General features: G+C 41.9%; 2 protein-coding genes across 7 annotated transcripts; one reads left to right on the forward strand and one right to left on the reverse strand.

Annotated features, from left to right (window-relative positions):
• Positions 1-821: 821 nt before the first annotated feature.
• Positions 822-57,448, reverse strand: CDC20B (cell division cycle 20B). Of its 4 annotated transcripts, XM_048851181.2 has the most exons (13): positions 57,138-57,183; positions 56,708-56,779; positions 36,952-37,842; positions 30,572-30,797; positions 28,733-28,863; positions 24,886-24,985; positions 18,784-18,903; positions 16,781-16,977; positions 15,774-15,868; positions 13,023-13,251; positions 9,687-9,812; positions 8,784-8,901; positions 822-3,269 (listed from the first exon to the last, which is right to left on the reverse strand). In XM_048851181.2, the coding sequence occupies exons 3-13, from the start codon at positions 37,582-37,584 to the stop codon at positions 3,169-3,171; spliced, it is 2,076 nt and encodes a 691-aa protein (XP_048707138.2). In that variant the 5' UTR covers positions 37,585-37,842; positions 56,708-56,779; positions 57,138-57,183; the 3' UTR covers positions 822-3,168. The 4 variants fall into 4 exon arrangements, with proteins under 4 accessions (XP_048707138.2, XP_074984572.1, XP_048707139.1 ...); XM_075128471.1 differs by lacking the exons at positions 36,952-37,842; positions 57,138-57,183 and adding an exon at positions 57,304-57,448; XM_048851182.2 differs by lacking the exon at positions 36,952-37,842 and having other exon boundaries at positions 57,138-57,448.
• Positions 43,737-49,856, forward strand: GPX8 (glutathione peroxidase 8 (putative)). Of its 3 annotated transcripts, none has more exons than XM_048851184.2 (3): positions 43,740-43,987; positions 44,696-44,891; positions 48,675-49,856. In XM_048851184.2, the coding sequence occupies exons 1-3, from the start codon at positions 43,784-43,786 to the stop codon at positions 48,836-48,838; spliced, it is 564 nt and encodes a 187-aa protein (XP_048707141.1). In that variant the 5' UTR covers positions 43,740-43,783; the 3' UTR covers positions 48,839-49,856. The 3 variants fall into 3 exon arrangements, with proteins under 3 accessions (XP_048707142.1, XP_048707141.1, XP_048707140.1); XM_048851183.2 differs by having other exon boundaries at positions 43,742-43,987; positions 44,630-44,891; XM_048851185.2 differs by lacking the exon at positions 44,696-44,891 and having other exon boundaries at positions 43,737-43,987.
• Positions 57,449-72,089: the final 14,641 nt, after the last annotated feature.

Below are 72,089 nucleotides of genomic sequence, written 5' to 3' on the forward strand. Positions count from 1 at the left end.
TAACCTAAATACCTCTGTCGCTGTTTAAACTTGTTGGCATTTACAGCAAAGACACTAGTGAGCCTGGATACTGAAATGCCCTCTCACCTAAACTGGAAAGATCTTCAGATCAAGAAAACAGCACCCATTCCGATCAGATCTCCCCCTCTAGGCAATGGCCAATAAAAGTTTATTGGATAGATAGGGAAGAGTGACCATGATTAGCTAACAAATTTATTTGAGCTACAGCTCACGAAAGCTTATGCTCAAATAAATTGGTTAGTCTCTAAGGTGCCACAAGTACTCCTTTTCTTTTTGAGAATACAGACTAACACAGCTGCTACTCTGAAATCCATGATTAGCTAATGACATGTTGCCATCTAGAATGCAATGATTTCCACTTACTACAGGCTAATGAGGTAGCCAGTGAGAAATGAACAGGCATAATCATTTAATCATTGAATCATCACAGCAGACCATCCTGTAGCAGTGAAGGCCTGATGCATGTAAGATAAGGTGATGAATTTAAGCAAGCAAGCCCCATGTCTGTTCTTTCGTGAACATTTCAGTAGGTTATACTGTAAGCTAATCGAAGAGCTCCATGGATCTAAATTTTCTAATCTCTTCAGTTATGCAGCACTCTGAGAACAACCTTGTTATATTCTAGAGAATCCAGGAGGATGCAATCCTTGAACAGATTATTCAAAAGTTCAAGAGACTGCTATTTGTAGACATAATTTTTGTGCAGTTCTTTGTTCTGATACTCATTCTACAGTGTTCCATCTATGGCAGAAGTGCTAAATTACATCACATCCATGTCACAAAAGGCAGTAACAACAAAAACATTCCACAGTCTTTTTATTGTGTTTTTAATACATGAATACTTAAGATGGATGCATTCATTAGTGCATTAATTTAATTTAATTTAATCTAATTATTTATTTAAATACGTCTCTAGGTACCCATCCAGTGTTCTGGGTACCGATACTAGAAATGAAAAGACACAACATACACATAGAAAAAGGACTGCCCATAAATATATCCATCTCAATCTACTTCATTCTCAACAGTCTTAGCAAAGAGAGAAAAAAGATGGGCTTTGCTGTGTGCTCAGAAGCTTAACAAATACTAACTCTGACAGCCCAAGGAGAGAAACAAGTTCCCACGTCACCATTAAATGTAATGCCAATGGAAAAATTAGAATAAATCAAGATTTCACATTTTAAGGACCTCTGCAATGTAAGAAGGAGAAAGGATCAGCCTCACAGCACTGTATTTTCTGAGAATCCCCTTCCAATTTATCAAGCAAAGTATGATCAGATTCAAAACAAATATCTCCCCTAATCTAGTTGGTGAGGTTATGATGTTCAAACTTCCCCAACAGAAAAATGGGAAAAAATCTCAGAAATAAGTAGGAGAAAATAAACAAATTCACAGTTTACTGTTCCCTCTGCTTTTCCTGCAACTGAGAGGGGGGAAAAAATCACTATTCTGGTCACAGATTTTAAATGCTTGTTAAAATCAGCTGCAATAGCCATGTTCATACTGGAAGACAAACTCTGAATTAATAATTTCCTGTTCTTAGACCTCAGCTTTTTTGTAGTTATTTCTACGTGCACCACCAAAGAGTTCTTATTTTCCAACCTGCTTTGAAGTAAGACCACAATAGGTGGCCACTAAACCAGAGGTTTTGGGCTATATCACACTTTTTGTAAATGAACAACTTTTGATGTGCTTGTGACATCTGAGAAAATGCAACTGGTGGTGTCTGCTCTCCAGCCCTAAAGTCAGTTCTTACGTGATTTACAAACAGCAGAGATGTGGTTTTAAATTATGGATGAAAATAAAAGATGTGACCATCGTAGATTCATTTCCAGATGCCTCTGCAGCCCCCTTAACATTGTCTGCCTTTCGTCACCCATTCCACCGCAGCTGAATTTTTCTGTCTGAAAACCATGGGCTGACTTTATATCACTCATCTCAACTCCCACCTCCCCAGCTGAGTTACAGGAACCATTCTATTCTATTCTAATATTTTTCAGACAGAAAGGGCCATGAGTTTCTACTCCTACAGGGCTCTTTTCACACACAAAAAATGTTTCAAGGGTCTTTTTGGGAACAGAGGCAAGCCTTTCCTTCTCTCTTGTCTCTCATTAGCCCATTCCAAGTCCATTGCTTCTCCTGCTTTCAGATGGTGGAAGGAGAACGTCAGAGACATCCATGGAGTTGCAAAGGCTTTAAAATGCTTTGAATGAGAGCTTGCTGATCACTGGGCCAAATCCTGCAGTCCTTATTTAGCTTATGTCAGTATTCAGTCCTTATTCAGGCAAAGTCTTACTAAAAAATCAAAGAGAGTTTGCCCCAGCAAGTATGAAACTATGTAACTATGATAGCTATAATCTTTGCTAATGCAGGGTGACCTCTAAACTGGTGACCTCTAAAACAAAAGACGTAAGTCACCACAGCTTAAGCCAAAAGCCACACAGACTCACAGACTCTGTTTCCTGGACATAGACAAGTAACTGACTAGTAAGTTACAAAAAGACCATATAATTATGATTATTATGCATTTATTATTTTAGATGTTAAAAACTTTTTGAAATACAGGGGGGCGGGGTTTAATAAAAGCCTCCCTAGGTTTCAGAATCTGAGCTCCAACTTCAAAGTACTGTTTACACAGCTATTTTTATTGTGCTAGCACAAACCCTGCTAACCCAAGTCTGTCAACCCAGGCTGAGAGGCTTGCTTCTGTGGGCTGTGTAGACATACCCTAATGGACTGTACTCCTGAGAATAGGCCAATATAGAACTTTTCATTAGGCCTATGGCTCAAAACAGGCATTAAGTGAGACTTAATTGGTGCATAGTCCTCGTGCTGGCTCTCTGTGCATGTGTTATGGGTTTAAGGAAAACAAATGTGATATTATTAATCAGAGTTAGAAAGTTTTTCATCTAAAGCATGGGCAGTTTGGGCTCAAGCATGTTCCATGTGATAATGAACTAACTAGAAGAGTGCTTTCTCTTGAACAAAGGTGTTATCTTTATTCCATGTTTCATTTGGAAAGAATGCAGATTTGTTATATTACTGTCATTGCCAAAAACCTTTAACTGCTCATTTTCAAAAGTCAATGGAAAAAAGTTGCCACAACTAACTAGAATAATCCTCCTGAAAGTCCTTGCTTTCGCCAGATTAGCAGTATTTCCACACACAAGCCATTCCATCAGCCGCAAGAGAAAAGATCCTGCTATGATCTGGGCTCAGTGCTACATGCAAGACTCTTCCTTTATGACCTACAAAACAAAACCACAATATTTATAACAGAGATCAGGGAGATGTCATGATTTTAAAATGAGAACTCTTTGCCATTTTGAAAATTGCCCACCCGTGGTAAGGCTTGTTTACTATAACTACAGCTGCACAACATGTTGCATAGGATGTGCTGTTTGGTTTGAGCAAGCCTAAGATTTACAGCAGTTTTACACTAAGAAAAAGCTGAAAGCAAAATTTTCCTCTTATTGGGGTCACATTTGAACTATTAGGACTTTACAAAAGCTCCACAAGGCTTTTCTCTCAAAGGAGAATATTATGCCACTTAGTTTTAAACCTGAACTCTTGATTCTCCACTGCAGTCAAAATATGTGTCTAATCTATGACTGGTAATGTGCCTCACTACTGATCTTTCTCCTGTGGCTGCACATGCTTCTCAGACACTTTGCCACTGATTCAGCAGTTATGAGATAGTGTCTCCAACTTCTGAGTTATTTGCACTATAAAGCCCTCTTGAAAAAGCTCCTACACAATAATTTATTGGAGTTGTATGTTGAGTGCACCCATGGTTATAGAAAAAATTAGGGACAAGATTCTGGCTGGCTGCTGTGGCTACTTTGCCCCACTCCACCAGCACAAAGCTGCAAAACTGGCTTACCTGGTTATGTAAGGATTCCCCCAGCATGCAGGCATAGCTGAGAAAATTCAGACAGAGCCATAGCGGAAAGATGGACAAGTATTATACTGGGATTAAGGAGAGTTGGTTCAGTTCCCTGGTCTGCCATAGACTTCCTGTGTGACATTGAGCAACTTGCTTAACCTCTCTGTGCTTCAGTCTCCATCTGTAATATGGGAATAACAACACTTCCCTACCTCACAGGGATGTTGTATGGATAAATACATTAAAAAGATGAGATGCTCAGATGGCAACGAGGGCCATACGAGTCCCTTAGATAGAGTGGCCTAGTACTGCCAGGCTGCTGGAATGGCCCCTTGTGGCCATGTTGACTTAGAGCAAATTAGAGCAGTACTGATGCTGATGTCACTTGGCAGAGACTCTAAGGGTATGTCTACACTGCAGCTGAAAACCTGTGGCTGGCCCGTGTCAGCTGACTCAGGGCTCGGGCTAAGGGACTGTTTAATTACACAGGCCGGAGCCCAGGTTCTGGAACCCCACAAGACGGGAGGGTCCCAGAGCTCAGTCCTCCAGCCCAAGCCCCAACGTCCACACTACAATCAAACAACTCCTTAGCTGCGGCCCGTGAGACCAAATCAGCTGACACAGGCCAGCCGCAGGTGTTTAATTGTAGTAGTGCCCTTAGACTGGAATTTTGCCCAAGGCTTAATATTAAAGTGCGACTGTCACTAATTTATTTCCACTATGGATTAGTTTTCAGGCTTTGCTTCCTTACTGGATCATTGAGCAAGAGTGCAGGATGGGCAGTCCTATGCTGAGTGCATGTGAGTGGGAATGAGTCTGCATTGCAAAGAATTCTTAACACAGTCTCCTCTGGGCAGCTATAATAAACACAGAAGGAAAAGAGTCAGAGACTTACCAGAAATACCCAAAGAATGGATTCAATGTTTTTAAAAAGATGGTTCTATTCCACTGGTGTATTATGAACCTGCAGGGTATGAGCAACCTCAACTCCGACTGAATTCAACGGTAGCTGCGGAATCTCAGCCCATCAAGTGAGGTGCTCAGCACCATCCAGCCTCTAAAAACTGAAACCCAATAATGACTCATCTGTTACTTTCTTTCTTGTGAAACTCGTGTGACTAAGGGTTTCTTGGATAATATATATATATATAATCAATTTTCTCTCTTAACTCCATATGCTTATAACAGGGCAGAGTCCCCTTCAGTAGAAACTTCTTCTGGTTCATAATTATCTGATCTTCACAGTTAAGAAAATTAGTTTCCATTGTGAAGAGGTAAAACTCAAGAGGAAATGGAGTGACCCCGGGTGACTGTGCTGCTGTAGCAAATGTCACTTGTGTGCTGAGTGTTTCATATGTAAGCATGAGAGCTGAGTTTTTATCAAAAGTTAAAGCAAAAGCAGGTTTAATTTCCATATGCATTCAGGCTTTTTAAACATATGCTATTCAAACACATGAAAAGTCTCAGATTGTACTTACCGACTGAATGTAAAGCAAAAGTTTAAACCGATAGTGCCACAAATATAACAAGTCATTCTTCAGCCTTCTCTGCCAACTGCACAAGAATACTGTGGCCATAACATATGTATAAGTATGCATCAGTTCCCTCCCCCATTTTACCCTCAATCTGACCACTGATGCCAGTCCCCCATAGGCTGGTGTTGGAACCAAGTTGCTGGCACACAAGAGACGCATAGGAATGTATTTTTGCAGCCACTTGCTTGGCTGGACCCCCACAGAGACTCTGTGGAGTATACACCATAATCGTTCCTCTTAACCCCTCAAAATAAAGAGGGATCTAGGTGTTCAACAGGCTTTATGCGGATGCTGCATGGGGATGCATTTCACCTCAGGATTGAATTTCACCCAGTGCAACCCTAATGGATGAAAATGGATTCAGATTTACTATCAGTACCATGGTAGAAAGGCATAGAGTGGTAAGAAAGCCAGCCAGTGTGTATCAGTGATTAAAGACTGCACAAAAGTGCACCCAAAATGTGCCAGAAAAAGTATTTTTAAATGAACAGACACTCTTATTATACAAAAAAAAGAAAACCATGTTAGCGATAACTTGCCATTGAGCATGCAAATACTTGACACACAAATGGAACTGCAGTAAATGCTTACACACTTAGGTATACAAATCTGTGTGCGTTTTTGTACATAAACTGGACATGTGTTTTAATTTAATTTTGGATGCCTGTGCTGAATTGTTTCAGATTATGCCGAAACAAGTGATGATCTGTAACTTAACATATGGGAGTGACAGCTAAAAGAAGCACAAATTGCAAGAAAAGACTCTAATGGGACGTATTGCTGCACCACAGCCTCATGAAACACCGTTCACATAGCAGAAAGGAAAACACACTCATTCTAGCTGTCACTATGGTACATGACACACATTCCTTTGCACTATTAGGTCAAAGTCATTCATTAAAACAAACAAAAAGCTAATTAGCAAATAGACCTGTGGAAAGAATTATTTCAAAAGTTATTTTGGAAGCAGCTGCTGGCCTAGTGTTCTATAGGTAGCATTCTGAGCTGCTAGACTCAATATCCACAGTCAGCTTGTGGACTATGTCTTCCAGGCCAGAACAGGATGGGAACAGTCCTGCATTAGTTCACTCAACCCCACGGAAGGAAGAAGGGATAAGTCTTGGAAAGCTTTGTAGTGTCCATGTCAGCTAATTTTTGAGCGACAGAGATGAAACAAGAGTTCTATCCAGTCCTCCATGCTCAGTGAAATTGGACTGTGGGACCTACAGAAGAGGGAGAAATGGTGGGTACCTTCAGACTGGGTCTTAAATGGCCTCCGGCATAATATATGCTGATGTAAAGGAATCCCATTGCCAAAAAAGTATTTTTATAGAGGTAGTTCATTGTTAAGTTAAATAAGCTAAATCACAGCCTTTCCAATCACATACATAGACATCCATTGTGTGTGCATGTGTGCACATGGATAGATAATTGGATGCACATATATAGTATGTATATATATATATATATTGTATATAGATATTCATTCATGAGCACACCGAGTTTGTGTATATTCAATATAAAATAGTCAAAGTATATTCAATCACACCTGTATGTGTGTGTGACTGAAAAGGCTGCTTTTTAGCTTGTTTTATTTCATAGAATCATAGAATCATAGAATATCAGGGTTGGAAGGGACCCCTGAAGGTCATCTAGTCCAACCCCCTGCTCGAAGCAGGACCAATTCCCAGTTAAATCATCCCAGCCAGGGCTTTGTCAAGCCTGACCTTAAAAACCTCTAAGGAAGGAGATTCTACCACCTCCCTAGGTAACGCATTCCAGTGTTTCACCACCCTCTTAGTGAAAAAGTTTTTCCTAATATCCAATCTAAACCTCCCCCACTGCAACTTGTGACCATTACTCCTCGTTCTGTCATCTGCTACCATTGAGAACAGTCTAGAGCCATCCTCTTTGGAACCCCCTTTCAGGTAGTTGAAAGCAGCTATCAAATCCCCCCTCATTCTTCTCTTCTGCAGGCTAAACAATCCCAGCTCCCTCAGCCTCTCCTCATAACTCATGTGTTCTAGACCCCTAATCATTTTTGTAGCCCTTCGCTGGACTCTCTCCAATTTTTCCACATCCTTCTTGTAGTGTGGGGCCCAAAACTGGACACAGTACTCCAGATGAGGCCTCACCAATGTCGAATAGAGGGGAACGATCACGTCCCTCGATCTGCTCGCTATGCCCCTACTTATACATCCCAAAATGCCATTGGCCTTCTTGGCAACAAGGGCACACTGCTGACTCATATCCAGCTTCTCGTCCACTGTCACCCCTAGGTCCTTTTCCGCAGAACTGCTGCCTAGCCATTCGGTCCCTAGTCTGTAGCGGTGCATTGGATTCTTCCATCCTAAGTGCAGGACCCTGCACTTATCCTTATTGAACCTCATCAGATTTCTTTTGGCCCAATCCTCCAATTTGTCTAGGTCCTTCTGTATCCTATCCCTCCCCTCCAGCGTATCTATCACTCCTCCCAGTTTAGTATCATCCGCAAATTTGCTGAGAGTGCAATCCACACCATCCTCCAGATCATTTATGAAGATATTGAACAAAACCGGCCCCAGGACCAACCCTTGGGGCACTCCACTTGATACCGGCTGCCAACTAGACATGGAGCCATTGATCACTACCCGTTGAGCCCGACAATCTAGCCAGCTTTCTACCTACCTTATAGTGCATTCATCCAGCCCATACTTCCTTAACTTGCTGACAAGAATACTGTGGGAGACCGTGTCAAAAGCTTTGCTAAAGTCAAGAAACAATACATCCACTGCTTTCCCTTCATCCACAGAACCAGTAATCTCATCATAAAAGGCGATTAGATTAGTCAGGCATGACCTTCCCTTGGTGAATCCATGCTGGCTGTTCCTGATCACCTTCCTCGCATGCAAGTGCTTCAGGATTGATTCGTTGAGGACCTGCTCCATGATTTTTCCAGGGACTGAGGTGAGGCTGACTGGCCTGTAGTTCCCAGGATCCTCCTTCTTCCCTTTTTTAAAGATTGGCACTACATTAGCCTTTTTCCAGTCATCCGGGACTTCCCCGGTTCGCCACGAGTTTTCAAAGATAATGGCCAATGGCTCTGCAATCACAGCCGCCAATTCCTTCAGCACTCTCGGATGCAACTCGTCCGGCCCCATGGACTTGTGCACATCCAGCTTTTTTAAATAGTCCCTAACCACCTCTATCTCCACAGAGGGCTGGCCATCTCTCATTTAATTATGTGTGTGTGTGTGTGTAAATGCATAGATTACAGAGAGAGAGAGAGAGAGAGAGAGAGAGAGAGAGAGAGAGAGAAAGTGCAACTAGAGAGATAAAAACTGGTTTACTGAAATACTTACCATAGAGATCAGCTGAATTTGTAAGTGTGGGATACTTCCATATTTTCATCTGATTTTTAGGAAGGCCTTGTCCAGTCATTAATTCATTGGTTTTGGGTAACCAGAACAGGGAGCAAATCTAGTGTAGTTTAAAAAATCATTTAAATTTTTTAAAGGATCTACATGTACCATTCAACTGTTTTTAGACTGACAATGTTCTTAGTAAATGCTCAAAATGTACAAGTTCCTGAGCAACAACAGAAAAATAGTTATATATTCATGGAAGGATTATTTGTTTTCCCTCTATAGCGACTGTTACTGAGTGCAGCTACATTATCATCCTTTCTAAAAAGGGTGACATCCTGCCAGATCTAAAAACAAAACCCTCAGCCAGAGCCTCAGCTCATGGAAATCAGTATAGCTCCAGGGAAATCAATGGGGCCATGACAATTTACAACACTTGAGAATCTGGACCACTGTCTCCTCATATTCAACCTACAGAGACTGATTGTTGTTCTCTGACTCCTCATGCCTCTCCCCGCTCTAGTGCTCTCATGCTTCCTGAGAAACTTGCTTCTCTCACATCTTCCTCTCCTCGTTAGGCATTTGGTCAATACCAGGGTTGATGGATAGCACATGGCTCTGCTATGAGACCACTTCCCTGTTACCTCCTCTCCGACCAAATTAAAAGTTGTGAGGAAACAGGGGTGGTGATGACTGGCACATGAATGAACTGATCCTGAGCACAACGAGATAACACAGCACTGAGTGTAGTAGAAATGCATAGACAGACAGACAGAACCCTGCAGCCACTCTGTACACAGAACTCCCATTGAAGTCAATGGGATTTTGCCTGAAGAATATAGCTGTACGAGGAGAGTGCAGCTCACAGAGCTTAAGTTTGAAGACATTTTATGTGTTCACCTGCGATTTTGTGTCTGTGGTTTCAATGATTTTCCCAGTGTTTATGTCCCAGACACGTAAAAATCCATCCTTCATTCCACCTCCTGTGGCAAGGATTTCTGACTGCCATGGACACCAGTTCATAGCCTAAAGGAAAGTAAATAGATAAGATGCTGGATTAAAAGATGGTTAGCTGGAAGAGGGGAAATGGGGAATGTAACTGATTCTGCCTATAAAATGGATTGGAAATGAAGCACAGTCGCTCAGAACACACCTGGGTCAGAACTCGAGGTGCTTCTGCTCCCCATCCCAATGCATACACACCTAACTCAGCCCAGACTTCTTCCAGGGAAACCACAAATGTAGGGTCCCTCAGCTCCAGCCACTGCTTCAGGCCCCCATTGCCAATGCTTCACTGTGGCCTCACTACTTCCATGTAAGCCAATAAATTCAGGTTCCCTTGGCTCCGGCTGTTGCTTATACATTGTGTTTCATATATCCATAGATTTTAAGGCCAGACAGGACTGCAGCAGCACCTCACTCTTTATGACCTGTATGCTTCCAGGCTTCTAGGACTTCTTCAAACTGCTTCTTGCCTACTCCTGAGTTGCAGACTATACCTGGTGGAGTGCCAATAAAACACACCAATTATACCACCAATTTTCAGCTGCTTGCCAGTACCTTTTACTGCTGCTGTTCCATTGCAGTTTCAAACTATTTTCAGGGATGCACAGCCCATAAAACCTGGGTTCCCCCAACTCCTATTGCTGCTTTCTGCTGTCTCTACTCTTCCACAGATTCAGGTATTTTAAAGATTAAGGAGCCCATAAAAATCTAGGCCCCACACTTTCAATCATCTAGTGCTTCCCCTCATTACGCATCCCATCATAACCATTGTCACCAGATGTTACACCCAGGAAGGAAAGCAAGGTTATGAGGGGGAGGAAAACACCTTGTTTTTTAAAAATTCCAGGAGAATAGCTACAATTTTATTCTAATGCTTCTCTTCTAGAAGTGGCAGAACGTTTTTGTATTAGTCCTCTGATCCTGAGCTACTGTTTTTGTTTCTGTACATTTTATTTTTATTTGGCATCATAGTTAAAATAGCTCCTAAATGGAAGGGGTGGGGGGGAAACATCTGAGAAACCATAGCACCAGCAAAAACTGCTAATAACTTACTTGTGGTCTAGAATGATTCATTAGGGGAACTGGTGTCTGAAATTAACTTTAGTGCATTCTGGGTAGCAGAATTTAAGCAGGACTATTGGGCAACCCTAAAAGTTTAAAAGTCCATGTACAGCAATGGAAGAAGTAGTATTGTAGCCAATGATTTTAGTTTATTGTTCATTTATTGTGTGACCAGGATTAACTAACAAGTTATGTCATATATAATCATTGTATATTAAATAGAGTAAGTTGTAGGATTATAGAAGTATAAAATTGATCAGTAGTTAGAAGGAACAATCATGCATTAGATATCTATGTAATTAGGGCTGAAACACAAGGCCTACAGGCTCAGGCCTGTAAGATTTTAGCTTAGCCATGCTAGGCCATAGAGATAAGAAATGTTAACCCGATGCCCTAAGATTATGGGAAAAGATGTACCAATGGGTGAAATTAACGTAAGAGTAATTTTTGCTTATAAGATACCCAGTAAGCACATTTTTCTAACACATGCCCCAACCGCAGAGTGCGCTACGGAATTACATTATAAAAAGAGGGTGCCCAGAGCGGGAAAATTGAGCTCCCTATGGGAAACTCCAGCAGGAACCATCCCTCTGCTGATGAGCAATTCATGAGAAACCCCTTGACCCTAAACACGATTGTTAAGGATGCGAGTATAACTACATTTGTGACTTGTGCATAGGTCTGTATAAAATTTCTATATGTTTGGACAATCATAACTTTAATTGTAACTTTAATAAAACTTGTAAAAGAGACTAGCCCTTGTACTTTTGAATGTCTGTGTGGTCACTACCTTTAGTCTTTATGTGTTCCTAGACACTCTAAATCTAAAGCAAGTAGCAGAGGTGACTTTCACTCTGCTAAGCTTCAGAGTAACAGCCGTGTTAGTCTGTATTCGCAAAAAGAAAAGGAGTACTTGTGGCACCTTAGAGACTAACCAATTTATTTGAGCATAAGCTTTCGTGAGCTACAGCTCACTTCATCGGATACATACTGTGGAAAGTGTAGAAGATCTTTTTATACACACAAAGCATGAAAAAATACCTCCCCCCACCCCACTCTCCTGCTGGTAATAGCTTATCTAAAGTGATCACTCTCCTTACAATGTGTATGATAATCAAGTTGGGCCATTTCCAGCACAAATCCAGGTTTTCTCACCCTCCCCCCCCCCACCACAGACACACACAAACCCACTCTCCTGCTGGTAATAGCTTATCTAAAGTGACCACTCTCCTTACAATGTGTATGATAATCAAGGTGGGCCATTTCCAGCACAAATCCAGGGTTTAACAAGAACGTCTGAGGAAGGAGGGGGGGGGAGTTGGAAAACAAGGGGAAATAGGTTACCTTGCATAATGACTTAGCCACTCCCAGTCTCTATTCAAGCCTAAGTTAATTGTATCCAATTTGCAAATGAATTCCAATTCAGCAGTCTCTCACTGGAGTCTGGATTTAAAGTTTTTCTGTTGTAATATCGCAACTTTCATGTCTGTAATCGCGTGACCAGAGAGATTGAAGTGTTCTCCGACTGGTCAAATCCAGACTCCAGCAAGAGACTGCTGAATTGGAATTCATTTGCAAATTGGATACAATTAACTTAGGCTTGAATAGAGACTGGGAGTGGCTAAGTCATTATGCAAGGTAACCTATTTCCCCTTGTTTTCCAACCCCGCCCCTCCTTCCTCAGACGTTCTTGTTAAACCCTGGATTTGTGCTGGAAATGGCCCACCTTGATTATCATACACATTGTAAGGAGAGTGATCACTTTAGATAAGCTACTACCAGCAGGAGAGTGGGGTGGGGGGGAGGTATTTTTTCATGCTTTGTGTGTATAAAAAGATCTTCTACACTTTCCACAGTATGCATCCGATGAAGTGAGCTGTAGTTCACGAAAGCTTATGCTCAAATAAATTGGTTAGTCTCTAAGGTGCCACAAGTACTCCTTTTCTTTCTGTTAAGCTTGAAACCCACGGTGGTATAATACCACATTACAAAATTCACTTTAAATAAAATAAAAGGCTACACTATTTTATCTTGACAGCCTTTTATTCAGGTCATAGTTTTACTGCATCAGCAATAATACTGCATGGAAATATGTTTAGAAAAATATCTATTCTCTCTGTTAAATGTACTGTATGTGAAATAAAATAATAGAGCAGTTTTCCTTTGTACCTTTACTGCTGAGGCATGGGGTATGGCTTTCAATGGCTTGCAATGCACTGTTGCACCGGGGTCATTAGGCCAGATATTCAATAGACCATCACTGGACCCACTTGCCAGCAGCTTGTTGTTTGTGGACCATTTCAGGCTGCAAATACTCTGCTTGTTATGGCAAAGGGTCCCTACATGGTGCTGAGCAATCCGAACATCATGATGATGAATTAATCCTAGTCTTGAACCACTGTAGATGACAGGAGACAGCATCATTTAGCAAGATAGAGCTCAGATATGTTTGCAAATTCACAAGTCTTCTGTGGCTTCAGAAGCAGAACACAACAATGGGGGAGGGGGATCATGTATGTCAAATACAGTAACAAGGCGACAAATCAAAGGCAAAACAAGCCAGTGTCAAAAGCGAACTCAAGTTGTAGTACTGCCATACAATGGATCAGGGAAAAGTGGATGCCCAGCCCAGGTCAGGGAGATTAATTGTTCTCCATTACACATTGCACTTACCTGAAGAGATAGTCTAGTGTATGTTACCAATTTCCACCTATAAACAATTCAATTCAATCACTTCCATCATCCCTAAGAAAAGCACTCAGCCATTTTTTCTGTATTGTGAAATACTTCATAGAATATCAGGGTTGGAAGGGACCTCAAGAGGTCATCTAGCCCAACCCCCTGCTTAAAGCAGGACCAATCCCCAATTTTTGCCCCAGATCCATAAATGGCCCCGTCTAGGACTGAACTCACAACCCTGGATTTAGCAGGCCAATCCTCAAACCATATGTTGCAAAGTCAATTGTGTCTTTGCCACGACTCCCAGCTAAGGGGCAGTACATAGTTGCATAGCCTGGGGAACACATCAGGAACCAGACCTTGACTCACAGAGTCACCATCAGGTCGCAGGTTCCCCAGCTCCTGCAGGGTGAGAGGTAATCTCCACAAACCTGGCTCCATTTACTTTCCCTGCCATGCTGGCTCAGCTGCACTGACTGGCATTTTGGGGAATGGATCCAAGGCTGCACCCTCTCCTGAACCCTGATATATCCTCCTATAGGAAGGCAAGTAATGGCCCCCAGGGGACTAAGGGGGCTCCCTTACTACCCTGGGAGCATAGCCAGGGTCACAGTCTGGTTCTTGGTGGCGTGGTTATTATACAGCACAAAAACATCAGGCAAATTAATAATATTTTAAAATGTCTTGCTGCTGATAACATTCTCTACCCAGCAAAGGACTCCAGCAAATCAGTGGCAAAATGAGAGATCCTTCCATAGGTCATTCATAAATTCATTCTGACCAGACTGGGAAAACTACCATCTAGATTAATAATAACTTTCCTTACTTGGTAAAGCCAGGCATCTGACATTACTACAAGAAGATCTGGTCTATATAATAATTACAACAAACTATCCCATAGAGTAAATTGTCATAGCCCCTTTGTGCTGAGCTTTTCTTTCAAGACAGGCTTTTATTCTTAGGTTGTTCATATGCAAGTCAAGTATCACTTTGACTTGTAGCCTCTTGTTAACATAAATGCAAAAAGGAATGAGTGATTTGTAAGGTAAGGAGAGTGTTTCATTAGCCTGTGTTATATTGACATACTAAATTCTTGAAATTAATGAAGCACCCAAATGCCTGAATAGATTCCAACAAGATAAGCTAAAGTGGTGGCTTAAGTACACGGCTACAAAATGGCAGATTTCTGTTTATTGTGGGTTTGGGGTGATACCTTCTTCTGGATACTTTAAGGGGAATTAGAAGACCGCTAATTCATTAATATTCTATGGAATGATACTGGCTCCACAGGGCAAATTTGGGTAGCATATGTCAAGTCTCATCACATGGTATGCAGGGTGTATGTCATCATGCACAAAGATTTCCTTATATGTGAGGACCTGCAGTGGCATGGAGAATTTGCTAAGAAATGATAAGTAGAGCATTCGTAGATGAATTTTAACCCTCAGAAACGGATCAATTTGTTAGTGTTTGTTCATATGCGCATTGTTGAATCTTACTGTCATTTTCTGTTCAGATAGATTTGTAACCTATTGGTTTCTGTTTCATCTGTCTCATATGGCAAAGTTCAAATGCAAACTGAAACTAGTGAATATTGTGTAGGTAGGCTATCTAGCAGATGTATTACAATCAACTGTCACACAAAGTGAAACCACAAAACTCTCCAGAAATGTGTCACTGTCCAGAGATAGTAAAAAGTTTTATTTTGAGTTTTACTGTAAGGTTCAAGGCTGTAAACCAAGTATGAATGAAACACAGCTTTTGTTTCTGTTTATAACCCAAATTATCAGAATTTCACATGGCTTTGAAATGGAAGCTTTACAAAGCACAGAATATAACACCAAATATAATTACAATTTTTGGCAGGTCTCTCATCAGCCCTACAAGTCTTTGAGAAAATGAATTGGGAACATAAAGAGAAGTGGATTGTAAATCCATAATGGCTGAGGAAAATATGTTTGATTTACCTCAACCCCTGTACTGAAATAGTGCTTAGATACAAAGTGTTAGGCAATTGGGATTAAATTTACCCCTGTGCGGAGGGCCAGCAAATCGTCTAACAATCATTTATTTGTCACTTGAGTCCTCAAAATGGGACCTATGTGGTGGATAGGCATTGTGCTGGCCTTCTGCATAAGGGTGAATTTCACCTCATGAGACCATGATAGGTAGGCAGATAGGTAAACAGCATAGGAAAAAGCTGTGGGACAAAGCATCCTATGAATATATTGAACTGCTCACCTGCTAAGTATATAATGATTCCAGCTCATGGCTCCCACCACAGACAGGTGGCCAAACATGTTTCTCAACCTCTTTTTGGTTTCAATGTCCCATAACTGACAAAACAAAACACAAAATACAATTCTAAAATCAAGTAAAAAAAGATTTTTTTTACTGCCACGCCTCTTCCACCATTCAGTTTTAATTTGACATGATGCTGATGGTCAAGAGCTCAATCCTGAAAACCATTCTTCACACAAAGACTTCAGTTTTGGGCTCTCCGGCCAACACTTCCACACTTGGGTTCCTAAATCACTACTCCCAAAGTAGTGCAGCTACTCACCACCTCTGAAAATACAGCCATTAATTTAGGTGTCGATATCTAGAAATCCACACTTGAAAATGTTGTCTTATGTGCTCTTTCAATTACTGATTTTCAAGCCCGTAGGGCTGGCTCTCCTGGCTTATCCCTTTCATCTGACAGTGTCAGCCAGGTGTTCCCCAAGATCTCTGGATAACTGGGGTGTACTGTATGAGGAGTTCTATACATATAGGGACAGCAGAATATTGAGGGCAAGATCTGCTCTGTGGATCCGATAGGAGAATTTTGCCCGGGATTCTAATTGCAAATGTCATCAAAGCAGACATCACAGGGCAATCTATTAGAAAGTCATGGTAAAAAAAGTATGCACCCTGGAGAAAATAATTGTGTGGAGAGGTTCCAACTCATGGCTGCAAAATCTCTAGAGGCCCTTGGGTGACTGAATCATTTACCCAGCTACAAGTTCTTACGTGGCTCTCGGAGCTCCATTACCTTTAGGTAATGGTGGGTAATACCAAGGCATTTAGTGAGGTGCAGCACTGCTTAAGGAGATGCTATAAATCTCTCTCCAACAGAGATTTTCTGAATTTTATATGGTTCACTACTCATAACTTTTTATTAATAAAAAGAATCTATGTGATGTGAATTGTCTTGTGGCCACTTTATCTAAACAGAAAAAAGGATCTAAAAGTAAGGTATCCAGTACCTGCACTTCTCCATCACTGGTGCCAACTGCAAGGCAAGTTCCTTCTTTTATCCAGGCTACAGAAGAAATATATTTTAAACTGGAGTTTAAATTAACTCTTTCAGTGCTTCGGTGGGTTTCCCCATTCCAAATGTGGGCAGCAGATCCTAGAGCAATGGCAATGAGATTTTCCTGGTTCCAGTCCAGGATGTTTAGATCTAGAAGAAAATTAGTTAAAATTACTAATAAGCCTGTAAGGGGATAGTTTTTAATTATGCAGCTTTGTCAGGTTATTATTCAATTGGGACACTAAAGAGAAAGAACCAAATGAATCAAGTTACTCTAATAGTGCCAGGATCCTTCCCATGTCCACCTTTGTGAATGAGTACAAGATGTTATTTTCCCAGATTCATAGTTAGTACACCAAACATGATTCCACTTAAGCCTTTGCTTGCAGGCTATTATTAAATATATATATATTACAGTAGTATCCAAAGGCCCCACTGTGCTGGGCACTGTACAATCACAGAAAGAACAAATCCCTACCTGAAAGGATTATAATCCTTCCCTTATTTTGTAGGCATCAGGGCTAATCCTGAAGTTTACCCTGCACACACTATAAAAACAAGAATCAGACAAAGAGCTGCATCCTCAGCTCTAGAGTTCGGGTCAGGAGTGGGCAGGCAAAGATGGCGCCAGGCAATATTTCCACATCTTGTGATACCGTGATGGTCAGGAGCTGCTTTAACTTTCATTGACTGGTACACTGGTAAGTCAGATCTCTACATACCTTGGCCAGACCCTCAAAACATTACCTATACCAGGAAGGACTAATGTAGCATTGGCTACACTCTAGGTCTGATGTTATACTCTACAGCAGGTTACACCGGCCAAGGATTCCCTCCACTTACTGGGGAATTCTCATCTGCCTGTTTAGCACAACTCTAAGGTCATTTTGCATTGCTGCAGCAGCATGGAGTGACCTTACTGTAGGGCGGGATCTTGCTTAATATTTTCATAACAAAGCTGTTACCCTTTAGAATTATTAAATCTGTCATTCCTTTACTTTGCCTGTAAACCAAATTGCTGCCATCAAAAATGAATATAAACCAACACTAATAAGGAATCATTTGCAGGAACAGAGCTGTGCTGATGCTGCACTCTCAGAGAGCAGACAGCTTGAGTGAAATAAGTGTAAATAACCAGGGTAGAATCCCAAACTCAATTTATGCATCAGCAAAATTGTGCACATTCACAGATACAAGTGAACTTGTCTAATACACATATGCAAATGTTTTCATGTTAATCCACAAAAAAATGCAGCGACAAGATAGTTTTGCAAGTGGAAGCTCTAACACTTGCATGTTCATGATTGTTAGAATTTTTAAAGTGATTGCCCAGGTATTTGCAGTTGGAGAGTGCAAGCAAATTTACATTCCTGTGTAATTTTGCATGTGCACTACTGAAGATCAGCTAAAGGCCTGGGAGAAAATTTGCCCCAAAATGTATATATCATATAAACAGCAAACTACCTCCGTTAAATCTCAGAATACAACCAGATTTCAAGTTTTGCCCAATAGAGGGACTGGCCCATAGGTAAACTGCTATGAGCCCAAGAATAACACCTATTCTGCACTTGACTTTATTAAGTGGGGATGATAGTACTTATCCCCTTTGTAAATACTTTGAGATTTACAGATGAAAAGCAGTATATAAGAACTAGGTATTATTATAATTACTACAACTACAGAGGTATTACCCATGGAGACTATAATTCCCAGCATGCAGTCTGCTCCATTTTCATCCAAGCAGCCTGAAATTACATATTAGGACCTATAGTTTTCACAGGCTGCACTCCTGTAAGAAAAATGAGATTAGCCATAGGCCTCACTGTAGAACTCCATGGACCACATCTGGTGTAAGGGCCACACTTCAGCTACCCATCTTAAGACATAAGATACAAAAGTTCCCACTCTCCTACAAAATTCAACCACCCAAGTAATGAAAGAGAATAAAAAACTTACAGTAATCATTGCGTAAGCCAGTAATATGAAGCCTGACCTCTGGGACAAATGGTATGAAAGATTCGGTATTAGTGGAAATTCTGTGAGCAGTAAATTCATTATTCACTCCATTCTGGCAGCCTGCGTTTAAAGATTCAAAGTATGTGATTCACTCATTAAAATTGCCACTAGTTTTCCTCAGACAATAGTTGTTTTATTCATGGTTCCTATGAGGCCAGAGACAACCCAGGCATAAATTACAGCACCCTGAGGGTGCTCTAATTTACAGTGGGGGCTGGCCACACACCCAGCCAGGGCCAAAATATTAGATGTAAATATTAAGTGTAGATTAAAGCCTCCACCCTGTTCATCCCCTCATGAAGTGTACCTGAGCCAGAATAAAGCATTCTGTTATATTCCATTTCAATTATATCAAAGGCCAGCGTGAAACAAATTTAGTAGGGCTGTCAAAAAATTAAAAAAATTAACCGCAATTAATCACGCGATTAAACAATAATACAATACCATTTATTTAAATATTTTGGATGTTTTCTACATTTTCAAATATATTGATTTTAATTACAAAACAGAATACAAAGTGTGCAGTGCTCAATTTATATTTATTTTTTATTACAAGTATTTGCACTGTAAAAAAACAAAAGAAATAGTATTTTTCAATTCACCTAATACAAGTACTGTAGTGCAATCTCTACCATGAAAGTTGAACTTACAAATGTAGAATTGGGAACAAAAAAAATAACTGCATTCAAAAATAAAAAAACAACGTAAAACTTTAGAGCCCACAAGTCCACTCAGTCCTACTTCTCATTCAGCCAATAGCTCAGACAAACAAGTTTGTTTACATTTGCAGGAGATAATGCTGCCCACTTCTTATGTACAATGTCACCTGAAAGTGAGAACAGGCAGTCACATGGCACTGTTGTAGCCAGCACTGCAAGATATTTATGTACCAGATGCGCTAAAGATTCATAAGTCCATTCATGCTTCAACCACCATTCCAGGGGACATGCGTCCATGCCAATGACAGCTTCTGCTTGATAACAATCCAAAGCAGTGCGGACCAACGCATGTTCATTTTAATCCTCTGAGTCAGATGCCACCAGCAGAAGTTTGATTTTCTTTTTTGGTGGTTCACATTCTGTAGTTTCCACATCTGAGTATTGCTCTTTTAAGACTTCTGAAAGCATGCTCCGCACCCCATCCCACTCAGATTTTGGAAGGCACTTCAGATTCTTAAACCTTGGATCAAATGCTGTAGCTATCTTTAGAAATCTCACATTGATACCTTCTTTGTGTTTTGTCAAATCTGCAGTGAAAGTGTTCTTAAAATGAACAACATGTGCTGGGTCATCATCCGAGACTGCTATAACATGAAATATATGGCAGAATGTGGGTAAAACAGAGCAGGGGGACATACAATTCTCCCCCAAGGAGTTCAGTCAAAAATTGAATTAACGTATTATTTTTTTAAACAAGCATCATCAGCATAGAAGCATGTCCTCTGGAATGGTGGCCAAAGCATGAAGGGGCATACGAATATCTAACATATCTGGCACATAGATACATTGCAATGCCAGCTACAGAAGTGCCATGCAAATGCCTGTTCTCCATTTCTGGTGACATTGTTAATAAAAAGAGGGCAACATTATCGCCTGTAAATGTAAACAAACTTGTTTGTCTCAGCCATTGGCTGAATGAGAAGTAGGACTGAGCGGACTTGTAGGCTCTGAAGTTTTACATTGTTTTGTTTTTGAGTGCAGATATGTAACAAAAAAATCTACATTTGTCAATTGCTCTTTCACGACAAAGAGATTGCACTACAGTACTTGTATGAGGTGAATTGAAAACTATTTCTTTTATCATTTTTACAGTGCAAATATTTGTAATAAAAAACAATATATACTTCAATTTCAATTACAACACAGAATACAATATATATGAAAATGTACAAAAATATCCAAAATATTAAATAAATTTCAATTGGTATTCTATTGTTTAACAGTGCAATTAAAATTGCGATTAATCGCGATTAATTTTTTAAATTGTGAATAATTTTTTTTAGTTAATCGCATGAGTTAACTGCAATTAATCGACAGCCCTAAAATTTAGCCTTGCCTTTTTCTCCTGCTTTAGTTCTCTGTTAAAAGGTCTTTAACTTTCAAAGGCTTCTTAGATGCTCAGTCACCTCAAAATCCCCAAATGAAGTGGTTAATTCATTCTCTAAATATTTGCTGCTATTTGGTTTTAAGTTCCCATCAAAAGAGTCCCCCCAATACAAAACCACAGGAAAAGACTTTTCACATCAGGCCTGCCTTTGATGTCTTTGATCACTCTATTTTAGGTATGTGATGAGGAAGAAGTGAGAAACAGAAAAAAACAGCAGAAAAACACAAGTATGAGCAAGCAGAACCGTTAGCCTTGTGGTCACTGTCTGCGTTTTGATGCAAAGACCCCACGTCCTGTAGAAAAGAGCTATGTAATTAGCAACAAGATTTTATTTTCTTGTTACACTTCAGAAATTATCTTGCAGCAGCATGATGGGCATTCGCATCTGTGCACCTTCCTTGTGCCATTTTGAAACCCCCCTTTACAAGGAATATTTTTGTCAAATTCTTTAGATAAAGATATTCAGAATGAATAAGGAATGCTCCAGGCATTCTAAGGAAATTGATTTACAAGGATAATTAATGTTCAGCTTTCAAATCAGCAAACGTTGAAGTTTGTCAAGAACAAATCTGTATTATCACATGGCTCTGCAATCTATCACAAAGCTATAACCTCAGTGCATATATACATACACACACCCCCAAACACCATCTATGAAAGTCATATCTGTCATAAATTGCAGAGCCATATGATAAATGTATTTAACACTCACCTTGGATTACCTAGATTCATAGATGTGAAGGTCAAAAGGGGCCATTAGGATAATCTAATCTGACCTCCTGCATAGTGCAGGCCACAGAACTCACCCAGTGATTGCTGCATCAAGCCCATAACTTTTGGTTGAGCTAGAGCAGATTTTCTAGAAAGTCATCCAGCCTTGTTTTAAAAGTAATGGAGAACCCACACATCCCTAGGTAAATTGTTCCAATGGCTAAATACCTTCACTGCTAAAAATTCTTTTCACCCTACTTTTTTGTACTTCTCTCAACTTGGACAGGGAAAACAGGGTAAATGGTTCATTTTTTCTTTTTAGCTGGTTTCACTTTCTAGCTCTCATGCATTAATTCAGTGTTTTGTGTAAATTCTTCAGTGTAGGGGCCATGTATCTACTTGTTCTGTGCAGAATTTAGCATATTTGGAGGGTTTTGCAACCCAAACATTTCCTTGTTTTTTTCAGTCGCTTCAGGGCAAGATTTAAATCCAAACTGCCAGTTTTCCTTTCATGTTTATAGAGAGATTTCATGAAATCTTTTAATACATTTCATGAAAAATTCCACAAAGCTGATTGTCAGGCTCAAATCGCTTGACTCTAAGCCATTTTCACTGTATTTGTGTTTCTGAAAACCCTTTAATATTTCCACTGGAATCTGTAAGTGAAGTGTGATTGTGGGAAATGCAGGGTTTAGAGCCATACTCGAGGATTCATCTTAAAAGACTTTTCTTTGTTTTCTTAAACTTACATATGAAGTTAAGACTAAGCCAGTGTTCCTGCAAGGAGCTCTGTACAGAACGCCAGTGGGGCCCATCTGAGCAGAGCTCATTGCAGGATTAGGTTGTAAATTTCCCCAGTTTAGATGCAGCGTATGTGGGTTTCGAGAATTAAGAGCCCTAGACTTTTAACAGATAATTTCCTAATCAATGTGTCTGTGATGAGAGCTTGAGGCTCCTTCGGACGAATCTGCTTTTTCATAAACTCTGTTCATGATGCCCTGCTCTATCTCATATTCCTCTCCCCAGGATTTATCCTAGCATTCCAACATCACGGAGCAGGTTCAAACATATGCCATTAAAATAAAAAATCAAACTGCCAGACAAACATTTTCTCCTCTCTCAAATATGGGATTTGCTCCCAGAAAGTGACACTTGTCTTAGACTGAAGGTGAGCAAGAGTCATCCCTGGGCCAGTGACAACTTGTTCAATGCATAAACATGTTGGGACTTTGAAGTCTGATATCCTGTAGTCCTGCAAAAGTCACTGGATAAGGGAAATTCCCTCGTGCCTAGGGGGACACACAGCACTCACTGCTAACCCTAGACGGGCCCAAAATAACTGACGATAAAGGTGTGACATATGGGTACAGAAGAGTTATTTTAGGTTATTTTTAGGGACCTGTCTGGCTCTCTCTCAGCCCACTACAGTTGAACTAGTGACAATTAAGACATCTGGTTTTACAGAGGGAGGAATATAATAAGACAGTCACAATAAAAATTGAAAAGCTCTTTAAAGCATTCCTAAAACAGTTCTTCTGTAGCATATACAGACTATGGTATGGCACAGTTGATTATAAAGGATGGGATGATCAGCATAACGCACTTGTGGTTTCTCTTCTCATGATTAATGTACCCACCCGAAGTGCATTGTGATAAAACCACAGCATTCTAATATATTCCATGTGTGAGTTTTTTACGTCATTGAGCTGCCTGAACCTCATTGCACCCCTTTGTGTTATTTTACAGATGTATTAACAGATTAACATTGATTTGCAGTGAGACTTAGGCTCCTAAATCATTTTTAAAATGGGATTTAAGCCATCTCAATCACTTAGGCCCAGTAGGAGTTATGTGCCTAATCTAGGGGGATTAGCATCTGGGTTTTAGGCTTTGCAAAACTGAGCAGAGCAATTCCTAAATACCTTTAAAAATCTGAGCCCAAGTGCCCATGCCACTTCTGGAAATGGGATTTAGACACCTTTGAAAATTTTACCCTAAGTTACTTACTCAAGATGACATAGCAAGTGTGTAACAGGAATAAAACCTGGCATTCCTGACACTTAGTCCGCTGTTCCATCCACTAGGTAACACTGTTATTAACCACCCAGGGCCTGATTTGTTCTCACACCATTGACTTCATTGGAGTTACTCCTTATTTACACCGGAGTAACTGAGACCAAAACCAGATTCTCAGGGGCAGATTCTCAGAGGCACACATGGTTGCTAAGTGCCTACCTCACATTGACTTTCCATGGGAACTGGGCACCTAGCTACCATTTATGCTTTTAAAAATCTCTCCCCAGTCACCATTGGGCTTAATGCCTAAAGATTTTGGCTACAGACAAACAAGATAAGAAAACTCAGGGTAGCACCTGAGAAGGATGAGCCTCTGACTCTCCTACCTCCCTCTACAATTTGATCCAGCAAGCTAAATATTCACATGCGGCTGCCTAAATTGTGGATTCAAAACTATACACACGTCCGTTAGGAGCTCACATGCCTATATTTTTGCAGGCACATCAGGTTATTGCAGACATAAGTAGCCATTTCTGTGGGCAATTACTAAAGTTCCATAATGACATGTAAAACTGTAGAGGACCAAGGCTTCTTATTCTTTTCCTGCAGTCACAACATATGTGATCAGGTTTGAAAATTTCTCTCAGACAGTCAGAATACCAAGGAGGATTACCAAAATCTGGGGCCAAGCAATTGCCCACTGCTGTCTACCTAAATGGTACCCTCCATCCCACATATTTAAGCTTCCATATTGAGGGAATCAGATATTTGAGCCTCTCACTAATTAAAATTAGTGAAGCAGAAACCACAGAGAGGAGGAAATCTCTCTATCCAGCTAGTCTAAAAGAACTCTTGAGAGATATTTCTGTTGCTTTGACTCATAATTAAGGCCAGTAGCTATGGAGCATTCAGCTGATCGGCATGGCTATTAGTATCTGTGCAGTCTGGTACTAAGGGCCAAATCTAAAGCCCATTGAAGTCAATGGAAAGACTCCCGTTGATTACAAGGGTTTGGATCAGGACCTAACTGCTGAGAATTTGAGATGCATAGAAATAACTAGACCATCAAAACAAATTAACATTTTTCATAAACAGTAGATAAACAAGACTCATATGATAATCAAAGAATCCTCTTGGTGCCCAAGTAACATCTTATATTGTCCTTATTGCCAAGATATACTACTAGCATTCACTGTCCCAGTAGCATACCTTTCCAAATACACTCAGTGTTTCCACAGATCTTTATACTGTCATTTTCTGGGATGTCAAATCCACCCTCTTGGAGCATTAACAGCTGAGTAAGACATTTCTACAAATATATTCAAATGAAAACATTATTGAGGAGGAATTTTGAAGTATTATGCATGACATCATTATGTGCACATCCATAGCTCCTTCCATCTAAGGCAGAGGTTCTCAATCTTTTTCTTTCTGAGCACCCCCCCCCAACATGCTATAAAAACTCCACAACCCACCTGTGCCACAATAACTGATTTTCTGCATATAAAAGCCAGTGCCGGCATTAGGGGGTAGCAAGCAGGGCAATTGCCTGGGGCCCAATGCTACAGGGGTACCCCATGAAGCTACATTGCTCAGGCTTCAGCTTCAGCCCCGGGTGGCGGGTCTCAGGAATCTGGGTTTCAGCCCCACATGGTGGGGCTTTGGCTTTCTGCCCTGGACCCCAGCGAGTCTAATGCTGGCCCTACTTGGAGGCCTCCCTGAAACCTGCTTGAGGCCCTGGACCCGTGGCTGAGAACCACTGATCTAAGGGACTCAACACACTTTACAAATACTCATGAATTAACCGTTACAATATCCCTGTATTATCATCCCCATTTTACAGATGAGGGAACTGAGGTTCAAAGAGGTTGAGTGATTTGGCTCCTGTCAGGCACTGAGTCTGTACCAAAACGATGCGTAGAATATCAGTCTCTAATCTCCAAACCATGTGCCTTAATCTCAACACCATCCTCCCTCCGTAGAACATCTACTTGCCACCCAAAAGTTCAGATGCTTATCCAAACCTTGTCAAAAACTATCTGAATCTCCTGGTGCTGAAAATCAGGAGGCTAATCTCATGGAAGTAGGGTCTTTAATGAGATTTCTGATGCTCCCTGCATTGGGTCTCAGATATAACCAGAAAATGCTAAGCATGTGATAATGGAAAGTAAGTGTGGGGGGAAGCAAACTGTTACTGGAACTTTTTCAGTCTTCAGAAAAGACCTGTTTAAGATTATGGTCAAGATTTGGGCAAAGGCTCAGGCCAGTTCTTATTTGATCCTAACCTCTTCACCTATCCCTGACACCACATTTCTTCTTAATATGTGATGGTAACAAGAGGCCAAAATGTTTATTCATATTGCATTGAATAGTATTATGACAGTTTCTCTGTGGGTTTGTTATGAGGTCAAAGAAATGTTAGTTTGGTCTGTAATATTTTTTTCAGACGGGTGGAAATATAGTTGATGCGTTCACCCACCGCTGAAGATTAACAGCATGTTAGTTAAAAAATGTTTATGAAATCCAATCTCTCCAAATGGGCAAAATGCTGCTCTTCTTCTAAATCCTACTTTAATAATTACAAGAAATGTCTCACAGACACATCACTGGAAAAGTAATATTTCTTCTTTGCATGTCCCAGAGCTGTTCTGAACCATGACCTCTTTGAGAGGCATTTTATTAATGATTTATACAGACAATTTGGCAAAAAGATAATCAGATTACTTGGATTTGAATGTCTCGGAAACTAGTGCAGACATTTATATGGAAAACATACTATATACATGGGGAAATAATCTTCTGGACCACAAAAGGACCACACATTCACTGGAATGTCCAAGAGACTTTTATTCTTGATTTGCACTACCCCCTTCCACTATCAGGCAGAATGAGCACTATTTATCATCTTAAATGGTCATTCATTACTAGGGCTCCGTGTCTGTCACGGAGGTCATGGAAGTCACAGATTTCATGACTTCCTGCGACCTCTGTGACTTCCGCAGCATCCAGTGTGACTGACCCCAGGGCCAGCTGCTCAGGTGGCCTCCAGGGAAGCCACGCCAGCCACTGCTGGAGCGGGTCTAGGGGACAGACACTCCACCCACTGACTATATCTTAGCCTTATTCATTACTATACCTGTAGAAAATTATTAGAGCATCCTCCCATATATTTCTAGTCAGCGCTGACCACTGTTTTCTGTTCTTCTTTCAGTATTATAGAAAAGACACCCACACTAACTCTCCTTTGCCGTGACACTTACTAAAAACTTGACAATAGTTTAGCTGTTCGTGTGCTGAGACCAGAGCCTATCATTTAAGTTTAAATAATGTTAATGATGTGACACAAACCAATAGAAGCAAAGACATTCAGAGTTAACAACTATGCTCCATCCTTAAAGTGTGGGTATGGTCACAAAAAAGATTATGTGAAAATGGCACATCAGTATTCTTTATTATTATTCATATGTATCATTTATTAAGGTGGACACAACCCTGGAGCACTTTATGGTAGCCTGGTGCCAAACCATGGGTATGTATCTGCCTCAGTTTTCCTTAACGGACTTTAGTGAGTTCAACAAGGCTTTTACGTAATGAACGGTGCCCCTTCAGGGCTCTAATTCATTTAACCAAAGGTCAAACAGACACACAAGCAAGTCTTCACTGCAAACATCCTAGCCAGTGGGCCAAGTTCGTCTTAATCTACCTGTGCCCACCTGGGTCCATCAACCTCCTCAGCCAAATCTCCTCACCAGTTTGGTCCTCTTGACCCAGGACCCACTCTGGAGTCAGGCCTCTTGCCATGACCTGGGGGAAGGGTTCCTTCTCTGGGCTCAGAGTCAACCTAACGATCAAGCTACTGCAACTCTTTTCCAGAGCAGAGTATAGTTCCTCTGCAGTCTGGACCTCCTGCTGCTGTCCTTGCTCCAGGACAAGATCTACCTAGGGCTTGATGTTTATAGTGCTCCCCTTTCTGAATGTCTTCCTCCTAGGAGCACCTTCCATAGGTCTCAGGTTACCATCCCCAGGTTTCCCCAGGATTGTTCCTTTTTTTTTTTTTTTTTTTTTTGAGGTAGATGTCCTGGGAAATCTCTAAGGATGCTCAGTACACACTGTGAGCTGTCCAGTTTTATGGTCTGTTTTTTGTTCCTTAGAGGCGGCAACCCTAATTAGGTCTCCTTTCCTGGTGAACTCTCTAACCAGCTCCCCTGAGAAGTCCCTTTTCTCAGGAGCTTCTTGTATTCCAGGACCTCCTAACTGGTTAAGGAACACCTGGGTCTAATTAGGGTCATGAGGGCTCAATTAACTGTCACCCTAGGCAATTAATTACTCACTGGTGGATCTGCATTGACTCATTCTCCTTAGCAGATCCTGTCACAGGTAGGCTGGGTTCCTGACCCCTTCAGAGGGCCAGTTACCCTGTGACAATATTGACCATGTGAACGGTGCTGTACAAGCCAAAGGGAGAGGCAGTTGCTCCAGCCCCTAGCTATATAACCTTGACTCTTTAGCTCATGCTTTTAGCTCTGGAGATCCCCGGTTCAAACCCCAATGTATCAGTAAAGATGGCAGCCATCACACTGTCACTGACCCAAACAGCTTACAGACTGAGCAAATGAACAACATAAGATTGTACTGAGAGTCCAAGCAGATAGAATTAAGATAGAAGAGAGGGAGAAAGTATAGTTTGTGTTTCATGATGTAGTGATAATTTTTACTGACATGGATCAGCGCCATGTTCTTCATGGGAGAAGTGAGTTTTCAATAAAACTTTAAATGAAGATATTACCCCACTATCCTTATCTCTCTATAGTCTGGAGAAGCAGAGACACATGAATGTAAGTTAACCACAAGTGACAGAGCAATTTTTAATTACACTTATCTAGATGGCTGCTCTGCAGCCTGCTGTTCTTGTCACTGTTTGACATGTTAAAAAGGTAGAAAATAAGCAGGAGATTCTGGGAAGAGGACAAGGTAACAAAATATGCTAACAATGCAAATATCAGAAAAGGGTTTAATATAAATCCTGTCAATACATATGCAATGTTACATTACTTACCTGCTTCTTTGCAATTTCAGCTCTCCTTTTATTTCTTCCTTGTAAGTAAGTTGTCTCATGACACTTAGCTGTGGCATTAGTAATGACATAAGGTTCGTTGGTAGAATTTTTGATAGGCACCTGAAAAGATACTGCAAAAAAGGTTTTAATGGATACATTTCCTTTAAAAAATAAGAGTACGTTTGCCCAATGCTTGTATTGTTCCTTTCCATTATAAAGCAGATTCTTTGGTAACACTAATCCTGAGGGTTGGCCTGATGCTTTGTTAGTAGAACAATGCACTATCACCAACAGAATCCAAATTTTATGTTGATAGCTTGATTCCAGGCTTCATGGCTGGTAGGAGCAGGGCTCTGCACTCAGCCCCAGAGGAAATGTCTCCTAGGAATGTTGGCAAGGATTCCATGGCTACACACAACTTCACCACTGCCATCAGAAATGGAACGCAGGGATTTCTGCATCATACAGACAAGCTCCTACCATTAAAGCTAAAGGAGGGAGAACTCCTTTTGTTTAAGGGCTTATACCTTCTTTGTGAGCCAGAGACTAGAGTTAGGATCACACTCTTGAGCAACTGTCACATTCCATTCAATAGAGGAAAGTGGCACACATTGCAAGTGTCCCTAACAGTCTTTGGCTGGTAGGAACAGGGTGACAACCCACTCTCTATTTTTAGGAGCAACCTTTATTAGGTGTCTAATGATTTGGATCCTGAATCAGGTAAATATGGATCTCACTTTGTCCCATAACTCAGCCAACTGTGTGCATGCAATGAGTGAATGACTTCCCCATCTGTCCTCGATATTGCTACATATGGGAATCAAATCTCAGGCACCCCAAAAGAAGCAAGGAAACCATGTACCCTTTTCATGGTTGTTCTTTCAATGAGCCAGCACTGAGCTCAGCTGACCCACACAGCCTCAGGTTCTCAGTTAAAGCTACCATAGGTCTGGCCAGTTTACTGCCTGCTCCCTCATAACTCCTCTCTGCCAACACACACAAGGACAGACACAAGCCTGGGTCTCCTCCCAAGTCCCTCTACACACCACACAACCTCTGGGCTGCCAGAGCTGGTCCAAGCCAGCCCAGGAAATGATCACCTCCCTCTCCAAGAAACCAGCTTACAGACTGAGCATCAGCATTCCAGGCAATCTCAGCTGGTGTAAAACCATTGAAGGTATTGTTACAAACCAGTGCATCTTAGAGCACTCAGCCCCCATCTACCCCCAGGACCAGGGGCCCAAAGTGGTCCTACACTGAAAGCAACTTGTCTGGACACAAGGATCTGGCTCTTTTTTTCCCTTTGCCTTCCCTGATGTCACCTGTCCCTGCATTACCAGCATGTCATGCCCTATCTATGCTAGGTTGTACATTCCACAGGAAGGGGTCATGGGCCTAATTCTCCTTTTACACCAGTTTAAGAGCAGTATAATTCCACTAAGATGAATTAGACCCTGTGCTTTTATTCTCCCTCTAAAGCTCCTGCACACTTATGCTGCTATGTACAAATGATAATACTTTGCATTTTGCAGTGATGCTGGGAGTACCTTTCCCAGACCTGAACAAGAGCTCTGTGTGGCTTGAAAGCTTGTCTCTCTCTCCAACAGAAGTTGGTCCAATAGAAGTTATTACCTTGCTCACCTTGTCTCTCTAATAATAATACTTATCCACTAGGAACTGGACTGACATCAACACATATATCTCAGGTGGGACACTGAACCCACCACTTTTGGTCACTACCAGCTTTGGCCGGATGCAGATTAACTGGGAACTTTAGAGGCCCTTGTGAATCTCCAGAGTGATCCGGTCCCCGTGCTGTTTTTCTACCTGCAGACTGACCTGGGATTGTTGAGATCTTTGCAGGAGTCCTTACTAGCTCAGATCCATCAGCTGGAAAGAGATTAAGAGGCTGACACTCTGTGAAAGTTTGCTCAACGTGATTTCTTGCATGTGTCTGCTGCCATCTTGTGATGATAGGGCTACTAGCAACAGGGACACTGGACGTCAGTTTCTTCACAATGCAACTTTTAAATCTTGAATAGGTGGGCTTTCCTGAATCAGGTATCTATTTAAAAGAGTAGAGAATTTAGCTGTAATAATTATGTGATAGGAAGGTTAATGGTTATTAAACCCATGGATTGTCAAACAATCCAAATGACTTAATATAGTGTTGGCACTTATATCATTTTATATATCTGTAGAAAAGCCTTTTCACTGTTAATGCATATGGGCAATCCTGCCTCCCAGCATGTGGCCCATGTAATTGCAGGCTGTGCAGGGGATCTCTCTGGGAGCCGCCTGGAAGGAATTTTTCTTCCCATGACCTGCAGATCTGCAGAGTAGCAGCGCAGCTGTTCTGGGAACACAACTGCAGCCTCTGCAGTGCCTGTGTCTCTGCTCTATGAAGAGGAATGGCTAGTGGATCCAGGTGGTCACAAATCCAAGTGTACTGTCGCTGCTCCTCCCTCAACCCCTCTCAAACTCCCATGGCTATTGGCATGTGGGTGCACATCAGTGCCACTGCTAACAAGGTCCTTCAAATCCACATTAAAGGAGCAAGATTTTCCCCAAAGGACAATACAGCATCACTGGATATAATTCCAAAGCCATCAGAATATAAAGCATACTACTGACATCCAGATCAGGAGAAATACATTGGGTGTGCAATGCTAAGAGAGACCAAAGAGGTAAGTGTGACGATGTGACGCAGCAGGGAGGGGGGAGTGTTGACCTGGGAATGTGCCCTGGGGATGGGAGACCTGAGAGCCTGTAACCTGAGCCAGGAAGGGGAGGGGGAGGTAACACCTCTGCCCAGGAATGTGAAGACAGGCTGCAGGAGAGAGCCTGCTGGGGGGGTTTAGTTTTCAGTTTGGGCCTGGGTGGAGGAACACAGGGAACCCCAGGGCTGGGGTCTAAGCTCCCTGCTCCCCCAGAAGGACTTGACTGAGGGGTCCTGGGTGTACCCACAAGCTCTGTTTTGGACTGTGTTCCTGTTGTCCAATAAACCTTCTGTTTTACTGGCTGGCTGAGAGTCTCAGTGAATCCCTGGAAGAGGGGTGCAGGGCCTGGACTCCCCCACACTCCGTGACAGTAAGTACAACTAATAAAGCAATAATGGGTCATTTCAACTTTTCGCATATAAACTGGTCACTTCAGGACACAATTTCTTAACACCTTAAATGAAACGTTCATGGATCTGTGACACTGGCAAACTAGATGCCAGCTTATGCCAAGGTCCCCATGCTTCACTTGGATGCTGACAAATACATAGCTGGAATTAGTCAGCCTCACCTGTGTATATTACTATTGTTAAAATACGTATTAAGGTTGTAAAAATGTGCTTAGTGTTTAGACTTTATTGAATGCTTGTAAATTGCTGTATGGATTATAACCCATAGGTGGTGTGTGACTCTTGCATTTGGGGTGGCTGGGCGCGAGTGCCAGAAGCTCGCTATAAGTGGGGGGGCCACTGGTGCCTGGACTGTGGCCCAATCCCCTACCCACTCCACCCTGAGACCCTGCCCCAGCTTGGCCTCCTCTCCTGAGGCCCTTCAGCCCTCTCCTCTCTGCCCCTCCTCTCCGAGCAGTGGGCAGGGGCCTCTTGGGGGAGGGGACGGAGAGAAGCAAGCAGGAGTCTGGGGGAGGGCTTCCGGTGAGAGAGCGGAGAGTAGCGAGTGGCAAGTGGGGAGGCCTCAGGGGTGGTGGCAGAGAAGCTCAAGCAGCGGACATGGGGGGCTTTGGGGAAAGAGGGAGACCAAGGGGAGGCCTTGGGAGGAAGAGGTATGGCACAAGGGTGTAAGAGGTCAGGGGGGAGTGAGGCCTTGGGGCAGAGCACGGGCAGGTCCACAGTCCAGGTGCCAGTGTCTCCCACACACTTCTCAGGAGCTTCCGCCAGCGGTGCTCCAAAGGCACCGGCTGGCCTCCAAAGAGCGATGCGCCACATCCAGCATTTCTTGCCCCGTGTGGGGAGGCTTAGCCTCTCCAAGCCTCTTATACCTGCCACCCATACTTATAACATCTGTAACCCATATTGTAAGGTAATATTTGAGCATTTACACTGTAAGCCTCTGACTGTGACTCTAAAGCTCCAAACCAGAGTGAGATGTTAATTAGTGGGAAATGCTGACCTAAAACAAAAGGTGTGATGTCCTGCCCAACAGAGAAGGCCCAGCAACATCAGACAAATTATTATGGAACATCAGAGGACAAAAGACTTTATTGGTTGCTCTCCCCGCTCATCAAGAGGATAAGTTCAAATGAATTCCTTCCATCAGCTGAAGTGGCAGCTCAGAGAAGAGGGAAAAGAAATAAAAATCCCTGTCTAGAAGAAACTGTATTTCTCTGTTGCTTGGACTCTTAAGGGCAAGATTTTCTAGGCATAAGCAAGAGATCCCCAGTGTTTAGCTGGGTTAGCCCTAAGGGACATATAAAGCTTGCTTATTATAGAAGCTACTACCTTTTGAAACTTATGACTGTAACTCATTTGCATGTGTGTATGTTTATCTGCTTTAATCTTGTGAATAACTCTCTTATTTTGTTTCCCTAGTTAATAAACCATTAGATAGATTATTATAGGATTGACAATAAGTATTGTCTTTGGTGTGAGATCTATGATGCAACTGACCTGGGATAAATGACTGGTCCTTTGGGACTGGGAGTAACTTGAATATTGTTGTGATTTTTGGTGAAAGGGACCATCTACCACAAAGCCAAGCTTACCTGGATGCAAGATAGAGAGTACCCAAGGAGATTGTCTGTAACATGTTAAGGGTCTTATACTGCTTGAGGAGTTTACATTTGATAATTGGCTTGTGAAATCAAAGTATGGAACTCACAACTAGCTTGGGGTTTGTGCCCTGCTTCTTAACAGGCTGCCCTGAAGTTGCTACTCATCCCATTGCAGGACAGTTTGACAGGATCAACTAGTTCTGGAGCACAGAAGAGGAGCAGCTACTCTCATCATAGTACTACATAGCACACAGGTGTTGGTTCAAGGTATAACTATCATTGAACCACTAAGTAATAGCAACCACATTATAATTAAGTTCAATACCCTTGTGGGGAGGGATAGTACCAAAATCTAGCACTCAGATATTTAACTTTCAGCAGGGAGATTTTTAAAAGTAATTATGCTAGTTGCAAAGCACCTGAAATAAGGAAATTAAAATTCTTAAACTCTGCATGGAAGCTACAGAGTCAGAGAAGATATGTATAGCACTAAACACAAAAGAAAACAGTAAGCAAAAAGAAAAAAAGCATGATGAAATGGCAAGGTATGGAGCTTTTCCAAGTCAATCAAGCACCCTTCAAAAAATGGAAATCTAGCCCAAATAAAATCAATAGATACAGGCTGTGCCGCTGCAGCACTGTAAGTGAACACATACCCTTAGATTCTTATATAGCCCTGGTCTACACGAGGACTTTAGGTCGAATTTAGCAGCATTAAATCGATGTAAACCTGCACCCGTCCACACGATGAAGCCCTTTATTTCGACTTAAAGGGCTCTTAAAATCGATTTCCTTACTCCACCCCTGACAAGTGGATTAGCGCTTAAATCGGCCTTGCCGGCTCGAATTTGGGGTACTGTGGACACAATTCGACAGTATTGGCCTCCGGGAGCTATCCCAGAGTGCTCCATTGTGACCGCTCTGGACAGCACTCAACTCAGATGCACTGGCCAGGTAGACAGGAAAAGAACCGCGAACTTTTGAATCTCATTTCCTGTTTGGCCAGCGTGGCAAGCTGCAGGTGACCATGCAGAGCTCATCAGCAGAGGTGACCATGATGGAGTCCCAGAATCGCAAAAGAGCTCCAGCATGGACTGAACGGGAGGTACGGGATCTGATCACTGTATGGGGAGAGGAATCCGTGCTATCAGAACTCCGTTCCAGTTTTCAAAATGCCAAAACATTTGTCAAAATCTCCCAGGGCATGAAGGACAGAGGCCATAACAGGGACCCGAAGCAGTGCCGCGTGAAACTGAAGGAGCTGAGGCAAGCCTACCAGAAAACCAGAGAGGCGAACGGCCGCTCCGGGTCAGAGCCCCAAACATGCCACTTCTATGATGAGCTGCATGCCATTTTAGGGGTTTCAGCCACCACTACCCCAGCCCTGTTGTTTGACTCCTTCAATGGAGATGGAGGCAATACGGAAGCAGGTTTTGGGGATGAAGAAGATGAGGAGGAGGAGGAGGTTGTAGATAGATCACAGCAAACAAGCGGAGAAACCAGTTTTCCCGACAGCCAGGAACTGTTTCTCACCCTGGACCTGGAGCCAGAACCCCCCGAACCCACCCAAGGCTGCCTCCTGGACCCAGCAGGCGGAGAAGGGACCTCCGGTGAGTGTACCTTTTAAAATACTATACATGGTTTAAAAACAAGCATGTGAAAGGATTACTTTGCCCTGGCATTCGCGGCTCTCCTGGATGTACTCCCAAAGCCTTTGCAAAAGGTTTCTGGAGAGGGCAGCCTTATTGCGTCCTTCATGGTAGGACACTTTACCACTCCAGGCCTACTCGGGAATCATTGTACAACAAAGCATTGCAGTGTATGTTTGCTGGCGTTCAAACAACATCCGTTCTTTATCTCTCTGTGTTATCCTCAGGAGAGTGAGATATAATTCATAGTCACCTGGTTGAAATAGAGTGCTTTTCTTCAGGGGACACTCAGAGGAGCCCATTCCTGCTGGGCTGTTTGCCTGTGACTAAACAGAAATGTTCCCCGCTGTTAGCCACAGGGAGGGGGGAGGGTTGAGGGGGTAGCCACGCGGTGGGGGGAGGCAAAATGCGACCTTGTAACGAAAGCACATGTGCTATGTATGTAATGTTAACAGCAAGGTTTACCATGAAAGAGTGTAGCCGCTGTTTTATAAAATGTGTCTTTTTAAATACCGCTGTCCCTTTGTTTTTCTCCACCAGCTGCATGTGTTTCAATGATCACAGGATCTTCTCCTTCCCAGAGGCTAGTGAAGCTTAGAAAGAAAAAAAAACGCACTCGAGATGAAATGTTCTCCGAGCTCATGCTGTCCTCCCACACTGACAGAGCACAGACGAATGCGTGGAGGCAAATAATGTCAGAGTGCAGGAAAGTACAAAATGACCGGGAGGAGAGGTGGTGGGCTGAAGAGAGTAAGTGGCGGGCTGAAAAGAGTAAGTGGCGGGATGAAGACAGGGCTGAAGCTCAAATGTGGCGGCAGCGTGATGAGAGGAGGCAGGATTCAATGCTGAGGCTGCTGCAGGACCAAACCAGTATGCTCCAGTGTATGGTTGAGCTGCAGCAAAGGCAGCTGGAGCACAGACTGCCACTCCAGCCCCTGTGTAACCAACCGCCCTCCTCCCCAAGTTCCATAGCCTCCACACCCAGACGCCCAAGAACGCGGTAGGGGGGCCACCGGCCAACCAGCCACTCCGCCACAGAGGATTGCCAAAAAAAAGAAGGCTGGCATTCAATAAATTTTAAAGTTGTAAACTTTTAAAGTGCTGTGTGGCATTTTCCTTCCCTCCTCCACCACCCCTCCTGGGCTACCTTGGTAGTCATCCCCCTATTTGTGTGATGAATGAATAAAGAATGCATGAATGTGAAGCAACAATGACTTTATTGCCTCTGCAAGTGGTGATTGAAGGGAGGCGGGGAGGGTGGTTAGCTTACAGGGAAGTAGAGTGAACCAAGGCGCGGGGGGTTTCATCAAGGAGAAACAAACAGAACTTTCACACCGTAGCCTGGCCAGTCACGAAACTGGTTTTCAAAGCTTCTCTGATGCGTACTGCGCCCTCCTGTGCTCTTCTAACCGCCCTGGTGTCTGGCTGCGCGTAACCAGCAGCCAGGCGATTTGCCTCAACCTCCCACCCCACCATAAACGTCTCCCCCTTACTCTCACAGATATTGTGGAGCACACAGCAAGCAGTAATAACAGTGGGAATATTGGTTTCGCTGAGGTCTAAGCGAGTCAGTAAACTGCGCCAGCGCGCCTTTAAACGTCCAAATGCACATTCTACCACCATTCTGCACTTGCTCAGCCTGTAGTTGAACAGCTCCTGACTACTGTCCAGGCTGCCTGTGTACGGCTTCGTGAGCCATGGCATTAAGGGGTAGGCTGGGTCCCCAAGGATACATATAGGCATTTCAACATCCCCAACAGTTATTTTCTGGTCTGGGAATAAAGTCCCTTCCTGCAGCTTTTGAAACAGACCAGAGTTCCTGAAGATGCGAGCGTCATGTACCTTTCCCGGCCATCCCACGTTGATGTTGGTGAAACGTCCCTTGTGATCCACCAGAGCTTGCAGCACTATCGAAAAGTACCCCTTGCGGTTTATGTACTTGGCGGCTTGGTGCTCCGGTGCCAAGATAGGGATATGGGTTCCGTCTATGGCCCCACCACACTTAGGGAATCCCATTGCAGCAAAGCCATCCACTATGACCTGCACATTTCCCAGGGTCACTACCCTTGATATCAGCAGATCTTTGATTGTGTGGGCTACTTGCATCACAGCAGCCCCAACAGTAGATTTGCCCACTCCAAATTGATTCCCAACTGACCGGTAGCTGTCTGGCGTTGCAAGCTTCCACAGAGCTATCGCCACTCGCTTCTCAACTGTGAGGGCTGCTCTCATCTTGGTATTCATGTGTTTCAGGGCAGGGGAAAGCAAGTCACAAAGTTCCATGAAAGTGTCCTTACGCATGCGAAAGTTTCGCAGCCACTGGGAATCGTCCCAGACCTGCAACACTATGCGGTCCCACCAGTCTGTGCTTGTTTCCCGAGCCCAGAATCGGCGTTCCACAGCATGAACCTGCCCCATTAGCACCATGATGCATGCATTGGCAGGGCCCATGCTTTCAGAGAAATCTGTGTCCATGTTCTGATCACTCACGTGACCGCGCTGACGTCGCCTCCTCGCCCGATATCACTTTGCCAGGTTCTGGGGCTGCATATACTGCTGGATAATGCGTGTGGTGTTTAATGTGCTCCTAATTGCCAAAGTGAGCTGAGCAGCCTCCATGCTTGCCTTGGTATGGCGTCCGCACAGAAAAAAGGCGCGGAACAATTGTCTGCCGTTGCTCTGACGGAGGGATGGGCGACTGACGACACGGCTTACAGAGTTGGCTTCAGGGAGCTGAAATCAACAAAGGGGGTGGCTTTACATCAAGGAGTATTTCAGGCAGGACTTCATGGAGGGTTCCAATAAGAAATGGTGCACCTAAGTTATTGTTCTTATTGGAACAAGGAGGTTAGCCTGGCCTCTGATTGATACATGGCTAGATTTACCTCGCTGCACCTTCTCTGTGAGTGACTGCAGTGTGACCTAGAGGAATGAGTCCCCTAGACAGGGGAGAGGGGGAAGCAAATGAGTACAAAACAAATCTGGTCTATTTCTTGTTTTGATCCACTCCATCTATCTTTTACATCTTTGGCTGGCAGCAGACGGTGCAGAAGGACTGCATGCCATCCACATCTCATGGCTGCTCGGCAGAAGATGGTACAGTACGACTGCTAGCCATCCTCATCTCTTGCCTGCCCGGCAGAAGATGGTACAATACGACTACTAGCAATCCTCATCTCTTGCCTGCCTGGCAGAAGATGGTACAGTACGACTGCTAGCAGTCCGTATCGCCTGCCCGCTCACCATAAGACGGTTCAATAGGACTGACTGCAGGACTAAAGAGAATGACCTGGTCAAGTCACTCCAAATTTAGTCCCTGCGCCCATGTCTGCCCAGGCGCTCCCAGCCGACGTGGCCAGGAGCACCTCGGACATGACGATGACGGCTACCAGTCGTACTGTACCGTCTGCTGCCACAAGGCAAGGGGTTGCTGCTACTGTGTAGCAATGCCGTACCGCGTCTGCCAGCACCCAGGAGACATCGGGTGACGGTTACCTGAGCGGGCTCCATGCTTGCCGTGGTATGGCGTCTGCACAGGTAACTCAGGAAAAAAGGCGCGAAATGATTGTCTGCCCTTGCTTTCACGGAGGGAGGGAGGGAACGGGGGCCTGACGATATGTACCCAGAACCACCCGCGACAATGTTTTAGCCCCATCAGGCATTGGGATCTCAACCCAGAATTCCAGTGGGCAGCGGAGATTGCGGGAACTGTGGGATAGCTACCCACAGTGCAACGCTCCGGAAGTCGACTCTAGCCTCGGTACTGTGGAAGCACTCTGCCGAGTTAATGCACTTAATGCACTTAGAGCATTTTCTGTGGGGACACACACACTCGAATATATAAAACCGATTTCTAAAAAAACGACTTCTATAAATTTGACCTTATTCCGTAGTGTAGACATACCCATAGTAGCTAAGCATCTCGCAATCATTAACATATTTAGCCTCACAATATCCTTGCAAGGTAGGCCAAAACTATTACCCCCATTTCACAGATGAAGAACTGAAGCCCAGACAAGCTAAGTGACTTGCCCAAGTTCACACAGGTGGTCTGTAATCGGACAGAGAATTTAACCTGAGTCACCCAAGTTCTGGACTAGCACCCGTAACCCCTAAATCATCTTTCCTCCAGAAAGTCTCGCACTGTATTAGAAGCAGGAAACTTTGAGAGACTCAGTGGCTGCACTCAGGCGTGCAGCTATGCAAACAAGAATGGGGAAGCTGTGGGAAGACAATAGGGAAGAACAATATTTAAATGGGAGAACCTAGAACTCTTCCCCCAGACATTTTTGAAATTTCAGATACGATTTTCTGCATTTTAGAGAGCTTTAGAAAAAATTTTAGCAATAACAGTAACAAATGCAAGCCAAACCCCAGGAAGGCTAAACTCCTGCATAGATTTCCCAGACTAAAAAGACAAATTCAGACTTTTCTTAAGTCAATATTGTTTTTATATGTTTCCTTTTGATTGCATTTTTGTTTGTTTTCAATGATGCATTTGAACCCTTCTCCACACATGCTGCTGGAATACCCGATCCCAGCCAGCACTCCAAAGCTCCACTTACCACACACTAACAGGAGTCACACACACAAATACCTGATTTTACTTAATGTTTGCTCTCAATCTTCCTGTTAAACTAAGAAAGCCTAAGAAAGCTAAGTGAATGAGCAGCACAATGCAGAAAGTCAGTGCTGACAAATGCAAAGTAGATTGTAACCTTTCATGAAAAGACCTCGGGTCATCTCGACAGCTTGATGTAAACACGTTCATTGTGTAGTGTTGGTCAAAAACAGCAAACAAAATGTGTAGCCATATAAATATGACAGAAAATACTGGAAACAGTATTATGCTATTATCTAAATCCAAGGTATGCTCTCATTTGGGATGAAATCCTTACATAATTCCCATTGGCTTCAATAGGGCCAGGATTTCACTCTTGAAACACAGCACTCCATTCTGATCACCCCTTCACAATATAGATGCATAATATTGAGCAGGTGATGTAGCAAGTTTTTTGTGTGAGTCAGAGATAGACTGATGGAGAGGCAAGAAATGACCAAGAAAGAATAATTCTTCAATGGAATTTAAGGATTGGGAGCGGAGGGGAATAAGGGGAAATTGGAAGCTGGAATGAAGTGAAAGACAAATGATAGTTTACAGAAGGCTGAAAATGGGAGCGTGGAAAGACGAAAGAAACTCAGGATGTGACGTTGCACTCCATAGGATTCTATGAAAATATGCTAATAAGGGTGAATATGATGTAACTGGGGTATGCTTCATGCAAAAGGTCTCTTGTACAGTATCATTACAAAGCTTATACTCTACTGAGTGTGGTCATCCAATTTGTATCATTCTTGTATCTGAAACTAGAAATATGAAATATAACTCTGAGGTCCTATTTTAATTATGCAACGTGTGGGCCATTAATGGTGGTTTGGAATCTTGATGGCTCCCATCAACTAGGACAATTGGTTGTAAATAGCTCTGTTTATTTGCAAGCCTTCGTGTGATTCAGGCCAGGAAGAATGAAGGCTTAGGTTTCCCATGACATGTGACCATGTCATCTGGTACTGGAATCCATCTTAAACCTGGTGCTTTTCCATTTAGAAGGAGGGGTGGAGACCCAGAGAAACAAAAGATTCCCGTCCTGTGCCAAAGCTATATAAGGGGGTGGAACAGAACAAAGGGGCAGCAGTCATGAGAAATCCCCTAGCTACCACCTGAGTTGGAACAAGGACTGTACCAGGGGAAAGGATTGGGCCCAGACTAGAAAGGAGTCTTGTCTGTGAAAGAAGCTTATTGGAACATCTCTGAGGGTGAGATTTATCTGTAATCAGTTTCTTAATGTATTAGGCTTAGACTTGCATGTTTTTGTTTTATTTTGCTTGGTAACTTACTTTGTTCTGTCTGTTATAACTTGGAACCACTTAAATCCTACTTGTTATACTAAATAAAATCACTTTTGTTTATTAATTAACCCAGTTAGCAATTATAGCAATTGCTGGGGGAGCAAACAGCTGTGCATATCTTGCTATCATTGTTATAGAGGGCGGACAATTTATGAGTTTATCCTGTATAAGCTTTATACAGAGTAAAACAGATTTATTTGGGAACTGGGTATCTGGGTGCTGGAGACAGGAGCACTTCTTACACTGTTTTCAGTTAAGTCTGCAGCTTTGGGGCGCGTGGTTCAGACCCTGGGTCTGTGTTGGAGCAGACTGGTGTGTCTGGCTCAACAAAGCAGGGTTCTGGAGGCCCAAACTGGCAGAGAAAATGGGCTCAGAGGTAGTCTCAGCTCATCAGGTGGCAGTCCGAAGGGGGTCTCTATGAGCAAACCCGTCATAGAGAAGGCTGAAAATGGGAGTGTGGAAAGAAGAAAGGAAATCAGGAGATGAAAGAACAGAGAGAAAGAAGAAGAGGGGGGACAGGCAGTGTCAGGGGACATGAGGTCAGAAGTGATGGAGGAGTATAAAAAACCAAAGAAGAGGAAAACCAACAAAATAAGAGAAAAGAGAAAAAATCCAGTAAGTGCAACTTTTGCCACAGATATGTAGTGATGCCTTCAAAAATGTCAGTTCAGGTACTGGGAATTGACAGGTGTGATCCAGAATGACACAGAGGAAGACTTATTTTAAAAAAATACAATAAAGGCAGAGGGTTTCAGAATTGTGTCATTAAAATACTTGTAGAGCATCTTCACATTTTTCTTGAGAAGCCCCCCGGAATTAACTTGCCTATATCTGGGATTCCAAACCTCTAGCAACTTCACTTCTTTCTGATGCATTCCCTTCTTCCTCTCCAGTCCTCAGACAGAATTAAAAGCCAGATACACAGTAGCAAAACTATGCCCATCTTCTGTGTTAGCTTTCCATACACCACGCCCACCCCAAAAAAATGGTTTAAGCTTGACTTTCTCTCAATGGTAAATCCAGATTAATGTCCTGATCCAAAGCTCATTGAAGTCAATGGGACCCAAAGCTCATTGGGACCTATTGCGTCAAATTCAATGGAATAAATGGGCTCAGAGAGTAAAAGATGTTAATATGAGCTTGTCACTGGACAACACTAAACAGTTGAACATGATTCAGGGGCTTGGGTACAGACACTGCTTAGTTCCATGACAAACACATCATTCAAAATCTTTTAAACTTTTTATTAAACATACAGAAAAGAAAAAAAAAACAGTTAAAGCATTTGAAATGTAATGTATTAATTAAGGATTTTAACTATATCCCTCATTCCATTTCCCTTTAGAGTTTTATCTGGAAATCCTTCAGTCTGACAGTCTTTTAGATGGTATTAATGATGGTAATAACTAGCCTTTTTTGGTGAAACAAAAAGAAGTTGAGATGGCCTGGGCCTGGTGTTGTTAAAGGTACAGTCTCATTTCCTTGAAGACAAAATAAGTCAAACATGTACCAAAGGGAAGAGAAGAGAAGAGAACAGCAAAGATAGAAAATTCAGCTTCTGTCTCTAGTGCTGACTTTCACCTGCAACCTCATTGCTAAAGGAATGTGGGCTCAGCACACGGTCTTATCAGCCCCTCCAAAACCTGGCAAACTTGTACCAGCATCCAGCATCCATACATTGCTTTTAGCTGCCTAGCTGGTCATGGTCTCACAGCAGTGTTACAAAAGATGCAGTCTTGGCTGGTGAAAACAGATTCTTATAAAACAGAAGGAAAGGAAGAGAGACAGGAAAGAGAATACATAAGGTAAGACAGCAGGAAACCAAGTCTCACATTCTAAGTGGCATCTGGAATTTAGCCAGAGCCAGTGATGACATCTGGGTCACTGTTTCTGGTCCAATCTGGCCAGGACATCTCTCAGGATCAGGACAGTGAGGGTCCAACAGTGTTGTGCTAGATTCTGGGGTCTCAGAAGATGGAAGTGGAAGCCACGATGGTAAATCTCACTTCTAGCTCACCTCTCTACCATTTTGATCCTCCCCACCTCCCCCACAATGTCTTTTTTTAAGGACCCCAACAGGAAGTGGTGGGCAGAATAGCCCATCCCCTTATTATTTTGTTTGCCAGTTAGGCCTAATTTCCAACACACCAATTTGGATCTATTAATTTCCAGTTCTATACTCCATTTATTTCCAGTTACAGTCTTAACGCAGTCCTGGGGTGGAGTCAATAGACCATTTTTGTCTGGATTAATTTGTTCTTTCATGTTTGCTGAATTTTATGAACAATTTTATGTAACAAACTGAGTTAAACTTTTGTTACCTTGGACAACTTAGAGCACAGGCATTTGCACAACAGACCCAAAGTGTTTCCATTGATTTCAATGGGCTTTGGATCAGGCCCTACCTCCCTTGAAGTCAGTGGTGTTACATGGGTGTAACATTAATGTCAATGACAAGAGAACATGGTCTCTGAATCTATTTGTGTGGGCCAGTTAAGCGGAACTATTTTTTTAATGTAATTGGCACTGAGTTTTAATTTATTTCTATCTCACTGAGAGACATTTGTGCATATTATCAAACTAGTGTTTCATACTGGCTTACGTCTGGGGGAACCAGCAGCAGCTTTCAAACCCAGAAACATTTCTCCGAAGTTTGGGACAAAATGAGCAGCTACAATGGTCTGTGTAGAGTAGCTGCAGGTTTCATGTTTCAGCTCCTCCTCACATTCCAGGCCTGCTGAGGCTTCCCTCAAAATTCTCCAAAATGGAGCCTCTCGCAACTTCTCCTTTAAAATGTTCAGTGCCCAAAGCAAGGGTGTTTGTTGTTTTCCTGTCAATGGTTTTGTGTACAGTGATGCTCTGCCTGTTGCAGCTCAAATTCTTAAAACCTAAAATCAAAGATTTTTATTCTTTCGAAGTGAAGGATTCCAGAGGGAGGACCGTTTCTCTGGAGAAGTACAGAGGCAAAGTAAGTTGCATCTTCAAAGCACTATTTCTTTGTTTACTAAAACTTTAGAGAGCAACAGATATACTCAATTTACATATGGTAAAAACACTGTAGCATTATGGGGAGATAAAGATGTTTGCTAAAATCCCCTGTTCCTTCAGTATTTAGTGCTAAGCTAGCAGTACAGATGCTATATTAAGTTTAGTGATAATGAATAATGTAAAATGGTCATTCAATATGATTTGTTATAACTGAAATGCTCTAACAATGCAACAAATATATTTTAACCACAGTAGCGAAGAATGTCAGCATATTGCAATTATATTTTAGAGGCTGATCTAAAATATATAATGTGAGACTGTTTATTATGCACAATCCTTAAATGTCTGACTTTGCATGTGTGCTTTTAAAACTAAACTGTAATTTAAAAACATTTTATCCTTTTCAAGGGTCTAATGATTTTTATTAAAAGAATGTATCTTAAAGAATACCTGATTTCAGCTTCTGATATTCTTAATATATCTAATGAGATTATGCTCCAATGGTCACAGATAGTATTCAAGCAGGAGAGATTATGCTATTGAAAGTTATATCTTTAAGACTTGAAGTATTTTAGGAACTTGCCGTTTCTTTCTAAATGTTCCACCTTCTATTTCTCTGAAGGCGTCTTTGGTTGTAAACGTGGCCAGTTACTGCCAGCACACAGACAAAAATTACATCTCGCTGCAGGAATTACACAGAGAGTTTGGTCCATCCCACTTCACTGTGCTGGCCTTTCCGTGCAATCAGTTTGGAGAATCGGAGCCTAGCTCAAGCCAGGAAATAGAATCTTTTGCCAAGGGAAACTATGGAGCAACTTTCCCTATTTTCCACAAAATTAAGATTCTAGGATCTGAAACAGAACCTGCATTTAAATTTCTGATAGGTAAATATTTGCCTATTATATATTATGCTGCATATCATTGCAATATTTTTTCATTTATATTGATTTTTTCCCCAAAACATAAGGGGAGAACAGAAAAAATGGCAGAAGAACAGAAAGGTAAAGAAATGGGAGGGGAGGGAGGAGAAGGAACAGGGACAGAAGACATCTCAGTTTCCATCTGCTAGGAATTAATCAAAGATTTCTAAAACATTAAACCAAATCTTTTCAAATTTATATGAGGTTACTCTTAACCAAAATGTTACCTGCTCTTTACATTATTTTTAAAGCAAACATGTAATGGCCTGATTTAACTGTTGTTGTCTATTTTTTATTATCATTACAAAATATTTTATATGAAAAGTTGTTCAGAAACACTATATTAACCTTTCTGAGAGAATTTAATAGAGAAATATCTCCATTATTGTCTTCGCAAAAAGAAAAGGAGTACCTGTGGCACCTTAGAGACTAACCAATTTATTTGAGCATAAGCTTTCGTGAGCTACAGCTCACTTCATCAGATGCATCCGATGAAGTGAGCTGTAGCTCACGAAAGCTTATGCTCAAATAAATTGGTTAGTCTCTAAGGTGCCACAAGTACTCCTTTTCTTTTTGCGAATACAGACTAACACGGCTGTTACTCTGAAACCTGTCATTATTGTCTTATATTTCTTAATATTTCAACAGTTAATACAAACATGTGTAGATCAGCAAATTCCCCTCTTACCAGACATGTATATCTTATTGACTTAGGTGCAAGTTATGCATGAACAGTGGGAAATAATCACTGGTTTACATTAACTCATTTTGTAAATTTTTGAGATCCAATCTGCAAAACCTACTCACACAACTATGCCTCATTCACATGAGAAGCCACTGGAACTTACTCATATGAGTAGGGGTTTGTAGGGATGGGCCCTGTATTCTCACAAATAGGAATGAGGCTGTATTTACTTAGGGCTTAAATTAAAGCTCAATTAAGCCAATTGAAAGACTCCTACTGACTTCAATGTGCTTTGGATCAGGTCTTTGGTTACCATTGAATTTCTGTATAATAGAGGAAAGATGGTCCAGTTGTCAGGGAACTAGCCCGTAACTTGGGAGAGATATGTTCAATTCTATGCTCTGTCACAGCTTTCCTCTGTGACTTTGAGTAAGTCACTTACCCTCAGTTCCTCATCTAGGAAACAGAGATAGTGATGCTTTCCAGCCTTATAGGGTTCCATGAGTATGCGGTGCTCAGCTGCTCTGGTGATGGGGGCCAACTAAGTACTTTTAAAGAAGATAAGTTTCAAAAATCACTTGCCATATCACTAGCAAAACAACAAGATACTGCAGATTTTGTAAATCTTTTCACCAGTCTGAATTTCAAATATGTTTTCTTTTCACCTAACTAAAAACAATGGATCAAATTCTGCACTAGTTTACAATCCCTTCAATCCTAATATCCCGTCAGATAGCATTATGATCATTAAGACAAGGAGAGTGTTTGACTTCAGTTACATTACAGATGGTGTAAATTAGTGCAGACTATGCCCCATTCACTACATTAAATAAATACTTATCCATACCCGTGGAGGGAGAGAGATACCACATTCACTCTTTCTGTTCTAAAATGCATAATACCTTGTTTGACATAGACAAAAAATCAGTTTATTTGCTATTTGTATATTTTGAAAGTATTTTATGAAATTCATCCTTTCCCTTCCTGCAGTTCCCTGCCTCAAAGGAATTTACTGTGCAGCTTCTGCCCAAAGAGGATGATATTTTCACTCTCTTATACATTTAATACTTTCTAGGTCAAATTCTCAGCCACACTGGGACAGTTTTGCTTCTGATTTGCTTCCATTGATTCTGACCATACAACTAGTATATCCAGCCCCAGAACAATCATCCTAGTGCAAGGAGGATCCTCCAGTGGCATAGAGATGGTGCAGAGTCTCTTATGAAGTGCTTAATTTGTAATGAAACAGGTGCTGGGGCTCAAGCAATTAGGTGCCAGGGCTGAAGCAATTTTTTTACTTTCATAACTGATGCAGCAAGCCCAGAGATACCGGGGCTATAAATTGCCAAGCCTAAAGGTGCCCTGACAAGCCCTGGCACAAATTAAGCACTGTCATTTCACTCCTTCATCCCAATGTAACAGCAAAAGGGGAGATTGGCCAGTGCAATGGGGTTATGCTCAGGACACTGCTAAATCTCACTGATCCCCAGCAGTGGTTTTGGACCGTGGGAACTATTGCAGCTGCTGTAAATTAGAGCAGTCATCAAGCTGCTCTAATTTACACTGGGAGTCTAGCTCTGTATTCTAGCCCAGAATCAGGAGGAGGGCAATGGTGAGTTTATACCACCCCAAGACCTCCTCTTCTGACTTGCACTGTGTGCAATTCAGCTTGATCCTAGATATAACAATTAAATCAAGATACAATTATTAAACAGAAAAGGGTCAACATGACATAGAACATATCCCGCCATCCCTTGGCATGGAAAATTCCTATTAAGGCTGTGGAAGTTATGAATATGGTTCAGTGGCAGACTTGGGCCAATGGCTTTTAATTAGGTTTGGAAGGATTAGATTTGTATCTGTAAATGTCAGTACACATCGACTTCACAGTATATACACAAATGACGAAAAATATTTCAATTGATGATCACTGAAATTTACAGATAAGCAAAGTAAGAAAAGTGCAGCTTAAGAACTTATTAGAGTTGACTTAAGGATATTTACTTTGTATATCTGTATATTTTGACATGTGATGTGACAGTTTGTGTTTCATCGGTTATAAAGCTTTAACTTTTTAAATCTAACTGTCTGCTGTCATTAAATAAATATTGTCTGATACCCCCATTGCCTCATACACCCCTAATTTCCCGCTACTATGAAAATGTTAATTGTTAAAAATCAGAAAAAATGCCTAAAACCCATAGTTTTATGCAACTGTGAAAATTTAAATTGAAAAAAAAATTAAAATTACTTAAAAACAAACATTGATATTATCCATCAAAATGAAAAAAAAATACCATCAAATTCTGCCAAGCTACTTTTAATGAATTAATGTAGGACCCTATTCTCCACTACATGGCTTATTCCCCTATAGAAGTGATAATTCTGAACTCACAATTTTCTTTAAATTCTTCCATCAGGCTATGAGTTCCCCCAAGAAAGGGCCAGGGGCTCCACCAGCTAAATCTGCAGGATCCATGAGGGTCTCCAGGGACATGGCAAAGGCAAGGGACTCTACTGCTGCTGCCTTTAGGAGCCATGCTGCCAGGTGTTTCTTAACAGCCTGTCGTCCCCAGAAACCTCCACTCCCAGAAATTCCATAGGACAGAGTAACCTCTGAGGCTTTGCCCCATGAGACTGAGGGGGTAGAATCATGCAGAAATTGACCCAGCCATCACCCCCAACATCCCCATCTCCTGTACCCACCTGCCCCCTGCTAGCCCATAGAGCTGGAAATACTATGGAGCCCTTACTGAGGGACATCTGTAGGGCAGGGAGAAGAGGTTTAACTACAGAGGTGGCAGCACTCTCCCATGTCATGCTCCCCAGGAAGCAGAAGAGAGTATTTGGCTCTTACACTGCTTCAAAGAGAAGGGGAAAAGTCTTTCATTTCACCCTCCTCGATCAATAGAACCATCCAAACATCCAGATCAAGAGACTTAACACAGAATGGGATTTTCCTTTTTTCAAAAGAATGTTAAAGAATAGCTGCTCTGTGGCTAAGCAATTGCAAGGATAGCAGTATTTGAGGCCACTAAACGTATCTGATGCCTTTTCTGCAGATTCTTCAAAGAAAGAGCCTAGGTGGAATTTCTGGAAGTATCTTGTCAGCCCAGAAGGTAAAGTTGTGAAATTTTGGAGACCTGAAGAGCCCATAGAAAACATCAAGCCAGAAGTAGCATCCCTGATCAGGCAGATCATCTTGAAAAAGAAAGAAGATCTCTGAAAAGGCCATTCAGTCTGTGAATCCATTTTACCGCATGTATAGACAATCTTAATACATTCCTGTTAAATGATGCTAGAAGCTAGACCATCAAATGTTTAAATTTCTCTTTGGTTTTAATGGCAGTACTGAGAATAATTACAAATTATTTAAGCGCTAATGTAGGGCCCAATCCTGCGACATACTGAGCACCAATAAAGTCAATGAGAATTGCAAGGCACTCAGCATTTTGCAGGATCAGACCCTTAGTTTGGCATAAAATTGCTAATGTGCCCTGTAAGTTCACACTGCTGCCAATGGTTAATAATGTCACCAACATGAAAATGATTAAAAAAGAAGACAGAGGATTTGTATGAGTATGAAGTTGACTAATTTATCAAGCCAAGAGCTTTGTTTCCCAGCTACTTGTAACAAGTGTTGGGGATTTTTTTATATTTGATTGCCAATCATGAAACTTCTGTGACTGAATTACTTTAGGGCCATTGTATCAATCCAGAAGCATCACACCAGAGTAGTTAAAACTGAATGCCACTGAAAATACCAGCTTTGCTACATTAACAGAGGAAGGTTGATGAATTGTGAAAATTACAAACTAAGTTTTAAAAAAAATTGTAAATAGATAGTTCTATGAAGATTGTTTATTAAAAAAGAAAAAAATCACAAAATGGTTCCTAGCCTACATTGTGTGTATTTTGATATATTTCACAAAATGTTCTGTGACACTGTGCAGCCATACACAGTGAGAGCATTCTGGAGAATCTAACACTAAAGCAATGATAAGATCGGCCCCTATTTTATTTGGAGCTAGGCAAACTTAGATTGCTAAACTTTGTGAATCAAGCAGCAGACAAGCTGGGATTCATCAGGCATTGTGGCTGTATTTTACAGTCTGAGACAAAGCAGGATAAATTACTAGAATAATTCTAAGAGTGGATACGCTATAGTAAATATCACATCTGGAAGAGCTGAAGTGTAATGATGAATAAAGATGGCTGGTTATGTGTGGCATTTTCAAACCAAAGTTAGTAAAGTATTCACACTTTCTCACCATTTGTGGTGTGGGAGAGGGGAAACTGTGAGGATCTTGAAGCTGAATCTGGTTGGAGGCTGTGGCTTCATTGGGGAGCCCCTAGGCCAAAAGAAGGCATTGCTGGGGAGGGAAGAGGCATAGCCAAAACTGCCAAAGTGGAAGGTGAAGTTGTTCTCAATGCCAGAAACCTGGACGGAGAGCAGCACTGGAAACACTAGAAATGAATCTGCCGATGCACATGGGGCCAAGCTGGAGGGAGGAATTTCACCCTTGTACTGTTCACAGTGCCGGGTTTACAACGACGCCATGGAGCCGGGCCCATGCTCAGAAGGGGCCCCGGCCTGCTCTGCTTGCACTGCGCCCTGAGACCCCGCTGGCTCCCCCACCCACCACTTGCTCCTCTCAGCCTGCCTGCCGGCTGACTGAGGGTTCGTCACCGTCCCCATCCCCACACTCCTACTTGTCTCTGTCCCCCGGCCGGACCCCAGTGCACCCCTGGCTCCGGGAAGTCTCTGCTTCCCACCACCTGTGTGGCCCCACCTGTCTCCCGGAGCTGAGCTGCCTGGGACTGGTACAGAAGCGTGGCCAGTCTCAGGTCTCAGCCGGTGGGGGCGGACAACAGTGGGGGGAGAGGGGTTTGGCTGGGCCTCTCCAGGCAAGTGGGCCCTCAGGGAGCCTGGCCAGGGCAGGCCCTGGCCTGGCTGATCACGCCACTCCCAAGAGGCCAGAGCGATTCCCTGCCCCGGGACCAACCCTGGCTGCACTGCCAGCTCAGCCTGGCAGACAGACACCTCCCAGCAGGGCAGGTGAGTGTGGCCGAGAGGCAGGGCGTGGGGGAGTGGGTCTCTTCTGGGTCTGTGGGGGGGGGGAGGTGTGTTTGTTGGGGCACTAGGGTGTGGGGGTTCTGTGGGGGGTGCTGGGCACTTGTGGTGGGGTTGTGGGCAGGGGGGCGCTGGGCAGGGCTGGTGTTGTGCAGGGCGCTGTGCATTTGTGGAGGGGTCTGGGGTGGGTGTTGGGTATAGTGGGTCCTGAGGAGCTCTGGCCATAGGGAGTTGGGGGATGTTGGGCAGGGGGGGCTGTGTGGCACAACATGGGCCCACCCCCTGAGGGGAAGGGACACGCTGGCAACACAGGGCCAGGCGGGCCACTGGACGTCTGGCAACTGCTGGTTTGTAAACAGTGCCCTCGCACTGGGCTGGGCGGAGCTGGGCCGCCCCTGCCATGCCATGCCTCATTGCCCCTGGCTGGCCCCTTGCTCTGGGGACTGACCTCCTCGCACCATGCTCCATTGCCTCCATGGGGACCCACAAATATGTTTGGCGCCAGGCCCACAAACGGTTGATCCAGCCCTGACTGTTTGTGGAATGTAGGTACAAGTAAACAGCAGTCATTAATGTGCAGTTATTCACACAGCTTTGTGGGTGGATACTAATTTCACAGAGATTAGGTAAGAGGCAAACTATACCACATATCCTTTGTAATCTACACAAAGGTGCTGGCGAGTGGGAACGATAGGCATTTGGGGCATTCACCTCAGAGTCATTAGTCCGACTAGTAGTTCCATCCAGGCTGGTAGTGAGAGTAAAGGACATTGTGACAGGGCAGTCTGCCCCTTTCTGGCTCAGGAGGCATGGGGCCTGGCAGCCCTATTCAATTAGTACCACCCTACCACACCTGGGTAGGGTGTACGACTTAAAAGGGAGAAAAGCTAGCCGTGTCTGAGGGTGACTGGGGAGGAGTGTAGACTGATGGTTTCTTCCTGAGGGCCAGAGGCCTTTGTACTGAGCTGGCTGAGGAAGAGACCCAGGGGAGAGCAAGGAGCTCTCCAGTGGGAAACCTGAAGGAAAACTTGTGTCTTGAGTCCTTTAAGTGTGTTTGGTAATGAAAGAGGTGCCAGGGCTCAAAATTTTTTTTTACTTTCATAATTGATGCAGCAAGCCCAGAGGTACCAGGGCTATGAACTGCCAAGCCTAGAGGTGCCGGGGCTCAGCCCTGGCAAGCCCTGGCACAAATTAAGCGCTGGTGTCTAGGTATATCTTGGAAATCAAATGATTACCCATTTCCACAGATCTTCACTTCTTCCCCATAATCTACAGCAGGAATGGTTTAACCTGGGACTCCTTTCCTTCATAAAGAGCCACCAGGAATATTAATTTTCCAAATACATTTCAACCAACCTGACTTGAGCTGGAGTATCTTACCTCCTCTCTGTTGGATGTTCTGACCCCAAAACGACCAACAGAAGTAGTGTCAAGCAAAACCAAACAATTCCCAAACTGTGTCTCTGGTTCCCTTAGGAATCTTTTTATATCCTCTCTGAATGTTTCCAGCTTATAAAGTTACATTACATACTATTGTATGAAATGCACATTTTCATATGGGACCTAAACCTTAAAGCAATACTCACATGTGCAAGTAGTCCCTTTGAAGTCAATGTGATTATTCATATAAGTAAAATTTTGTAGGATCAGACCCAAACATATTAACTCCTGATGTCGAACAAGCCACAATATCTACAGGCCAGATACTCTGCTGGTATAATTTGGCTTAGTGGCCACTAAAGTCAATGGATCTATGCCAACACACATTTACAGTTGTGGGCCAGATCTGCTCAGCATCTGGCCCACAATCTTTACAGAGAGAGGCTCATAATAACCACTTGTAATCTGCTTGTCTAAATATTGATGCAAGATTGTGTGCTAATGTGGAAGTGTATTTAGTTGCTGGTATGTGAACAACAGCTAACTAACAATACACTGCCTAATCAGCACATACACAAAATTAGTTCTATTATGGGCCTTAATGCTGCAAGCCCTCCACATATACACACATGCTGTTTCACTGGGAGGTCTTCACTTGGAGAGTTTGCAAGAATGATGGGGTATATGTGTTACTTGGCTTACCTGGGAGCTCATATAATGAAATAGTCTGGTTTTTTTTTAAATAAGAACTGCCTAGATACAAATACAAGGCATGGATTTCATCAAATGAATACCAGCATTTGGACACCAGGATTGTAGATGCCTTAAGCTAATATTGAAATACTCCTATCAAGAAACAAAGTTTATTTCTTTTAAAATTAATTTAAATTAGCTGGCTATAAACCATTTCCCTTGAACAGAAAACTGACAAAGTGCCTAGCAATGTGAATGGTAAATGACAGTGCATTGATCTGAGGGAGGCATCCAATAAGTGTGCTGCAGAAGACAATAACCCCAGTTTTCCTGAACATCTGAATTAGTGATCCTGAAGAGGAGTTAATAGAACATTAATAATATTGACAAGTAATGCTACAATAGGAGATGTTGCAAAAATCATTGAGAACAGAGAAATGATACACAAGGATAAAGGGACCAGTCCCAAAAAGTTCTAAGCACCTTTTACACCCAAGAAAGTCAGTGGGAATTGAGTGGTTTTCGGAACCTAATGGAATTGTACCCATCAAGTGTGTTAACATAAGGACAGGGAAAGAAATTAAACAATATTCAGTATGAGGCTGATATTTCTTGCAAAGCAGTAATGCAGTGACTGTAGCCGGTATATTATATATATGTGTGTTAACAACATGAAAAAAATCAATCTCTTTGGTCTTCATTATGCACGATCATAACATTCAGATTAGAGTTCTTCTCTCTGTGGAACTGGTGAGAACCCCTAGAAACACTACATACATTTTTAGTACTTCAGAACCACAAAAATGTTGACAAATTTGAAGGCACTTGGAGAAGACGGGAACCATTTTCAAGACACTGTTCCCCTTTCCTCTCTCGCCAGTACAATAGTGGAAATGTCATGATGACACTAAAATATAATTTTGGGGTATTTGGTAGGACATTTGATTGAACACCTTTGGGTTTGTCAATTTTTAAACTCTATCAGCTTTTAATTGCTCATTGAAAAAAATGTAAATTTTGCCTAATGTTGTTTTATTAATGTATTGACATATTCTATATAAAACAGCAAGAACATTTCAAAGGAAAGAATTTAGGAAAGTCATTGCTTGTTGGTTTGAATTCTACTATCTGTCTATCTGACTTAAGTATTTATAAGGCCTCCTATCATATTGGTCTCTAAGTGCTGATCAAAATTTAAAAGCATTATAAGAGCTAAACAAAAGTTTTCTCTTTGTACTTTGGATAACAGGAGTGTGGTGAAACAGCGATAACAGTAAATATTAGGTTTCACTATTGTTTGATTATACCCTTTACAGCAGAAAATAAAAAGGGCCTACAAGATGCACCATGTAAAATAAAAAGAAAAGGAGGACTTGTGGCACCTTAGAGACTAACAAATTTATTTGAGCATAAGCTTTCGTGAGCTACAGCTCACTTCATTGGATGCATTCAGTGGAAAATACTGTGGGGAGATTTATATACACAGAGAACGTGAAACAATGGGTGTATATAAATCTCCCCACTGTATTTTCCACTGAATGCATCCGATGAAGTGAGCTGTAGCTCACGAAAGCTTATGCTCAATAAATTTGTTAATCTCTAAATTGCCACAAGTCCTCCTTTTCTTTTTGCGGATACAGACTAACTCGGCTGCTACTCTGAAACCTGTCATGTAAAATAAGTTTTGCTGCAGTTGGATGATCACAGTATGTGCAATAAGATAGCAGGTGTAAGTTAGCTGGTGTCGGATTTTCAACCAGCTAACAATACACTGCCTTCCTAGCACACACATTTAGTTACCACCAATGTTCTCACAAGTTGGTATCCTGATGTCTTCATAGTCCATCTCATTAAAATAACAGGGAGCTGTCCCTGCAGCAGGTGACAGTGTAGTAGAGACTGCTAGATTCACATAAAGCAGCCAGCTAACAGTACACTGCCTACCAGACACAGGGAGTCTGAGCAAGGCAACATATTTCCTTTTTAAAGATGGTGTGACTGAATTTTATTCGTAACAGGAACTTTGCAAAGTGGAGTGATGGAAAAGTTAAAGAGCCATTTGAGCAATCACTCCATTTTCCATCTAATTTCAATGTTGCTAACCTCTTTCAAAATTAACTCAATATGTATTTCAACCCAAAATGTAAATACTTGCATGCAATAAATATCAAGGGCATGATTCTGATCTTAGTTAAATTACTGGTAATACAGACTAATTCCAAGGAAGTCAGTTGAGTTACAACAGTGTAAAGCAGTAAAAAGTGAGATCTGAATCAGGCCCTAAACTGTCAGCCAAAACTTCAGAGAGTGTTAGACTAGATTTGCTTTTCATTCACATCAGTTTTACTGGATTTAACTGGAATCACCCTGGATTAACACTGGTGTAATTTAAATAAGAATCAAGCTAAATTCTGCCCTTTTTTGGTAACCATTCTAGCTCATGCCCTGATTCAGCAAGGCATTTAAGCATGTGGCTAACTTTAAGCATGTGAGTAGTCCCATTGACTTCAATGGGCCTTTGTATCAGGCCCGTAATGAGCAAAATTGATGTTGCTGATAAAAATTCACCTTCACAGTGTTTAATTATTATAAATTTGGATCTTAGGACTCGTATGGGTAGTGAGCTGTATGGATGTTACTGAAGGCAGAACCAAAGAGGTTGTATGGATGTAAATAAGGACAGATTGTGGTCCTTTCTCTTTGCTTTTCAAAACTGGGCTCTTATACCACTCAAAAGGAATTCTATCTTGCAATACTCCTGAATTATCAAAAAAAACCCCACCTATATGAACAATTACTTGTCCAGTTGCCACGGCTAGGCAGAAGCCAAATGAATGAGTTGGTTAATATGGATCTGATTCCCATCACAGTCCACAAGAGGTTGCTATTTCCATGACTTCCATGATGCTTTTGAATGCAACAACGTGGAGTGCAGCTAGCAACTGTTCATATATCAAGTTCTCAACAGCCAGCTAGCAATGCACTGCCAAACTGTCACATCCTTGTGCTCCATCAGTGCTTCTTGGCCATTTTCTGTGTCCCACAGACAGCTTTTTATAGCTTAGCTATTGTTCAACATGTTTAGTCTAGCATTGTGCCTTCCCAATAGTATTGCTTGTATGAATGTTAACAGTAAATGCCCAAATAAATCTGTTAGTCTTTAAGGAGTCACCGGACTCCTTGTTGGTTTTGTGGATACAGACTAACATGGCTATCCCTTGATACTTAACAGTATAGTAATATACTTGCGTGTCAGTGATTACTACACTTCTGTACTATATTCTGTCTTTAATGCACCCTGTTTATCTGCTCTAAAATTTCCAGTCTAGGTGTCTCCCTTTACATTGCCTCCATCCCTAAGTGTATCTGAATCTCACTTAGGATTCTACTAAAGTGACTCACCAGATTTACACTGTAAGCTTTTGAGGTAAGGGCTGTCTGTATTTTGCATCTTGTACATTGCCAAGCACACTGTTGGTGATTAACACATGGTAAACTCTAAGTTTAGATCTATCCACTATGTTTTCACTCTTCATTGTTTCTTCTATTCCTTACCATGCAACCACACAAGTATGTGCCAGCTGGCTTGTGATGCTGCATGGACAGGCATCTCCCCACATGCCTGCACCCACTTCAACCAGATCAAGTAGCTTATATTCAGTAATCGGTCCCCATAACCCTATGAAGAAAGAATCCCAGGATCTACTTCTGAAGTTTTCATTATATCACTGCCACTTTGCCACTAAAGTAGCTTATGCACATTTGTCTACGGTTTCACATTATGCATTTAAATGAGCTTCATTTGTAGTGACTCTAATAACACAGGGAAAAAAATCTCTTAAAATGTTATTTTTGTGTTCATTATTATATAGATGTTCTACTTTTTCTGTCCCTTCCTCCCTGCCCCTAAAAAATATACAAAGCAGATTTTTTTGTATATGTACTTACCTTAGTGAACTTCTGTAAACTTTGTTTTCTCATCTGCTTAAGATCTTTCCCAAGTGTTTTCATTACTTTCTCCTTAAAAAAATACAGAAGTACAAACAATGCTGTTAAATGTATCATCTGAGCAACAACTATTTTTATCCCCAGTCTAAATCAATGGTCAAATGAAACCAGAAATTTGTGGAAGATCAAATCCTGCAGTCCTCCCCCCTCTTGTACCAAAATTATTGAAGTCTGTGGGCCCTTTTCCACACTCTGCTAAGCTAAAACTCTCAGCTGACTTCATGAGTTCTGCCTGAGTTAGGAAAAAGTATGATCTTTATGACTTGTTCCACAATTATTGTACTCTGTAACGGTGAGAAGATAATCACTTTACTCTACTCCAGCAAAGCACTGGTGAGTTAGAATAAAAAGAAAAATGAATGGCATTTACCCACAACATGTCTTCATCTGTCTTGACCTTCCTAGAAGCAGATCTTTCTAATTTCCACTCCATCTCTGAAGATAAGCTCCTGCCAGGATTATCTACCTTAAAAAGTACTTATTTATAATGTAGCTATATTAACTTATGTGCACCCATGCGAATAAATATCACTCACTTTTGAGACACCAGGGTCCGGAGCCAATCTGGCTTTTTGCCTCTTTTCAAGGACAGAGTGATGGACTAGATGCCCTTAACAGCCACCCTTCTTATTTAAACTCCCTCCTGCGCCTTCTGCCTGCCTTACACTCTGCCCTCCAGGAGCCCCCTTATCCCCTGTCCACCCCTTGCCTCCCCAGCTCCTCTCCGCTACGCTCCCCTCCTCCCCACTCTCCCCCTGCCTGTCCCCGATGAGATCTCCCAGAGGGACCGACATGCCATTTAAACAGACCGCACGCGCGGCAGGCAAAGCGGGAATTCCCTGCCCTGGCAGCTGATTGGCCGCCCGGCTCTGTGACTGAGGGGGATTCCCTTCTTGGGAACGCTGGGGCGCGGAACGCAGGTAAACGGCGGGGCCTGCCCGCTCCCTCCCTGGAGGCTCCTGCTCCCGGGCCCGCGGTGGCTGGGCGGCTCGAGCCTCCTCATTGTCTGCAGCGGGGCGGAGCTGCTGGCAGCAGCGCCAAGGCTCGCGGGGGTCCCTCTGCTGCCACCGATGGCGGGCAAAGAAGCGGGGCTTGGCTCGCCAGGCCCTCTAACAGGCTTGGCGGAGCTGCCCTGCCCCCATCCCAGCCTGCTCGCCGCCCCACCGCAGCCTGGGGCGCGTTAGCTGGGGCTGAGTTGCGGGGCAGAGGATCGCTCGGCAGCAGCAGCGATCCCGGCCGCAGGCGCTAGGAAGCTGAATCTCCCGAGCCGGCAGCTACAGAGCTGAGGAGCCGAAAGCCACTCGCTGGCTTTCATCAAATGTTACGTTGGGCTCTTTCTTCCTCCCTTCCCTCCTCCCCACATTTCACTTTATGCCAAACTTCGGGGGCGGGACAGAGGAAAAGTGCATGAAATGAAATGGCGAGCCAGCGAAATATTTTATGCCACCTTTTAGCAAACGCCTGTTTTCCCTTTGGAAGTGTGAGTCTTGGCCCGGTTTGGATGCAAAACCGTCATCACAGGCCTGCTTAGTCTCTAAAATGGATGCGGTGGGGCGGAGGCAGGGGATGTGTCTGTTTTACTCCAGAAATAATGGGCATCGACAAGTCCTCCCCTCTCTGTCTAAGAAATGGTCCTATTCATCTAATTAATCATTGATATGTTGATTTATTTGGAAATCTGTGTGCTGTCTTTACTATTAATTTAGGCTTAAATAGAGACTGGGAGTGGCTAAGTCATTATGCAAGGTAGCCTGTTTCTTCTTGTTTTTTCCTACCCCCCCCCCCCAGATGTTCTGGTTTAACTTGGATTTAAACTTGGAGAGTGGTCAGTTTAGATGAGCTATTACCAGCAGGAGAGTGAGTTTGTGTGTGTATGGGGGTGGGGGGGATGTGAGAAAACCTTGATCTATGCAGGAAATAGCCCGACTTGATTATGTAAAGAGTTGTCACTTTGGATGGGCTAGCACCAGCAGGAGAGTGAATTTGTGTGGGGGGTGGAGGGTGAGAAAACCTGGATTTGTGCTGGAAATGGCCCACCTGTTGATCACTTTAGATAAGCTATTACCAGCAGGACAGTGGGGTGGGAGGAGGTATTGTTTCATATTCTCTGTGTGTATATAAAGTCTGCTGCAGTTTCCACGGTAAACATCTGATGAAGTGAGCTGTAGCTCACGAAAGCTCATGCTCAAATAAATTGGTTAGTCTCTAAGGTGCCACAAGTACTCCTTTTCTTTTTGCGAATACAGACTAACACGGCTGTTCCTCTGAAACCTAGCATAATCTGTGTTGTCATTAGTGTGATGTCATTTTGCAAGAACTGCGGTATATGTGACAGGTTTCAGAGTAGCAGCCCTGTTAGTCTGTATCCGCAAAAAGAAAAGGAGTATTTGTGGCACCTTAGAGACTAACAAATTTATTTGAGCATAATCCACTGCATGCCTCGGATGAAGTGAGCTGTAGCTCACGAAAGTTTATGCTCAAATAAATGTTAGTGTCTAAGGTGCCACAAGTCCTCCTGTTCTTTTTACACTATATGTGATATCTCTAAAACAGTAAGAAAAAACTCCTGGATTTTTTTTTTTAAAAAGGATATGTCATTCATGTTTTGTATACTGTATGGGGAGAGCAGTGTTAGAAACACTGCTGGCCAAAAGCATTAAACACACCACATAAAAATATCTCACAGATTTGATTTGAACTTCTGCGAATATTCACATGTGTGAAACTACTCACCTATGTGACCAGTTTTAAGGACAAGACCAAAGTATGCATTGAATAAGGCAGATGAGCCGCTACCACCTTCCTCTAGGGTGGTAAAGTGGGGTAGAAACACTTTCCCACATTTTCTAAACTTCCTGTGGAAAGACTGGACTATTCTGAGCAGAAATTTTTAAAAGTGGATTTTTCCTTCAAACTATTTTGCAGGAAAAAAATCCCAGTTTCACAACCAGCTTTAGTTTTATAGCTGTGTGGCTGTACACACAACTCTTATGAGGCACTGGGGAAGCAAGGTCATGAAGGAGAACGTTTGTTAGCACTTTCGCTTTTAGTAATACTTAAATGAATACCACACAATACAAATACAATATACTTTCTGCTTGATTTATTTCAAAAGTGTCATTTCATAATCCCACAATTTATTCGTGAAATGCAAAGCGTCTGAGTCACTTAACCTTGTTTTACATGATTTCTTTAAAAATAAATAATACAGTAGGTTTTGTAAGCATTTCACCCACACACGGTCCTATTTGCAACACTTCAGATAGTCGTTTAACTGAATATTAATTCCTCTTAAAATAATATTCTTCAGTAAACATTGTCATATAATGTTACAGTGCAGAATAATTGGACAAGTAGTAAATGCTGGCATGCATTACAGCATGTGAAACCACCAATTTGGTGGATGAATGCTCCATGAATAAGCAATAACCAAGCAAGAATTATTAACTATTATGTATATGGAATTGTCAATTTGGACCAGAGTATGAACCTCTTGTTCACACTGATGAGCAGTTATTTACCTGAGTAGCCTTGAAATGAACGTAATGGGACTAGTCATGTTTAAGTGTTCAACAATGTGAGCAAAGGGTTCACAATCTGGTCCTTTGTGAGCTCTTCAGTGAATTTGATTTGGAGTAAATTCCTAAAATAATATTATTGGCCTTTGTTTGTCAATTTGAATTATGATCTATCAAAATGTAATGTGTGGGTTTCTCAAAAGTGCTCAGCTTTGGCCTAACTTTGCTTTTGTTGATCCCAATTTTCTTTGCTTTCTTGAGATTTTAAAAATGTATATTTCATCACAACACAACCACCTTAAGACCAATCCAAAACAAATAGTATTCATTCAACAGCATCTCAAAATATAAATACAATAAAAACCCTTTAGAAGAAGAAACAAAAAACATACATGTGCACATTAATGATATATATTCATCTGCCTCAATGCAAGTCCACAGTTGTAGCAAAATTTCCCAAGGATATATAGTTATGCACCTTCCTGTTAAACTACTGTATATATAAGACTTCATTCTCAAGAACCCTGTTATAAATACATTGCCAAAAATCCATTGTCGTTGACAAATTTAACTTATTTATTTGTAAAAAGAAAAGGAGGACTTGTGGCACCTTAGAGACTAACAAATTTATTTGAGCATAAGCTTTCGTGAGCTACATGAAAGCTTATGCTCAAATAAATTTGTTAGTCTCTAAGGTGCCACAAGTCCTCCTTTTCTTTTTGCGGATACAGACTAACACGGCTGCTACTCTGAAACCTTATTTATTTGTATTACACTAGTGGCTATAGGCTCCAATCAAGGGCCCAAAATGCCAGCCATTATACACCCATATAATGAAAATATGCCTGGAGGAGCTCACAGTTAAATATATGACAAGAAAAAAGAGGTGGATACAAAAGCAGAGGGGGGAAGCACAGTATAACTGTGAAACTATTCGCAAAAAGAAAAGGAGTACTTGTGGCACCTTAGAGACTAACCAATTTATTTGAGCATAAGCTTTCGTGAGCTACAGCTCAAGCTCACGAAAGCTTATGCTCAAATAAATTGGTTAGTCTCTAAGGTGCCACAAGTACTCCTTTTCTTTTTGCGAATAGTGCTCACGAAAGCTTATGCTCAAATAAATTGGTTAGTCTCTAAGGTGCCACAAGTACTCCTTTTCTTTTTGCGAATACAGACTAACACGGCTGTTACTCTGAAACCTGTGAAACTATTATGATTTGTATACTAAGCATACCAGTTTTCTAGTCATTGTTACTTGTAGACATCAGGAGTGATTTTTAAGGAGAAATCTGAAGGAAGATAATGTAGTGGATTTTGGAGGAACTTTTTGTAAATCTCCTCTGCACGTTGGGTAGCAAAGGAGAAAGCATGATAAAATGTTTATCCATTTATCAGTTTATCTTAAGCATATTTAAATACTGAAATCAAGATAGACAAAAAACACCTACTACACATAAAAACTTTAGAGTTAGGGTTGTTGTGAAATATGGATTTATTTGTACTTGGTCAGAAAAAAAGTGTTTATTGATTAATACAGTAAGACTTAGCATGTGCCTTAATACTCATTTCCTTGTTTTAAGTGTGTGGGGGTTTGTAAACAATGTGGTAGGTAAGTACAATGTTGTCGCTTAGGAACCTTAACTGAATTTTGAAACAAAAAGTGTTTTGTTTTTAGAATAGCAGTTAAGGGCTGAGCACCTGCTGACATCGGGCATAAAACCACTAAGCTGCCTTTCTTTGCATTATTCAGCATATTTTCCATGGGGTACTTCCTTTTGCCTGAGGATCTGAGAGAAGCTTGTCCCACATACACACCTTCCCTACAATTACAGGTGGGTCAGGTGAGCTCTTCCAGGCCTCTTCCGATTGCCCAAGAGATAGAAAGTTCCAACAGGCTGACAGCTATCACCAGCATTACCACACTTAAACAGTCAGGCCTCTTTACCAAGAAAAAGATCCCTTTCTCATTTCCATTGCTCCTTCCTCCGCCCTCCTTCCCATCCCTTCTCTTTGGAAGTCAATGAAAGCTGTGAGTGCTCAGTACCTCTGAAAAGTAGGCAATTTATTTAGGTGCCTAAATCTGGATTTAACTTCCTAACATTAGGCACCTAAATTTGAGCCCTTTGGCCTTAAATTCTCTGTGCCCCATGTTCCTTATTTATAAAATAGGGATGTGGCTGCTTGTGTGCCTTTGTAACGTGGTTTGAGACCTTCAGATGGAAAGTGTTAGAAAATTGCTATATATTATTCTGTCAAGTACTTGTGAGTGTAGGAGAAGAAGCCCAGAGAGAGCATTAGGAGTGAATGGGAACCACCGTCTGGGCAGAACAGCATATACAAATACACAGAGCATTTTTGTCTCTATGCCCCATCCGATTGCTCACTGCTCTGTGTGTGTCAGTAGGAGCTGTGAGGTGCAAAGGGGAATGAAACAGAAAGGACCCTAAATTTGCAGAGGGGAGGGTAACAGAGATTCCCCAGAGCCTGTAGCAGCTTCTCTGTGACAACTCTGTGCAGTTGGGGTTTTGCATGTATTTATGGGAGCCATATCAGAGTGACAGATGGAGCCAAGGAGTAAACAGTCTCAATGACAAGTTTCCATTTAATTCATTCCCTGGTTCCATGCTCCCCTCAGTATTAATCCTACTAAATCAATAGGTAGGTGGGAGATTTTCCTTTGTGCCATACATTACACACATTTTGTTTTGGGTCTCACTAAAGCAGATTTATTAAAGTTAAATAAAAGAACAACTCTTATAACAACCGTATAAAGCAGTTTAGAATCAATTGGATTGTGGGCTTCACTTTAAATCTTTGATCCCATGTTGGTCTCTTTGCATCACTCTTCGTTCATGTTGTGTGCCGGTGATCACCACCTGTTGTAATGGCCCATGGGGCCTGCTACAAGCTGGTGTAGTTTTAAGCAGCCCTGAGGCTGCTTTAAATTTCTCTGGGGATGGAACTAGCAGAAAACTGGCCTAAAGATCAGGGAGATGCCGACAACTTCTGTTATCCTCAGTGCTTATTTAGAGCATCTGAGGAATCAATCCATGGTATTTTTAAACTGAAGTTTCTTCAGAGTTAAACAGAAAAAACAAAAGCCATTTTAATTAGGAGGCCTCTTAAATATCACATTGACTCAACTTAACAAAAAACTAGTGATTTGGAAAATAAAAATTATTTTACCTACATGCGAAAAACATGGTCTTCCAATTTTCAGTGTGCAGTAAGTTTTTGCAGCATAGACTAAACCCCTAAAACACGGGATTTATAAATGAAAACAGTGCAATTTGCCTCTACTGGCTCTAGGTGGTGCTGGTATATTATCTCAACCACATTGTCTAATGCGAGGATGTCAAATTATTCTAGAGAGAAAAGATCTATCCATTCAGGATGCAGGTGCCATAAATACTGAGAAAAATCAACTTTAACCCATTATCTTAATTTTTAAATTCAAAATAAGCATAAATCCTTACATTTTCTGCAAAATTAATTTCTGTATTTAACTTAAATAATTAAGATACAATAGCATGAAAACATCAGAGTTTTTCATATAACAAAATGCAATTATTTCCCATCTCAATTAGTTTTATAGTCTTAGGACCGAATCCTGCAGGCCTTATTCAAGCAAAAATCCCATTGGGCCCGATTTCTATTTACGCTAAGGCCAGATTACATTGCTTTGGCAATAGTGACCTGAGCGTAAATGAGAATCAGGCCTATAGCATTTCGCTAGAGTTTCACATGAATTGTGCGTGGAATAGAAAACTTGTTATCTAATTACAGAGACATTGAAAGTTTTCTCTGAATAACATTACTACTAGTCCTGACTTCTAGGTTGTACCCCCTCTGCAGGACTAGAGGCAGCTGAAGACTTGTTGCCTAGTAAGAATGTTCACGTAACCATAGCCCATCTACTTCCTGCCCAAACTAGTGCTTCCAAAATGTAATAAGTAACTTTTAAAACTTCATACATAACCAGGTAACTTTTAACTATAACTGAAGACCGTGGGCATTTTTTAAAATTTAGTGAAACTTTCACTCAGATTCTGAATTGCTACAAAAAAATTGAAAGAAAATATATTGACTATAATTTTCCAAAATTGTCTTCCTGTTTTTCAGCAATTAAGTTTTGCTGGAAGGTCTGAGTTTTAGGAATTCAAGTTTCTACCCTTGCATCAAAAAGAAAATATGGTCCAGGTATTATGATAAGCTTGCTGAGTAGATGTCCTGAAGAAAATGAGGTCTATGTAACTGTTAAAAAAAAAACAGGCATTTTCATCCATTTATTCATTTTTAGTGTCCAGGCTATAAAATGTAGAGGTTTGGAGTGTAGATGAAGGACTGGTCCTTGTTCTTGTCACTGAAAGTTGTATTCACGTTTCTTGGCCACCTTGGGGTGATCAGGATTACTTCACCTTATTCTTCCTTTACCATCTGAATCATTTTTCTATCAGACATAGGGGAGGTAATAAGTACAACAGAGTCTTGGATCACTTGTGTGACAGGGTATCTGTCAATGTTACTCCCAGATCTCTTTCACTTTTGTTAGCTGGAGGCTTTTCCTTGTGAGAAACGGATCCATCTGAAGGGCTCCCAGCTGCCTGGTTATTTGGAGGAAGACTTATGTAGTGCCCACTCTGACCTACCTTTTCTTGTGGACTCATACACCTAAGGATGCTAATTTTTCTTCCAGTATTGTCTCTATTATTTCTTAGTTCAATGAAGAGCTCCTCATTTCTTCCCCCATCCCTTGTCTGTTCAGATATGTCTGAGTGGATTAGAGGGACAAGGTGGGTGAGGTTACTGGACCTCTGCTGTTGGTGAGAAAGTCAAGCTTTCAAGCTTACACAGAGCCCTTCTTCCCAGACCCGAAGAAGCTCTGAGTAAGCTCTGGGTAAGCTTGTTTCTCTCACCAACAGAAGTTGGTCCAGAAAAAGATATTACTTCACCCACCTTGTCTCTTTAATATCCTGGGACCAACACTGCATACAATGAATGAATTAGAGCATTCTCCCTTTTATGCTTTCTTGAATGCATGTAAAGCAATTGTGTGAAATTCTGCACAGAGAATAAAAACAATGGAAGAACATTCATGGTCCAAAGAACTGTATTGTAATGGTTGCATCTGATGAAGTGAGCTGTAGCTCACGAAAGCTTATGCTCAAATAAATTTGTTAGTCTCTAAGGTGCCACAAGTCCTCCTTTTCTTTTTGCAAATACAGACTAACACGGCTGCTACTCTGAAACCTGTCATAGGAATACCAGAATCCTCTTCTATAGATATGTATATGCTAAATTTAAGGAGTTCATATGACACAACTGCTTCCCAAACACTTTGGCTCTGGAAAGTATGACAGGTCTCTAAATATCCTGTATCTACTCAAGAGAGTAGAAAGTGTGGCAGGATTTCAAGGAATCTTGTTTGATTAGCTGATGACAGTGATGTAAATTCAGTCAAGATGCTAAATTACATACAAATAAAAATATTGGTTAGGGACTCTCCGTCCATACCTTATTGTGACTTTGCAAATTACGCACGTAACTACTCTATGTAGCCGTACTTTCCTACCACCGTTTGGGTCCTCCACTTACTACAACACCCTTTGTTGTGTGCTGCACCCACTGCTAACGTCCTGTCTTTAAAGTGTGGGTTCTTTGGGGCAGGTACTGTTTTTTACTGTGTTCTACAGTGCCGAGAATAAAGTAGTTCTGATCATGACTGGAGTCTCTGTATTTATTTATATTACAGGAATCCCCAAAGGGCATATCTACAGTTCACAGTGCTCTGTTTTCCCAGTGAGTGGAATGTGATGCAATTTGATGTATCTGGTTTAGTACCATGGAAGAAGAGGATACCTTCCCTTTATTTCTACCATTTCTCCCTGGGAACTAAACATTATTATTATTACCTAGAAGCCCCCAGCATTATCAGAGCCCCATAGCGATAGGTACCATACAAACACATTGTAAAAGACCACCCCTACCCCAAAGAGAAGTCTAAATGGGCAAGACAGAAGAGGTATCAGAAGGGAAACAGGAAAGAGTCCAGGAAGGTAAAATGATTTGCCTAACGTCATACAGCAGATCACTGGTAAAGCTACAAAACCCAGGTCTTTCAATTGCCAGTACAATGGTCTATCCACTGGACAACCTTTCATTCCAGGCATCCTTCTTGTAGCAACAAAAACTGAAGGTGACTGTCCATTATGTCCATGCAGCAGTTGAGAGGTTAAACAACATTACGTTTGTTACACAAATGGATACAAACCAGGAAATACGAAGCTGAAGCAGGAACTCTGTTCTGCATGTGCTCCATTATGCGGAGGTATTACAGACATTGCAGGAAATAGCTAACCTCAAGTATGTGTACTGCATTATGTAGACACAAACTGGCACATGAAAGATGGAGTTTCATCCTTAACTTTTTCAGGCTTTTGTCAGTTTGTACCACACCTTAACGTTGCTCAATCTCCTTTTATTTTCCATGTTAAATTTAGCAATAATGACTAATATAGTTCACAGGTGTGTGTGTAAGTAGACTAAGAAATACTTTGGCATGCGACAGGATTTGCGTCAGCTGTCAGTCTGTAGCTCATAAATGGTGGCTTATTTGTTTAAAACAACAGTAAAATGTTAAACAATGAAAAAGCAAAAATAAATTAGTACTCTATTTAAAACCCTGGCCCCAGAGAATTATCATTTAGTATGTAAACAGTCTCAGGATTTCAAGGTTACATATACTGCACTGCTAGCTCACAATTGTAGTGGGTTTTTAACTTACCACTTTATTGAAAGGTAAAAGTTGCAATTTACAATACAGTTGTTTACACAGCACATTACAAAGAAAAGGAGTATTTGTGGCACCTTAGAGATTAATACATTTATTTGAGCATAAGCTTTCGTGAGCTACAGCTCACTTCATCGGATGCATTCAGAAAAGAAATGCAAAGAGAGCAATGAGTTAGAAACTCTTCTAGAAGAGAAAGATCTCTTTCCTGATCCAATGCCTGATTTCCTCCTGTTGGGTGCGGGGGGAGAGGGGGGGAGAGATCCCTATAGATCTTTCAGTCTGTATGACAAAAATTCTAATAGTGGATGATCCTTCCCTGGGTTTTTCAATTAATCCCATTGTTCATTGTCTGCTCTTTTTTTTTTTCCTGTGCACATTGATAGTCAGCTATTCAAAACCAGTAGCGTTAGTTGTTTTATCAAAAAATCCTTCTTTATCTTGCCTAGGTTTCAAAATCAAAATGATCATATGTCAATTTTGTGGACTATATACAATGTAAGACCTCCACTCTGTTTAAAGGAATTAACCTGTTGACTCCACCACAACAACAAAATCTTTGGGTTCATTGCCAGAGATATCCCGGTTACCTTGTCCAATAATATTTCATACTGAAATCCAGACCTCCTGAATTAATGAATAGCCACCACTATACATGAAAATATGACACTGTCTCTCCATTGCCTCTTCAGCAATAGGCAGGATATTAATATTAATAATCTAGATTTATACAAAGATTAAGAATGGGTATCTATTCAGGGCTCTAGGTATCCCTGCCATCAGTTACTAAAACAAATCATATTAAATAGCCCACATCACACAAAATCAGGGTACTCAGGAGTCACCCTCCCAGAAGAGAGGATAAACCTGAAACTGCAGTGTCATATGCTAGGCAGAAACTCCTTTCTCTTGTACATTGATAATTTGGGGCAGCCTGCCAAATTCTGGACCAATCCTCCTACATCTCAACGTATATAGCCAGAAACAATTGAAATCTGCAGATTTGATGGATTTAAGTCCCTGTTGCTAGTTTTGCTGTGCTCAGAATGGCAAATCTTAGCTATGGTACACTTCTCTTTTTACACACATCAAGCAGAAAATCAAATTTGAAGTTTACCATATGAATCTGAAAGGAGAATTTTGGCCAGAGTTTGGATAATAAACCCTATTAAACCCTTCCCAATTCCAGTTTTTAATGCAATACCAAATAAAACAGATAGATGAGCCATTCAAACTTGACCATAGCTTTACTTAGTGGTAAAGCTTGGTAACAGCAACAAAAGGCATTTAAATGTTAATGTGTTCACTGCAGTGTTGTAGCCATAGAATCATAGAAGATTAGGATTAGAAGAGACCTCAGGAGATCATCTAGTCTAACCCCTTGCTCAGAGCAGGGCAAACCCCAACTAAATCCATCCATGTAGTCCTGTTGGTCCCAGGATATTGGAGACCAGGTGAGTGAGATAATATCTTTTACTGGATCAGCTTCTGTAGCTGAAAGAGACAAGCTTTTGAGCTTGCACAAAGCTCTTCTTCAGGTCTTGAAAAGGTACTCAGAGTGTCAAAGCTAAATGCAAGGTGGAATAGAATGTTTAGCAAAAGTAGTTAACACATATTCCCAGAGACCATTCAAGATGAAGTAGCCAGTTAACACCTCTGCAGTCACAGGAAGAAAAAGAAGGGTTAGTAGGTTACAGATTGTTGCAATAAGCTATAAATCCAGTGTCTTTATTAAGTTCATGATTTTTAGTGTCCAGCAAAGTTATGAATTCAAGTTCTCAGGCTCATCTTTTTGAAGGTATTTTGCAGGTTTCCTTTGAGGATGAGGACTAAGAGGTCAGATATGGAGTAATCACTTTGTGAAAAATGTTCATCCTGAGGTGGTATGGTGCAAGTTCGTTCAGATGTGTAGCGATAGTCTGATTTCACCAACATAGTTGTTAGTGGGGCGTTTAGTGCACTGGATGAGGAACACCATATGTGATAGGTATGTGTGGGACGCATGGATCTTGAAAGGTGTGTTGTGTGGGGGATAGATGGATACTGATGAAGACTGAAAATATTCCTTTCACTCATATCACTGTATGAACAATAAACAGTCTAGAGCCAAAACTGATTCACGGAGGCTGGCATTTGAGACTGCATCTCTTTTAATCACTTTTCTTAAGCAGCCTTGCCCATGAAAAAAATGAATTAGTCACTGTTTCATGTCATCTGCCATTTCAGCTCAAGTGTGCTATTGTAATATACAGAAAAGTTGGTATGACTGCTGTCACACTGAGAGCTACACAGAAACAAGATGTGTCTCATCAGGCTACACTAATGACAAAATGTATAAACTCTAAGGCCTTGTCTATACTGCCACTTTACAGCGCTGAAACTTTCTCACTCAGGGGTGTGAAAATACACACACACCCCCGAGCAATGCAAGTTTCAGCGCTGTAAAGTGGCGGTGTACACTGGGAGCCAAGCTCCCAGTGCCGGTAGCTAATCCCCTTGTGGGGGTGGGGTTTTTACAGTGCTGGAGATCACGTGGCCCTTTGCTGAGGGTGCTGTCCACACTGTGCAACCCACTAGAATACAGCCCATTGGCTCATTCAACATGGCACACGCCCTCCCCCCCCCATGAGCTTCAGTTCAGGGGTACTTGGCACACCAGACTATATACTCCATGGTTCAGGTGGTCTCCCAATGGCATACACTCAGAGGACTGCCACATCCTACTGTCTCAAGGCATGCTTTCACAGCCAACCAGTTCAGGAAACTATGGCTCAGGGTCCCACCAAAAACACGCCCCTTGGCTCAGAGCACACACACACACACTTACAGTCTGCAGCTCAGGAGGCCACAGACCAAATGCTTCCACAGAAAGACCATATGTGTTATGCTTATAAGAAACACATGGGATCTTTTTCAGGGGAAAAGGCAATACGCTGTGTTTACTGAAGATACAACAATTAGCATATGCATTCAATCACACCCACACACAGTCCTGCAGTCAATGTTATAGTTATCAGTCAAGAGTCCAGATCAATCTAGTGGCCAGCTAGGTTGATCACGGGTAGGGAGGAGCCGGGTTCTGTCGGTCGTGACACGATGCTCTGGGGAAGTCTTGGCAGGACGAACCCAAAGTTTCGTGGCAAGGCACCCTGTTTATATAGGGATTCTCCTTCATTGGGACCAATGAGTTTTGTATCGTCATGCTGAAATCAATTGTTGTTTGACAAGTGCTTGTTTTCTTAAATTGTTCTTCTCATCCTTTATCTTGTTCTTTCATTAAGTCTCTCAGGGAGTTACCCCATGCTGGTTTTGATCACAGCTATCTTGTCCCCATTGACAGGTGTCTGTCTCATCTTTAGAGTCATCAGTCTGCCCTCTAACATTTCAGTAGGGGTATGTTGTATTCTTCTGGCATCCTTGCTTCTGTCCTAGGTTCCTCCCTAGAACATCTTGTTCAGTGATGGCCTTCACACTTGTCTTCTAACACACACATTCCTCATTCACTCACAAAACAGAATTGATTTACACAGAACATTTGAACAGGAATATCAAGTTGCAATGCAAAAGAAAAACAATCATTGCATTCTTTTATTTATTTTAAAATGCTAAACCTACAACAAAGTGGTGACCCTAAAAGGTCTGTTACTGCCTTGAAAATCAGCTCAGACACAGATTCTGGCTGATGCATCTCTACCAATGACCCATTAGGCCATTCCTTTCTGCTATTCAAAAAGGGTGGCTGTCAGGATATGATCAAATCTTACACCAATACATTTAATACATGCTACAGTATTATCCTTTATCCTTCAATCTAAATTATACAAAATACAAACATAAAATCCTACTACTACATATGAACCTTCCACAGTTTAATTCCCTCCCCTCCGCATCCCGTAGCTCAGGGGGTCCAGCCCATGGGGCCCCACATAAACAGGGGGTTCCCCACAGCCCACGCATCACATTTCTCCCAGCTCATGGCCTCAAACCCACCAAGGTTTGACCCCAGTCCACAGCTTTGATCAGTATCCACTGATTGCAAATATGCAGAAGCCATTGGAGACGCAACAGACACCAATTTTTGAAAACTTAGCCGTTAATGACTGATATTCCACACATTCTAGTACTACTCTTATGGTATTTGTTCCTGAGCATCAGACTGTGTGCATTAGGAGAGCATTGCCTGCGTGTACTCCATGTGCAGGAATCCATACAACACCCCTAAACTCTCTTTTTAAACAAATTATTATTATTGATAGCACACACTAGTTTTGATGGTACATAATCAGCATCAGAGGGCGGGCATTATAGAATGTGAGTTACAACAAACAAATATTATGCTGAGCTCCTGCCAAACATGGTGGTGCTGATTGGGAGAGAGAGGTGAGTGGGTACATAAAGCTCCACCTTTAGGTCTCTCCCTTCCTCCACAGCTGCAAAAAAATTATCAATTTGTGAATCAGATTTCTGGTACCAGACTGCTTTTGTCAGTGGAAGGGAATTGTACAAGGGATTTTCCCTTTGCAGTCTGTATTATAATTATTATTATTTGTAAAAAGAAAAGGAGTACTTGTGGCACCTTAGAGACTAACACATTTATTTGAGCATAAGCTTTCATCAGAACGATGAAGTGAGCTGTAGCTCATGAAAGCTTATGCTCAGATAAATGTGTTAGTTTCTAAGGTGCCATAAGTACTCCTTTTCTTTTTATAAATACAGACTAACACGGCTGCTACTCTGAAACCTATTATTATTTGTATTATAGTAGCATCCAGGACACCTAATTGAGATCAGAGCCCACATTGTATTGGGCCCTGTACAAATTTAAAATGCAAGGTAATCTAAAAAAAAGAGTATCCAGTTTATAGTTAATATTCAGCTCTCATATCAAATAGGATTAAATCACTTAATCACTACCAAAAATCAACTCCAAGTAAAGATCTGTATATCTAAAGTGGATGTTTAATGGCCACTTTTGCACTCATGACTGAGCCAAGAAGAAGGTCAAGTTGGAGTG

This window comes from Caretta caretta, chromosome 5, assembly GCF_965140235.1.
Source record: "Caretta caretta isolate rCarCar2 chromosome 5, rCarCar1.hap1, whole genome shotgun sequence".
NCBI lineage: Eukaryota > Metazoa > Chordata > Testudines > Cheloniidae > Caretta > Caretta caretta.

Excerpts from the sequence above, each read along its gene's own strand:
- CDC20B (XM_048851181.2), bottom strand. The coding sequence starts at position 37,584 with ATGGACACAGATTTCTCTGAAAGCATGGGCCCTGCCAATGCATGCATC. Across the intron at positions 24,986-28,732 it reads CTGAAATTGCAAAGAAGCAG|AAATGTCTTACTCAGCTGTT; the intron begins GTAAGTAATGTA and ends ATATATTTGTAG. Across the intron at positions 13,252-15,773 it reads AATCATTATATACTTAGCAG|TGGTTCAAGACTAGGATTAA; the intron begins GTGAGCAGTTCA and ends TGTCATCTACAG.
- GPX8 (XM_048851183.2), top strand. The coding sequence starts at position 43,784 with ATGGAGCCTCTCGCAACTTCTCCTTTAAAATGTTCAGTGCCCAAAGCA. Across the intron at positions 43,988-44,629 it reads TGGAGAAGTACAGAGGCAAA|GCGTCTTTGGTTGTAAACGT; the intron begins GTAAGTTGCATC and ends ATTTCTCTGAAG. Across the intron at positions 44,892-48,674 it reads TGCATTTAAATTTCTGATAG|ATTCTTCAAAGAAAGAGCCT; the intron begins GTAAATATTTGC and ends CCTTTTCTGCAG.